This window comes from Lissotriton helveticus, chromosome 1_1 (genome assembly GCF_964261635.1).
Source record: "Lissotriton helveticus chromosome 1_1, aLisHel1.1, whole genome shotgun sequence".
In the NCBI taxonomy this organism is placed as follows: domain Eukaryota; kingdom Metazoa; phylum Chordata; class Amphibia; order Caudata; family Salamandridae; genus Lissotriton; species Lissotriton helveticus.
Genome location: NC_136057.1, coordinates 2,033,301,456 through 2,033,373,544, shown reverse-complemented (window position 1 = coordinate 2,033,373,544; position 72,089 = coordinate 2,033,301,456).

Sequence of the window (72,089 nt, the reverse complement as noted above, 5' to 3'; positions counted from 1 at the left end):
GTGTGCATGACTGGGCAGCCTTCAATGAGCATGTCCTGTGAACATATGTGTATGTAATGTGTGTGGCATCGGGGTACATGGACTCACCAATAAAATATCCATCTACACAAGTGTGGTCGTGTGCAATTATACAGGGCTGAGATGGTGCATATTTTTATTTCAGTGTGAATGAACAGGAGTAAAGGCACAATAAGTGCAGTGATGTGATCTCGTCTTGGTGTGTGGGCACTGGGCATAGCCTCTGGGTTCACAATCAGTCTGACAACAGGGGCACACAGAGACAATCAGCCGAGCAATTACTGTCCTGGCACCTGGATTTCCAACATACTGTGGCTCTGTATGGCTGACAATGTAACACACTCCACAAAGACATACAACTGCAGGCAGTGAAAACCGTGGCATTAGGATACACACACTCCTTCGCCCTGGAGACAGCATGTTTGTCAGTGTATGACACAACCCCACATCCTCAGGCATATACTGCAGCAGTACAACTACATGTCTGCCCCCCCTGCCCTACACCTCCCTTTACAATGACTTACCACAACTTTGGGGGCACCATACAGCCTTGGGTACTGTGCGAGCACCTCGTCCACCAGGACCTCCGGCTCCTCACTTGTGAATGGACTGGCATGGATCTTCTCTGTCCTTGCCATCCCTGTGGACATGGAACACCTGTGGTTGAAGTGGGTGGTGAGGAGTCCCAGGCAGCAGGCTCTGTAGGCAGCAGCAGGAGAGGGTCCCAGGCAGCAGGCTCTGAAGGCAGCAGGAGGAGAGGGTGCCAGGCAACAGGCTCTGCAGGAGAGGGTCCCAGGCAGCAGGCTCTGTAGGCCGCAACAGGAGAGGGTCCCAGGCAGCAGGCTCTATAGGCAGCAGAAGGAGAGGGTCCCAGGCAGCAGGCTCTGTGAGCAGTGGAAATGTGAGGCTCACTCCCACAGATTTATCGCCCCCTGCGGTAATTTCTTAGGTGCCTAGCTGCAAAAATTGGTTGTCCAGGTCTGCCTTTTTCAAAAGCATCCAATGAATGCCTCAGCGGTGGCGGAGCACGCCTTCTGTGATTTTCAAAAATGCGCCATGCCACCGCAATCATCGCTCCCATTGGCAAAAGGCAATGCTCCATGGGGGTGATGCACCGCAGGGGCCCGGGTGCGCTGCCGCGAGTAGGGTGGTGGAGCATGCCCACCAACATCATTCCATGTCTCCATGCCAATGACTACTGCACTTATATAAGGGGTGGTGCTGGTGACCCACCTCCGGGGCAAGGCAGTAGCTACCGTGAGTAGGATGGCGGAGCATGTCCACCGCCATCTTCCCATGTCTCCATGCCAATGACCACAGCTCTTGTGTAAGGGGTGGTGCTGGTGATACACCGCCGTGGCCAGGCGGTAGCTGGCGCGAGTAGGGTGGCGGAGCATGCCCACTGCCATTTGGGCATGTCTACATGCCAATGACTACCGCACTTGTGTAAGGGGTGGTGCTGGTGACACACCACCGGGGCCAGGCAGTAGCTACCGCGAGTAGGTTGGCGGAGCATGCCCACCGCCATTTGGGCATGTCTCCATGCCAATGACTACCGCACTTGTGTAAGGGGTGGTGCTGGTGACACACTGCCGGGGCCAGGCAGTAGCTACCGCGAGTAGGGTGGCGGAGCATGCCCACTGCCATCTTCCCATGTCTCCATGCCAATGACTACAGCTCTTGTGTAAGGGGTGATGCTGGTGACACACTGCCGTGGCCAGGCGGTAGCTACCATGAGTAGGGTGGCATGCAATGGCAATGTCCATCAGGAACAGTTGAACACATACACAGTGGAAACATGGAGAAGGGCACATCATCGTGCACACAATGCCATTATTACATTGGATCCACAGGTGCCCGCACGTGCCATGGTTGGGTATGTGTGAAGTACATTGGTCTGTAGTCCCTGACATGTCAATAATGCATTTGATGGTTGATGATGCTTGACAGTGTTGAAGTGGACTCAACAATGTGTGCACTAATCAATGTGTTGTGGGTCAGTGATGACCGTGGCAAGGCTTGTCTCACTGTATGATGTTGTTACTTACTTGTGCTTTTATATCTGCTCATACACACAATTGACAGTTTGAGGTCTACTGTGGTAATTGTGTTGTGGATGTGTGCCAAGTTTACATGATGCATTGAGGTGTGACAGGTACAGCAGATGAGTATGGGACAGTCATGTTCATTTTATACACATTGGATGGATGGTACACTGCAAGGCGTGCATATGTGAAATGTAGGGTTTAGTATGTGTGCATTCACATTGACCTATGAGGCACTTGTGGATGGTAAATAGAGAGGTGTGCCCACTGTGTGGCTCAAACGTCCACCCATATTACCTGGTGTGTCACGCATTTCTCATGGCAGTGTTAGTTTTTCCGTGACATCCTTAACGGGATGTGCTGTGGCCATCTCATGATAGTTGTCATTGACATGTGTTCATTTTTATCTCAACTAGGAGGAGGCCTAATCTCCTACGTCACTTGACACTGCTGGAGGACATGGAGGATGTTGCGATAATTCGCAAACTCCGCCTCGACAGACCCACCCTGAAGACCCTTTGTGATCTGCTGGAGCCCCACCTGCAGCCTCGTCGCCACTACCCAACAGCTTTCACACCAACGTACAAAGTGATGGCAGCCCTCCATTTTTTTGTAACTGGTTCCTTCCAGGAGACCGTGGCCAGTGCTGAAGGGATGTCTCAACCCATGTTCAGCCTGGTGCTGAGGGATGTTCTTGCAGCCATGATGATCCATAAGGACAGATACATAGATTTCTCCAGGGGAGCAGAATTGGCCGTTGTGAAGGGAGACTTCTATCCGCTTGGGAACATCCCCCATGTTGTTGGTGCCGGCCCATGACTCGCACATCCTGAGGAATAGCATTGTGCCCCGGATGATGGCAAATCTGCTTTCCGAGCGTGCTTGGATTGTGGGTGAGTATCCCTAGTAATATGCCGTGCTGTCTGTGTGACCTGCTGCCCTCTGCCTGTGCAACATTGCAATGTGTGTTTGTTATTCCTAGGTGACTCTGCATATCCCAGCCGTCCATGGCTGCTGAGCCTACTATGTAATCCCAGGACCCGGCTGATATCAGGTACAATGAGGCCCATGGCAGGACCCGCCGTGTCATTGAGCGGACTTTTTGCCTCTTCAAGTCAAGATTCCGCTTCCTTGACAGGACTGGAGGTGCACTGTCATACTCGCCTGGGAAGGTCTGTAAGATCGTTGTGGCATGCTGTATGCTCCTCAACATGGCCATTCACCAAGGGATTCCCCTGCTCCTGGATGATGATGAGGACCCAAGGCCCCCACCTGCCCAAGGATCTCAGTCCAGTGATGAGGACAGTGGAGAGAAGGAAGGAGTTGACATGAGTCAACAGCTCATCACCCGCTACTTCACTTGAAGGTGGGTGAAGAGGTACAACTTGTACTATGTATGGTGGGATTGCTGTGGTCGTGAAGGGCTATGTGCATATGGTACAGACAGGTACATGCAAAGTCACCTGTGTGTGGAAATGTGGCAGTGACATTTCATCTGTGAACATATATGGGACTCAGTTTGTTGACACTTGTTGCTCATTGTGTTGTCCGCCTGTTGACTTATGTAGATGGTTGGTGTAGTGTACTGTCTGTGATGCCACACTCACACCAGTGACTGTTGTTCTGTTGTGTCTCCCTAGGTGCCTTGAAATTGTCCTGGCCTACATACTGTATACCGTTTGGATACATAATGGAATTTTTTAACACTGTAAATATTGCACTAAAGACAAAGCTGAACCAATTGAAGTGTGTAAGGTATTTTATTTACAAATTTGATATGTGAGGGCTGCGGGCAGATTTACATGAAGGTTGTGATGGAGCAGTGAGTTGACAGTCATGGTAAATGAGATGTAAGAGTAGACACCACATGGATGTGGTGACCTAGTCCAACAGACAGGTGCCATTCACAAGGCAGTGTGGGGAAGGACAGTCCAAACAGTCAATGCAGTGGGGAAGAGGGTTGCCATCAGGGCTGGCTCCGTGACTGGCATTCGGCTGGTGCTTTGCCTTCAGAGACTCCCAGGCTCTTCTTTAGATGCCCCCTTGGTCGCTTGGCCTGGGGGGATCCTACTGCCTGGCCGGCGGTGTCTGAGGACTCACCCCTCTCTGTGGCTGCAGGGGAGGATGGTGCACTGTCATCCTGCAGCACAACAGAGGGGGACGGAGGTATTGTTTGGGACGCAGGCCTGTCTCTCAGTAACGCCACTTGCTGGCCCATGAGGTCCACCATTTGTCCCATGCGGGTATTGATGGACCTCATCAGCAGGATGAGCTTGTGTTAGTTCTTCAGACCGGCCACATTGTCCCTGGACTTGCTCATAGGCCCCGATGACTCTGGTGAAGTGGTCCTGCCCTGCTGCCATGGACCTGTTGCCTCGCCACTGTGGGTCCACGCACACTCTCCCTCCGTCCACAGTTGTTGGTGTGGGCTGGCCATCCCCCGGGACAGGGAGGGTGCTGCAGGTGGCACTAGTGGTAGTGGTGGTGGCGGTGAAGGCACAGGCCGTAACTGCAGGGGTCTGCTGTGCAGATGTTGTTGCAGCAGACATGGTGGTGGGGGGATGGGGGCCTGGGACCTGTTGCTCCCTGGCACACCAGATGGGCCAGCCTGGAGCTCATCATCCAAAGAATCCTGGGAGTCTACATCCACGAGTCCATGTACCGGGGGTGGAGACTGGCTCTGCTGGTCGTTGTTGTCATCCTCAGCAGTGAGTTCTTGGTCACCTGTGGATTAGATGGGGAATGGTCAGTGTTGTGCACTGTGCAAAAATTCTGTTAGTTGTGTGTCATCCACTCACTGTCTGTACAATACACCATTGACTGATCTTCACTATTTTTTGCAGGTACAATACTGTGCCTCATTACACGATGCAGAGGTATATAAATTACTCATACATGTCAGGTATCGATGCATAGCATGCAATTGGTGCTGTGTGTAGTGATGCCGGTCTCCCACCCACAAATAGCCAGCCCAGGGAAGATGGCTACCTACCTGTAAGGTAAGGGTGAAGAATGCAATGGCTTTCATGTGCTCCTGCTTGGTGTGGGGGGGAGGGTTCCATCTTGCTGGGGTGTGGGACAGGAGGAATGGTGGGAGTAGTAGTGCAGGCCTCCCTCCCACATACAGGCCTCCCAAGCAAGATGGCTACCTACCTGTTAGTTTGGTTGGTGTACTGCAATGGCTTCAAGGTGCTTGTGGGAGAGAGGGAGTGCTCCATGCTGCTTGAGCGTGGGACAGGGGGCATGGTGGGAGTAGTAGTGCAGGCTGACTGTGCTCATGCTCCCATGGTTATATTGCTTGCTACATTTAGGGTACATGAGAGTGGGTGTCTGTTGGATCTGTGAGATAGGTTTTTGTGGGTGTGTGGTGCAGATGGATGTGATTTGTCTAGTGTGGTGTGTGTTTTTGGATGTGCAAAACAGTAAATATCAGTGTGTGGGTTGACATTTGTTTGTACTTACCAGCCTCCACTCCCCCGGATACTCCTGTGAGACTTTCAGGATGCAGTATAGCAAGCACCTTCTACTCCCATGGTGTGAATGTTTTCTTTGGGATGGGAGGGCCACCGCCAGTCCTCTCTGCCAGCTCCCGGTTCTTGCTCCTCCTCTCTTTGACAACGCTCTTGAGATCATGCCACCGCTTCATGATCTCCTTCTTGTAATGTGTAATGTGTATACTTGTAAAGCGCACTGTTGCCAGCCGGCGTCCTGGCGCTGTATACCGATCTGGAACCCGTCCTGGCTTTCCCTGTGGGATGGTCCCTGCTGGGAATCCCCAAGGTGGAGCCAGGCATCCCCCGCGTTGAGGGGGCCAGTGTGGAGATTAGGCAAGCTAATGCCCAGAGCTGCCGAGTGGGACCCCTGGTTAGAGTGGGCACCGAGGCGAGAATTATCGAGTCCGCTGACCCTGGTCCACGACCCTGCCGCGTCGGGAATCGAACCCTGGTCCTGGGCCAACTTCTGCTTCCGGGTCTGCCGCCTCTAACCAGTGAGCCACACCACTCCACATCGCGGGGTGGACCCTACTGCATTGACCCTTTGTCCTATCCTTTCCCACATTTGAGTCCTTGTGGCTAATGGTGTCTGTTGGACCAGGCTACCAAACAGTTGTGGTTCCACTCTGACTATCTCATTTACCATGACTGTCAACTCACTCTCTGTGAATTTAGGCATTTTCTGTGATGCCATGGTGTGTGGTGTTTGAAGTGTTTGTGGGTGCAGGGGTGTGGGTGGTGGGTGTGGCGTTTTTGTGTGAGGTGTGTTATGGGCTGGGGGATTTCTGGTGCTGGTGTGATGGTGGTGGTGGTGGATGTGCTGTGTTCTCTTGCCTCTCCTGTCAGATCTGGTGGATGCCCTTCTCTTCTGTAGTGTTGCAAAGGATTGTAGTCAGTGAAGGGGCTAGTTTTATACACAGCTGTGTGGGTGTGTCCACATGGGATTTTGCTGTCAGGTGTGTTGTGAGGGTTGTCCTTGGAATTGTATGTTTCTGTTTGGCATATTTCCTTTTCATTTGCTTGTGTTTTGTGTATTTGGTGGGCATGGCTACTTTGGTTTGTGCAATGTTTGGCATTGTTGCGTCCGCCATGTTTTTCATGTATCGTCCGCTGTGGTGGCTATGCTGCAGCTCTTCCGCGGTTTCTCACATTCACTCCTGTGTGCGACCGCAGTGGTTGGAAACAGCGGATCGTACCACGGGACCATCGGGGATATACTAATTTCCCATGTGGAGTCTCCACTCTGCTTGCGGTGGGTTGTAGTTTTTCCGCTGCGTTTCCAACCGCCGCGGTCGGTTTTTGGACGTCACCACCCGTGTCGGGCGGTTTTTGTTAGCCCGCTACCGCCGCAGTCATTTTTTGGGGCGGTTGTTCCTAATTTGTCCACCGGTTTCTCCACGGTCCCGGCGGGCGGTTGTTTCCCGTCTCCATGGCGGTCGGGTGGGTTTCCGCCCGTCATTCTAATGGGGCCCTTGGTCTTTGAAACCCCAGTACCATGAAGGCTATGTTAATTTTTCAAAGGAGGCTGTCGCTGCAGGGAAAGGTAGGCCATCTGGACATTACAATATGGGTGAGGACACAGTATTGAGTGTGCTGAGAGAGGTTGAGGTGGATTCTCCAGACCTCCTGTGTGTATGTTTAACAGTCCCCAAGGGTGAAACCTATAATTTCTATAATGTGTACTGCAGACCCGCTAGGAGAAATGGTGAATCAGTTGCTTAAGACCAATTAAGCACTCACCTAGCCATATAACCACCCAATGCTAGGAAAATTGTGGTGGGTGATTTTAAGTGTCAATTCGAGTCATTTAATTCTGAAATTACAACTCTTTCAGCAGATGAGGATGACGTTTGATCAGTTCCAGCCCTTGAGATTCCACCCATTAAGAAGTGGTACCAAACTGCAGTTACAATTAATGCACTTCTCCTAAACCAGGAAACCAGGGGCTTACAGCCTATAATGGCAGAACAAACTCTAATGTGACCGGGTCCTATACATGTAATTTCCCCAATTCCTCCAGCATAATTGATTATATACTCCTGGATCTTAGGTTATGGTCATACCTGGAGAATGTGTTAGTGATGCCATGCCAGGATAGTGATCTTAATGCCCTGGCTCTCCAGCGTAATCTAAATGGTAAAGATAAATCTTTCAACCCCAGTGAGTGTTTAGATGGAAGACTGAGAAACACTAGTAATAATCTTAGGGTTAAAGTGTGTAGTCAGGAGAACTCGCAGGAGGCCCTTACCCAGATTTTAAGTCTGGTGGCAGATGGTTTGAAGAAGATGGCATCCCAGCTTGTGAAAGAGGACCGAAAAGAATCACTTTTTCTGAGATCCACTTATGATTGTTGGGAAAATTGAGGAATATCTTTTTTGTTCAGACCAGGCAGGCCCTTGAGAGGAAGCGTCAATTGTCCTGGTACAAGAAATCTTGTAGGGGTGTCAATACCAAATTGGTTGAAGCAATACAAAACACAAGATAGGGCCTTGATCCAGGTAGCTTGGGGCATCCACAAAAGGCCCCCTTGGATGCCAAAAAATAATGGGAGTGGGGAAGGTAAGAGAACCTCCTAGATGCAGTTAGATGTAAAGACCACCAGACATTCTGGAACCTAGCATCCTCAGGCAGTAGGGAAGGGTAAGCCAACATCCCAGCTAGCGATTGCATATATCACAGAAAGGAGAATTGTATTCTGAGGCTGCTAATTGTACGAGTCCAGGGATGTGGGGGCAAATAACCCAGGACCCAGTTCAGGTGGAGATAGTGTTGAAGTGACTGCCTTAGTTGGTGTTTTGAATGGACAGGAAATTCTAGCCGGGAAAATCTGTTTAGCTATCCAGGGCATTGTACTCAATAAAGTTCCGGGACATGATAAAATCCCTGAGGACGCATTCCGGGGGGAGGCAGACATTTGCGGTTCCTATTCTTTACCACTATTTGCAGCCTTCCTGAAAGAGGCACCCTGTCCCTCAACATGGGCAATTGCAGAAATGATCCTTATATAATAGAAGGTCCCGCGTGAATCGCCAGCAAACTATAGACCCATAAGTCTCATTGACGCCTCCCAAAAGTTGTTTTGTGGGGTCATACTTGGTAGACTTCAGGAGTGAATGGTAGGAAACGACATTATGTTTCTACTGCAGACAGGCTTTAGAGAAGCAACGGGTACGATCGATCAAGTGTTCTCGTTCCTGGTGGTGTATTGGACGGTGGTCACCTTGGGGGCCTGATGCCTGTACGTTGTATTCATGGACTTGCTCTCCGGCTTTGATCTAGTTCACCCGGCCAACTCTGTAACAGGTACTTCAGCAGTTGGGGGTGCCTAGTTACTTACTTGATGTTATAGTGAGGCTGCACAAAAACAACTCTGCACAAGTTAGGTGCGACCAGGCTGGTGAGCTGTCTGAGTCATTTCGAAAAGTAGGAGTGTGTCCTCACCTAAGCCTCTTCAGCCTTTTTGTAAACAGGCTTATTGACTTCTTGGGACATAATGATAATGATGCACCTAGGTTGGCCAACATGAGGATCCCAGGCCTCATGTTTGCTGATGATACGCATTTATTGTACAAATCATCAATGGGCCTGTAAAAACATTTGTATTCCTTTGAACACTTTTTCAAGGTGCGGGCCTTGAAATGTATGTGGGTGCGCCTAAATACATGATTTTAAATCTAGGGTCCGCATCTGAAGTGGCAGCCACACATTAGCAGCATAGGCTACGGCTGGAGCAAGTCACAGGAGGCATATTGAAAATGGTACATAGCTTGCAGTTTCGACCTGCCCGGCTGCCCCTACAGGCATATCAAGTGCCAGCCCTGGGGACAACATCCTATGGTGCAGAGGTGTGGGGACATTTGGAGCCATCTACACTAGAATTTGTGGAAAATCGGTTCATTTGTCAGTTAGTAGGTGTCCTCATTAATCCTCCCCTTCTCCTCCTTAGACTTGATTTGGGGTTGAGAGTATTACCAGACAGAATTGGCCTACGCCCTATTCTTTATTGGAGAAGGGCCTGGGTTACCCCAGAGCTCTACCAGTATCAGGCGAGTCTAGAAGAAATACTTAGTCTTGTGGGTTCTTGCAAAATACACTGGGTCAAGTATGTCAAAGCCACTATAGGGGAGATTTGGTTCTCAACTTTGTGGTGGGCCCCTGCTGAGGCAGGGGAGATGTCCAAGACCTACATTAAACGTACCTACTGGCAGCACAAAGATTCCACATTACATTCTCAGGCAAGCCAGGGTTCTCTGACAGATGCATTTCTCACACTCACAGATTTTTATGGTAGAAAAGATTTTATTAATGAGATTGAACCTCTGCTAGGCGTCTGTGTTTACAGTCTTGATATTGGACTGTACCTATTCGTTTCTTTACAGCTAGGTGGGCTTAAGTTCCTAGGGCTGAAGACTAGCACGGCCTAGCTTGTGGTGTCCTCAGGAAACCATAGAGCATGTTTTGTTCTTTTGTCCGGCTTGCAAGACCAGCTGGTTTCACAGGATACTACCACTTTGCTGGAATTTGGGCACCAGAGAGCATAAAACGTTCCTTAGGATACTAAGAACCAATCTCAGCGAGCCCTTAATCTTTACACTTACTTGTGACATGATGGCCATGTGGAGAGCTAGGGCTAAAATCTGTACCACTTCCGATATACATTCTACGTTCATGTAATGTTGTGAAACACTTTGTAATCTTGTACTCAGGTTTTGTCCATTGCTAACCGCTGTACATAAGATTATTTTGTTACTAGTTAGTAATAATATGGCATGGTACTTTTATATGCAGATTTAATTTTTAATTTTTTCATGTGTATTATATGCTTTTATGACTATGAACTGAAAACAAATTTAACTGAACAGGCAGGCCATCGTGGCTTTCCTGAAAGTTAAAGGGAAACACTCAATCCATTAACTAAAGTCCAAATTTAGAATGACCATAGTCCAATCCTAGTATTGCAGACCGTAAAAACACTTGCACACACTATCAAAGGAAAACGTCCATGTCAAATTGGCATATCAGCTGACCTGCTCCTTACCAAACCACAATGGTATAGATGTAATTTGAATTCAATGATCCAGAAGAGATTCAATATGCTTGAACTCATAACTATTTCACCATCATTTTATTAGATATTGTGATCAAACTCTTTTCTAATTTACAAATGAGTCAATGAAAATAACCTTCTCAAACTTTGATACGGATGCTCTGCAGATAATCACGTATCCCTTGAACACTACACCACAACAACAATCCCAGATCGAAATAAGAAGTGTTACGACTTCATAACCACGGCCAGTCGACCTGCATGATTTGGAAGACTTTTTACTGCACCGCACCTGGACTCACAGGTCTGTGAACAACTCAACACAAGTGCAGATAAGTTGGTCGTCAGCTGTCTATAATCATGGGATTCAGACAGTGGGTAACACCAGCCCGATGCTATTCAGCCTATAAATGACGGTTTTCCTCTCTCCTCTATCAATAAAGATAATTCCTTCACCCAAGGTTTGCAATCTGAAGGTCAATACACTAACATTCCAGTAACATTAATACATTAACATTAAGAATAACATAACGTAACAATAACATTAACATTGTGCTTGAAAACATATCCCATAGAGTGCAATAGCATCAGCTGCTGAACCTGCAAACCTACCCCAAGGTTACTGACACGGTAGAAATCTGTGCCAAAGCAAGAATCACGGCACAAATATGTACAAACACAAAAGGCATTGAAAAAATTCATAAAGCTGGAAGGGATTTCCAAGTACAAATACAGAGTCTCAAGTTTAACTTGGAACGTTTTCGAAAATCCCACATAGCCTAAAGCAAACACACATGATTATACGATCCCAATTCAACAAACTAAGCCAACAGAAGTCAAGACAAGTCTACCGCCAGAGAGACCTTAAAACCACAGAGTACTCTGCCAAAACCTGTGGCTCCGTACGTTTCAGCCCCGGGATGCAAGGAGAGCAGGATCCCTGAGGCTAACCTTGGGCGTAGCACCTTGTAGCCTCACAGCTTCATGCAGACTAGAGGGATGAAATATAGCCCTTCTATTCTCACTCGGCATCCCAATAACCTGGCATGTTTCAAAGAATACGGGAAAACAATGTAAAGCATGGGGAGATCTTGAAATACCAACAGTGAAAGAAATCGCCCAATCCCACCAGGTCACACTACAGACATTTGTCTTCCATAAAATCGAACACCAACTTGAGATCATACAGACACACAGGCACATATACGCACCAGCTGGTGATATGAAAGGGATCCTTGACAGGCGAGTTCAAGATAGTAATACAAATATAACAAGCACTGGCAATGAATCAGGTTCGCGTATGTGATGATAAAGAGCTGTTTGTATCAATCATCGTCTAGGAAAAGGAAAGAGCTACCTGACAGATAACACAGGTGTGGAGAGGATGTGGCATATCAGCCAGAGCTGCTGACTCGAGAGCTGGGGATCGAGTCTCAGCGACATGCGCAACATTCTGTGATTCAATGCAAATCACAAAGGGCCATATGTATCATTGAAATTCGCATTTGCAAAATGAATGAATGAATGAATGAATTTAGAATTTATAGTGCGCGACTAAACCCATAGGCATCAAGGCGCTGAAAGATGGTACAACTGTTTGATCAGAGGAGGGCAGGGAGCAGATTACAGGTAGGCTTCTTGAAAGAGCCAGGTCTTGAGTGCTTTACGAAAAAGGGCATGGGAAGCAAGACCATTGAGGTCATCAGGGAGCGTGCTCCAAAGTCTGGGTGCGAGGAAGCGGAAGGCCCTTCCGTCCCATCTGGCCTTGGATACTCGGGGGACAACCAGCAGATTTTGGTTGGCGGAGCGAAGAGCCCTACCGGGAACATAGTGGGACACACGTAAACGAATGTCTTCGGGCCCAATCCCGTTCAGGGCACGGTGCGTAAGGCAGAGGGCCTTAAAGTTTATCCTAGCCTGCATGGGGAGCCAATGCAGGTTCTTCCTGATGGCAGAGCTTGATGAGTACTTCGGGGCATCCACGACAAACCGGGCCGCTGCATTTTGCACAATCTGAAGGCGTTGGACCAAGCCGTTGTTAATGCCTAGATATAGTGCATTGCAGTAGTCCAGCCTGGAGGCTATAAGAGCCACCGCGACCTGTTTGCGTGCTTCTAGGGAGAGATTATGGGTGATTTTTCTTGAAATCCTTAGGGCACCACAGCAGGTGTCAACTGTCCTGCTAAACCTGTTTGTCAAGGAAAAGAGTGGTGTCCAGGATAACACCCAGGTTGCGGGCAGAGGAGGATGGCGTAGGGCAAGCGCCAAGGGCAGAGGGCCACCAGTCCATCGACCAGGTCTTGTGTTTGCCTCCAAAAATGAGGACCTTAGTTTTCTCCCCATTCAACTTAAGGAAGTTCTTGACCATCCAGCCGGCGACCGCCTCCATACAGTTTTTAAAGTTTAGAGCTGTTATATTCACAGAATGTGATATGGAGACCATGATCTGTTTTTTGCAAAATTTCGGCCTTTGCGAATGCGAATTCGCAAAATGGTATGTATGTAGGAAAATATTGTGCAAAATAAGGAATCGCATAAAATGCGATTCCTTAATTTGCGATAATGAAAAATCTGCGAATTTCCTGCGAATACCTACTTTTGCGATTTCTTAGTTTGCGCAAAATCGCAAACGGAAAATCGCAAAACAAGAAATCGCAATGTATGTATGAAAAATTCGCAAATTGCTCTATTTTTGGAAATTCGCAATTTAAAGAATCGCAATTACCACCAAGTAGGAGAAGGTGGTAACCAGGTGCAGCCTATTTAAGCAGCAACAGAATGCAACAGACTTCTTTCCACAATGGCGGGGCTTTACCTGATAGCCAGAAGGATGCGACTGAGAGCTGCTGCACAGAGCAGGAGACGCCAGGAGAGGATATTCCGTTTGCGCGTCACCATCTACCAGCGCACTGATGAGGATATCTTTACCCATTACAGACTGTATGAAGACAGTATTCATGATTTAATTGAAGAACTCAGACCCTTCCTAGAACACCCCACACGCAGGACACAAGCCATTCCCACTCACATCCAGGTACTGTGTTCACTACACCTGTTGGCCTCAGGTAGTTTTCAGGGGGTGAATCGAACACATTTGATGTGAAGGGCACAGCTCCAGGACGCATGACTGCCGGTGTAGCTGGTGCAGCTGATGGGCATCAGAGGTGGGATGAGATTACGCGCAACTATTTTTAGGTAAGAGAAAATGACACAATGCTAATTTACAATTGTCAGACTGTGTTTTTATTCCTTAACATCAGGATTGTAAAAGACAGACAGGCTGAGTGAGAAACAATGTCCTTCATAATGTCAAGCACATGTTAATGCACAGTGCATGTATCCCTTCATGGGCAAGTGTCCCTGCACAGTGGTTAACTGCACCCATCCTGTGGTCCCATTTATGTGTCCTTACTAGAGGCGGGGGCGGGAGGAAGCTACTGTTTGGGGATGCACATTGCCTCCTTCACTTGTTTCAGTCGCCCTACTGTTGCGTCCACTACGGCGCCTATCCATGGTTGGTGGGGGGGGTGGCGCTGCTCCTTCCTGATAGGGCATCATCAACATTTGGAATCAGGACTCCTGGCCCTGTGGTGCGGATTGCGCGCAGTTCATCTACAGCCGTAGAGATTTGGAGCAGGGCCCTTCCCACGTCCTGGTTATTGTGCGCAAACTCGCGCTGCATGCTGATGCAGCGTCTAGCTAGTATGTTGTTGGAGGACGCCAGGCGGTTTACAGCAAGTGTATACAGGTCCAGACGCTGCATCTCCCTACGCCTGGCTGCACGGTCAGCCCTGAGTTCGCCACAGAGTGCCTCCATGGCACATGTAATGCTCCTGAAGCCTGCCCTGACTTCCCTTTGGTGTGACTTGATGTTTTTTGCTTGCAGGCGCTGTACCTGCAACATATTCAGCTCAAGCCCGGCAAACACCGACCCATCCCCAGGATCGGCAGCACTTGTTGCAGCACGGGACCTGCACCTGTTTGGGACTTCCTGCATTGGCTCTGCACGGCGGTGCTGTTGTGTTTCAGGCAGTGTGTCATTGGTTTGCCCATCCCCATCAGTGTCCTGGCCCTCGTCCTCCAAAGGGGGCAGTGGTCTCACAACAATCCTCCTTCGACGCTTGGGGGGGTTCACTGGACTAGCCCCGTCCTCACTTTCTTCCTCCTGCGCAGCTGCTGTTCTGGTAGGGGAATTGCCCTGTCTCCCACTGCCTGTTCCTGATTTGAAGTAGATGATGTGGACGTAAAGGCACACATTTATTTTCTGTTCTGACTAGCACTTGTAAATAATTAAATTTCACTTTTTCTAATTACACATTTCTTGTGTTTCACTTTCCTGATGCACATATGCATTTGGGGAATGGCTGGGTGTAAATCTACCAATGTAATGTGCATGTGACTACATCTCCCATAATGCATTGCAGTGTGTGTTTGTGTACCTGCACTGGATTACTACTTTCATTCTGCCCCAGGGTCGCTACTGGGTGTGTGGGTGTAGTTGGGGAGGGGTCAGGGGTGTGAGAGCATGCCTCTTACCTTGTCCTGGGGGGTCTGAGCTGTCTAGGTCAGCCACTCCTATGACGCTCTCTGGAAGTAGTGTTGCCTCCACAAGTTCCTCCAATGGTGTTGAATCTGTGGCAGTGGAGGTCCCTGCACCAGTCTTCCTTGCTTGCTCTAACCTGGTAGCCACCTTTTCTTTGGAGCGCTGGCGCATATCATACCATCGCTTGCGGAAGTCCTCCACACTCCTATGTGTCACCCCAACTGCATTCACCTCTTCCTGGATGTCTGCCCATATGCGCCTCTTTCGTGTTTCAGGCACCCTCAGTGATTTCTTCCCAAACAGCAGTTCATGGCTTGTTACCATTTCCTGGATGAGGACTTCGAGCTCTGCTTCAGAAAATGTTAGTTTTCTTCTCCTCTGGTGTCCCTGCTGCTGCTGCTGGGGGGTGTTCTGGCTGGCATGTCTCCTGTGCCCTGCATGTTCACAATGCACTGCAGTGTTCTCTCTCCAACACTCCTTCACTCTGGTAATCAGAAACACAGGTGCAGCATGGGTAGACACACATCCTGATTGTGATGTCATCAAGCTACACCTGAGTTTCTGATTAGCAGATTCCTGAAATTCGCAATTTTGCGATTTTTTTCCGTTAAGGAATCGCAACATTGCGTTTTTTTGCTGTAAAAAAATCACAATTGAGGAAATCTCACTACAAATAGCGATTTTTAAGAAATCGCAATTTTATTGCGATTTGCTTCATACATACCAATTAGCGGTTCTGAAATAGCGATTTCTTAAAAATCGCTATTAAAGAATCGCTAAGTGGTACCTTGATACATATGGCCCTTAATGTCTACGGGTGATAAATTGTTATATAAATATGCTGCAAGAGCAAAAGGCAAAACTTTATGAAAATATAGTTCCACCAAAATGGATATTAACAGTATTTCAGCTGCGGTAAACTGATAAAAGAAGCAGATGAGGAATAAGCATAGGTAAATGCAGGAAAATATGATACAGCCAATAGAAATGGAGGAAAGGTAAGTGGCAAGCACAGGAACCAATGAGAAGCCAGGAAAGAGAGGAGGCAGATGTTGGTCCCTTTTAAGTTTATATTAAAAACAATAGAATTCTCAAGCACAGGGCAAGAGCTGTGTGAGCGAAACTTAAAAATAAACTTAGAATGAGTAAGCAATGTCAGTCAGTCAGTCACAATACACTTTATTCGATTTTTGTTAAAATCATAAAAGACAGGAAAAATACATACATTAAAAACATTGCAAAGGTACCCACAATTCATTTTATATTTCCAGAGTGTCCGTGAAAGAGTCACTTAACTAATCTCCATGAGATAAAAATAAAATTACAGTTAATACATTAATATTTGGTTTAGAGCAATACAGTTCTAGGGATTCTTTTATTTCTTCCTCTGTAAGCGGCTGTTAAAAAACTTGCTACACAAAAAGTGACGTGTGCATCCGGTAATCTTTGGAGATAAAGCAAGGCTGGTCTCACTTGTATGAAGCCAAGAATTTTCAAGAGGGGAATTAGATATTTTCTCCTCTCCGTGTCATAAAATGCACAAAAAAACAGAAAATGAAGTGTGTCCTGATTAGAGAACTGGTCACACTCACACGGTGGTGAATGCTCCGGTTTGCCCCACGTAGGGAAGGAGCCTAGTGAATAGTGGATCAAGTTCATTCTAAATCTGGTTAGCAAAAATCTGTGCAAGGGTTTAGAAACATATTGCAGGTATGGTTCCATCGAGGGGGAAGAGGACAAAACCAAGTGTGCTCTTACTAATGGTTTGTTAACTTCAGACTCCTCTCTCAATAAGCGTGTCCTCCCCTGGAATTCCTTCTTGATCCATGCAATGTCTGCTTTCCTGATTATTGACGGTGTTGAATATAAATCAGGTCTCCCGAGGGCAGTGAATGATGACTTTATGTATCTCAACCAAGGTATGTTCATTGCCCCCTCCCTTGCCATCACATCTTTAAGAATTGTATGATTTAAAGACAACTCTGTATTTAACCAGGTATTGGCCCAAAAAAGTAAGGGGGCCAATTTCAATCCATCTATAATATAGGGTAGGCCAACTTCCTCATGTATGGAGTAAGTAGGTGTGGAGTTTGGAACCGACAGGATTCTTCTAATAATCTTATTCTCTACCCTTTGCATACTATCCAAATTGGTATAACCCCACAAAGCTGCACCATATGAGGCTATCGAAATGCATTTACTTTTATACACTTTTATCACAGCTTCCATTGGTTTGGCCCCTAGTCTTTTAGTGAAATCCATCAGGGCTGCTGTGGACCGGGCTAAAGAAATATGCTTGGCCTTAATTTGCGGGACCCAGGAGCCCTTCTCGTCAAACAAGACCCCCAAATATGGAAAAACAGGGACCCTGGAGAGAACCTCGCCTTTACAGAAAAAGGTTTTTGTGTGTGATTTATTATTCTGCGGGCCCACAATCATTGTGTGCGATTTGGTCACGTTAATTTTTAAATCTAGTTTAGCCATAAAGGAACCAAAAAGCTCCAAGAGGGTCTGTAGACCAATGCCCGTGCGGGCGATGAGAACAGCGTCATCCGCATATAACAAAGCCGGAATCTGCTTCCCGCCTACCCGCGGGACATCAGCGTTACCTGCTAACAAGGACTTTCCTAGGTCATTAATATAAATGGTGAATAAAAGTGGGGCCAAAATACAGCCTTGTCGTACACCCTTATTTGACCTAAAGCTGTCAGAACATCGCCCTTCCCTAGTTACCCGGACCTTCGCAGTAAGTCCTTGGTGCAAGCTTGCTATAAGGGCCACCAAGGAATCCTCGATACCAAGCTCACGGAGTATAACCCAGAGCTTGGCCCTATTAACCAAGTCGAAGGCCGAGGAGAGGTCCATAAAAGCTAGATATAGTGAACCCTCCCCGGCCACCGTGTACTTAGATATCAGGAGATGTAAATTTGAACATTGCTCTAAGGTTCCCCGTTTTTCCCTAAAGCCGTATTGAATCTCTGCGAGGCCCCCACAGAGCTCCAGGTTTGATCTCAATTTAGTCAATAGTACTCTGCCCAGAATCTTAAAGGCAGAGTCTATTAAAGAAATTGGACGGTAGCATCCCGGATTCTCCCTATCTCCTTTTTTAAAAATGGGTACTATGACAGATGTATTCCAAGTTTCTGGAAAACATCCATCATTTGTTGCCCTAAAAACATTTGTGAGGACTTTAGACCAGGTTGTTGGGGCATATATAAAAAAGTCTACCGGGACTCCATCTGGTCCCGGAGCCTTATTCTTCGAGGAGTCCATTATAGCTTTATATACCTCCTCCTCACAAAATTCTACTGCCGCTAGCCCACTGGGCAGTCCTATATCGTTTCCATTCACAGAGTCATTACCGCCGTATATATTGTTAAAATGATCAACCCATTTCTCATCACTGATAATGCAGTCCGAGATTGTGTTAGTCTCCCCAGAAAAAAATTGATTATTTATAATGTCCCAGAATCTCTTACTATTGCGTAGTATATCCACATCAAGCAAGTCATTCCAGGCATTTTTTTTAATTGTGTTTTTCCTATTTTTAATAGCCAATTTATACTCCCGTCTTAATTTAGAAATTAAGGTTTTATCCCTCGGTTTTGCTTTGAGTGCATTTTTCAGGTCTTTATGGGCTTTAGAACAATTTTTATCAAACCACTTATGAGGCTTGGGCGGCAAATTAGATTTGGGAACTGTGAGTTCCTTAACTATTTGTGAACAAATAGAATTAAAAGCTAAAACAATCTCTTTACTAGTGACATTTTGGTCCAGACAAATACACATGGCATCCTCTATCTTTGGGCTCAGGGAAGCCATGAATGTTTCCTGAACCACCTTACCCCACTTAAGCCGTCTGCCCTGGTCGCTGGGCACCGTCGATGTGCAAGCCCTAGGTGAACCCAGGTGTTTGCTCCATAAGTCACTCCAGTGAACCTGAGCAGAGACTGGATTATGGTCACTGTGTGGGGAGGCAATTACCTCATATATCCCCATCTTAGGGGTTAAACCCTGAGAAACGAAAATGAAGTCTATCACAGACCCACTTTCAGACCCTTTATAAGTGGGCAAAGATTCGTCCCTACCAATACTAAGAGGTTCAAACATATTAAGGCTAGCAAGAAAAAATTCAAGCGCCTCCCCCGCTTTCGTGTGAACAAAGTGCAAATTACCACTTATAGTCTGACCCTCCAGGTTGCCTAAATTACATCTTAAAACACATTTTTGAATATTAAAATCGCCTAAAATTATGAAATCGAAATTAGTGCAAGATTTTTGACTGTATCCGTTAAGAACATTTTCCAAGTGATCCACGTGGGCTGTATCTGTCTGTCTAACCCAAGAATTATAAAAATTTGAGACCACTAGGACCCGCCCTGGTGAGATTGTCCACTCTACCATTAAAATGTTTGGGGAGCCCGACTCTAGTTGTTTAAACGTCCCTGCCAGTTTAAGTGAAAAGAGAAGCACTAGCCCACCCTTGGCTCTTCCTGCACTACTTGGGGTTGCAGGTATGGTGAAACTTGTGAACCCGTCCAACCAGAAAGTAAGTGAGGTGTCCCATGTTTCCTGGAGGGCGATTACGTGGTTGTTGGCTATGAAGTCTATCCATGTAGGATCTGTTCTTTTGGCTCTAGTGCCCGCCACATTCCAACTGAGGAACCGACATGGAATGAGTTCCACCTCCCCTAAGGAAGCTAAAGGCGGTGTCTGGGTATGTATTGGTTGTATATGAGCTACAGGCATAAGATCCTCCGCCCTATCTAATTGGAATTGCAGAGCCGAGTGTCTTAGCCCCTCTGGTGTTTCAGCTTGGGCAATGTTTACAATATGATAAACACATACATCTGGGTTGTACCTCCTGGACAAATTTTAACCATAATTCAAGATTAGTTTGGTCTAGTTACTATGACCACATCTGAACGCATGTACAAGCATAGTAATTACCTCAATGGAATTGGCCATAACAATGAAAAGAAGAAAGAACATTTCTTAAATTCTTGTCTGGAAAAGAGAAGGTGGCCACACAATAAAACCCCTGCTTGTCCATTTGCATAATGGAAAACACTGAAAGAGGTAGGTATTGCAAGCACTTGCTGCTTGACACTAACCAGACTAAACCACAGATGACAGTGTGAGTGAGACATCAAACCCTACTATCAAAACCAGAAGCTAACCATCCACAGCCCTGCAAAGTGCCACTCATCAATAGTTAAACTAATGCAAATGGGGTAATTTTACTTCATTAGTACATTGAAGTATTTTGTCATGCAGTTCAGAGCTGTACCAGCTGGTACACAATCATTTGCATGCACTTTTATTTTCGAGTGATGAGAATGGAGATAAAGTTGGCAGTGCAGCAAGGGCATTCATTTGCTGCTGACTGAACTATCATTGCCAGGGTTAAAAAGAGGTTAGGTGGTTGTAAGGGGTGATGTTTACTTCTTCTGTGGCTGATGGGCAGAGCTGCAACCTACATTGGCCAACGTGATCGGGTCACACAGCCTTGCTTTCTGACTCTGCAATTGTTGCGCCCATTGGATTTCCGGGATCCATATGTAAATAACGCATCCCATTCAGTATTTCTGCATGCACTCGTAAGACAATTTACAACTACCAGAACAGAAGGAAAAAAACAGGAGGAGAGATACTTGCAAGAGACATAGTATAAAATGCGATTTTTGTGAAAAAGCACACATGACATTTGCATCAACAAACTCTGGGGCATATTTATAAGAGCTTTACATCATGCTTGCACCACTCAAAGTGGTACATGTGTGTGACACAAACCTCTAAGTCATATTTTTGAATCAAAGCAAAGCCACTTTGCTCAGCTTTGAATAGCTTAAAAAATATGGAGTAATGGAACCTAGCGCAAATCGCTGCATTGCATTAATCTGCGCAAGGGAGCCGTTCCATGAGCGTTGCGGTGGGTGTTCCCATGCAACTTCCATGGTTTTTGATGCATTCCCAGAATTACCAAACCTGGTAAACCTGGAAATGTGCCAAAAAGATACGTTTCTTCCTATTTCTAGGGAAAAGCCTCTCAGGATTGTTTTTATGCAAGAAGGTGTCCCTCCCTGCACAAAAACAATCCCGCTTACAACACAGGTACTCTTGTACCATGGTACAAGAGTTCCTGCGTTGGTGCTAGGCTGCCATAACAGCACCACTGCTAGGGGAAAGGACAGGAGTTCACAGTATTGGATAAATACAGCACATTCCTGCCCTTTCCCTGTGACGCAGGGCTGTGCAGCAAGATGACTTGTTACGCTGCCCTGCGCCACACAGGTCATAAATATGGCCCTCAGTTCCTAAACCACAGATGAAAGGATACAAGAAGGATGCGGTGTCTCCTGCATGTGGTTCAATGAATAGAATCACGTGCATATTAGTTTGTGTTAGAAACCCTGCAGCATAAGGTCCTACAACCAAAGGATGTGAGTGGAAAATGTGATGGGAGATGTCTGAGTGATAGAAACAACAGTAGCTATAGAATAATAACGAGTTCCTGGAGAAAAGTGCCACCCTGTTATCTGAAGGACATTTTCACTATGTAATGTGAACTTGGGGGCATATTATGAAGAAACGGCGTTTAAATTATCGCCACTTTAGCAGCAGAAAAAGTGGCGATAATGGGGTTGATAATATGCCCTGTTGAATTCCCATAGAAGCCCAAGTTTTGGTGTGAACATGGGCTTCTATTGGAATTCTCAATGGCATATTATCAAGCCCATTATCTCCGCTTTAGTGGCAGTTTCCTGCCGCTAAAGCGGCGATAATTTTAACGCCGTTCTTGATAATATTCCCCATAGTTATTAAAAGTGTTGTTGATTGATATGGGACCACACCTGTGGCCCTAGTAATATCAAGGTTCTGTTTATCTATTTATATTTTTAAGAAAGAGAGATGTGTGGTGTCTCCTGCATGTGGTTCTATGAATAGAAGCGCATGCAGATTAGTAAAATTAGGAAGCTTGTAGCATAAGGTTGCATAACTGTAATGCTTGGAACATTCAAAGTCAGCTACCTGCTAGCTGATCATGAATGAGGTGCATAGTAATAAACCTACTGGTTTCAACCTACATGTGTGTGGAAGGTCGTCTGTTCAAATGTCACAAAGTCCCAGCCTGGAGATGTGCTTGTCAGTTATTTAAAATTATTTGAGGCCTTGCTGATTAAAGTATAAGTTATACTGTCCTAGAAACGCTAAATTTCTATCCAATCCAGGTACTTCTAGTTTTGTTTCTCCCACCATAGGCTCAGGTACTGCAATGCAAGGGACAACAGGAGATTTCATTTTGAACTGCATGAATTGTCTTTTACAACTGCTCTCAAAAAGGTGTCACTCAAAGTGTCACACATGAGGGTTGGAAATGGCATTTCTAGGCACCCCGGGAAAATACAAATGCCACACATAGGTGTCCTGAAAACCTAGCAGGTATGCATCCAGCACAGCTTCCCAAAGGATCAAAAGTCCCCTGAGACATTTATCACGTATTGCATCACCCTCACGGAAGCACCCTGTAATTCAGAACTCATACCAAATGGCTATCTTCTGTATTGTCTTAGGAAGCCAGAGAGATCAGAATTGCAGTATGGACAACTTGTGTATCGCAATCATTAACTACCTTTAAATCTCTAACTTGGCACTAAAGTTAGTTCATTATGTTGCTGAGCTTGGAAATGCTAGACCCTTTTATAATCACAACTTAAAATAGTGTAATACTGAATAAATCTTTATAACTCCCTGTGCCTTAAACTGCAAATATGCATACAATGGAAAACCTATTATACATTGTGCTGGCTAGTAGAGGTGCTGTTTCAGTTATGTCCCACCACAGTCCTTCGTCACAAGTTGCTGCAATGTGGGTTCCACCGACCAGGCTCTCCCCAAGGATCTACACCTAGACTTGCACAGAAGGTCACAAGACCAGACCCACTTTGGGAACCTCTGGTTTGGGAATATAATCGGTAGGACATGGTTCAGTTACCATTGAGTGCATTGACACTTGGCACTTTAGTAATGTGGATTTTAAAGGATTTTGGGCACTTGGCACTTTTAGTGCCGCAGTTTTTAAATTGCTACACTTTAGCGCTGGCACTTTAGACTTAAAGCGACTTAAATATGAAGTTTTCAAATGATGTAAATGCCATTTAGCACCTTAACGATTTAGCTTGAAGAGGGCAGCACCCTATTATCTTATCATTAAGTGTATGTGATTGAAAATGTACTTTTTAATGTTGTGTGCCTTATTTTAAGGGAATGGATTCTTTACTTTGATGTATGTAGATCTCTGTGTGTAATGTTAGTGTAATGTTCATGGTTTTTATTAATTGTCATAAAATGTACTTACTTACTACAGACTGCAACTGTGTAAAGAAATCATATATACTGACCTCACCCACAAATGTTTGTCTGAAGGGCATGAGAAAAATCCCTCACTTCCTGTTGATTTGCAATTGGGAAAATCTTCTTTCAGCAGAAATAACTGTCCAAATTATATGTTTATACTACACTGCCTCGGTTTACACATCCCAGTCCCAAATGGACTCCACACAACATAACTATCTATGTTAAAAAAATTGAAGATGCTTCTGCTGAAAGAAACATGTTCCCTGTAAAAGCTTTACTTGTTATTGGATCTAAATCTGGGCTATACAAAATATATTAAAAAGTATACAGTCTTGGTATAATTCAATTCATTTGTGTCTCGCACTAAAATCAGACAGTTGTGACAAAAAGGCAGAATCCTCTCCTACCCAGTTCCCAAGAAATGGTATTAATAATAATAATAATAAGAAGAAGAAGAAGAATTTGTGGCTTTTATTGTTCATTCAAACAAACAAAAACAAACATCAAACAATCACAATTATACATAAGACATTCACAAAGATGAATTCACAAATAATATTAATATAGTAACAATCATTTATTACTTTTATTGTTCACTTGGGTTTATGACCCATCAAACAAATGCAAATATAAATTAAGCATACACAAATATAAACACAATATTAATAATGTAAACATATAAACGGAAGTATGGATTGGATATTGGCCAAATCAAGAACCTAAACCCCCCACATTGCTAATAGGCTCCTAGCCTTATCTGCCCTGCAGCATGCACACACTGCCACAATCTTTTTAAGGCATGGCAAGTTGAATTGTTTTTGAAATCCTGGTTTTGAACGTCTTGCCAGTTGCATGAATACATGCACCATGCCAATGATGAGGAAGGCCGAGGAACTGTTTCCCCATGATGTGCCAATCGATTTAGCTCCATAGATCAGAGTACTTGGACCCAGCAAGAGGGCGTGAAGGACTCCTGAGTTCAGAGGAACAGGATATCAGCATTTGCTTCCTTGTGTGAATTTATATCACTGCAGCAATCAGACCTAGAACTTTCAGAAAAGCATTTATGTTAACCTGACTCATTTTCTACAAGCAAAGTACATTTGGGTGACTAATGGGCTATCAAGAAAAATATTCTATTTATTATTATTTGCGCTGCTGAAACATTGCTTCCATATTACCTTTTTGACCTGTTGCCTCAGTTCTTTTAAAGCTTTTAAAACAACTTTCTAGAATGTGCATGCACTTAGGCTCCCTTGTGGTGTAAGCATCAAATGGCACAGATTTAGACAATTTGATGGTAATTCAAAGCCAGGGATCCCACTGAGTAAGAAGATGATTTAGTAAACAATAGAGTTTGAAGTATGAAACTTTGAAGGGAAAAAATGAAAACACGCTAGCCATACCTCAAACATTAAAATTCAAAAGAGAATATATACGAAAGTTTATACACCGAAACATAGCAGTATTAAGCACACATTTATCAAATTCTTATAACAATAGAAGGCTGTTACCAGGCACCAAAACAAAACTCTGAATTGAGCAAATGACACAGCAGAAAATACAAACAATTGGAAAGCAAATCCAATCTCAATGTCACAGCAAAATAATAAGACTGTGATAATGTTTTTCTTACCAGTTGGAGTATAGGACAGCACAGATGATTGGCTGCTGAAAGTGGTTCAACTTCCAGTGTTGCGGCGTGATCTCTCATCCCAAGAATGGGCGCAGAACAAGAACAGTGGGAGACGCCTCTCTAGGCTATTAACATATGCTCTGGCTTTGTGTTAAAGAGCAATAATGATTTGGAGACACTGAAGCAAAAGTGTTTTTGTAGCCATCTTGCTTCAAAATTTAATTGTATGAGGAACTCAAGTCTTCACTCTTTAAACCCCACTGCAAGAGGTCAGACTTGTTCCCTCTAACACTTGGTTGTAATATAGGCTGGTGTTGCAAAGGTACTATGGCGTGGCTTGTTGTTTCTAGTTTGATACTGCTTGTCCCCAACAAATGTGGCCAAAGAACAACACCACACATTCACAAATTAAGCTTTATACGATGTCTTCACAGGAAACCATAAATTCATGTACAAACTGTCTATATTTCATAAGTAAAAAGTGCTAACATTTTTATAGCACCATAAAATATTCATGCTAAAAAATATTTCTACATCTAATCACACTCTTTAAAAACCTCTCCATACCGAAACGTATGTGTTCATTAGGTAGAGACTGTAAAAATAAGAATGCAGATCAACATCTTCTAAAAACATAAGACCTCAGTATCGGTAATATCCAACTCTTTCTCGTTCGTTATAGAACTTACAGAATAAAACAGTATGGGGATCATCAAACCATAATAGTCTTACTATGGCTGAGCATAGGGTTATCAGGAATATCCTTTCACTTCAAATGAGTACGCCTCTTGTCCCCCTGTATCTAGATCTTGCCCAGAGGAAGATATTGCACAAAACTGAATGCTAAATGTTATTGTTTTAGTATTGTTTATGGACCACAGCTGATCTTGAACCATATCCTGAAGGTGTCAGAGATTTGTTGATATCTGTAGTCAAAATCACCTAGTTTCAGGTTATCAAACTCTCTTATAGAGGTTGAGTCTACATGATTACTGGCTTTTCTTGGAGCAATTGTACCAGTTATCTATAGAAAAGATCACTAAAATATCAGGGTGATAACTCTCTTTGACATTGCCGAGGTAGCAGGAGACCCTATGGGCCTAGTTTTATTAGATGCTGAAAAGGCATTCGATAGGGTCTCCTGGCAATATCTATGGTTGGTCATGGCAAAGAGTGGGATCGGGGATCATTTTATTCAAGCAGTACAGAAAATGTATATTGCTCCCGAAGCGGTCGTTATGATCAATGGGGTAACATCGGACATCATCAAAGTGACGAGAGGTACAAGACAAGGGTGTCCTTGTTCCCCTCTACTCTTTGCCATTTACATTGATCCTTTTATCGCAAAGCTAGAAATGAATCCGTCCATACTACCTATTAAGACATCGAATGATGAAACTAAAACTCTAGCCTTTGCAGATGATATTGCGATTGTTACATCTGATCCAATCACAACAGTAAGGATAATGGAGGAAGAAGCTAAAAAATTTGGGGAGATTTCGGGATACAAATTAAATCAAACTAAAACCCAGATTGTAATAAATAATAACATCAGTTTGGAGGATGCAAGAGTCACTGATAATGCATTATATCTTGGCATTAATATCACATCCGATCTGAATAAACTAGTGGCCCTTAACCTAGACCCTTTAGTGAAACAGACCAATAAAACATTATTGAGACTTCACAACCTACATTTAACAATAATCGGAAGATGCAATCTTATTAAAATGGTTTTTTTGCCTAACTTTTTGTACTTCTTCCGGGCAATTTGTCTTAACTTTGACCTAACACTCTTCAATCAAATAGATAATATGCTATCTCGTTTTATTTGGGGCTATGGAAAAACACGAAGAGCTTATAAACATATCACACACTCAAGGGATAGAGGTGGCCTAGCCCTCCCTAACATTAAATTTTATTGGTGGGCTACAACCATCAAATACAGTCGTTTACTGCTAACCCCCAAACAAGAGTTAATGCCCATCAGCTCGACTCCAACTCCACAGGAACTAATTTTGGGTAATAACGCCCATAACCACCTTTGGAAATTATCCTATGAATGTCATCTAAAAAAATAACGATTTAAAACACTTAAGGGTATCTATACAGTCTGGAATATGGTTCGGAAACATCTGGGGATTGGCAGATTTTCATTTTATACTCCAATAGAAAACAACACCAATCTGCCCGAAATTTTTATGGATTCCTGTATGCGGCGATGGGTTAGATTAGGAATATCGCAATTCGGATCATTTTACGATTCAACAGGTTTTTGTTCATTTGAATCGCTAAAAAATAAATATGGGCTGAATTCGCATGATTTTTTTAAGTTTTTGCAATCGAGAGATTTTATTCTCAAAAAGGGGGGATCTAATGGTTGCTTTAAAAAAATTCCCACAATTAACACTGTGGTCAGCTCCGCCAGTGTAAAAATTGGAGATATTTATAAAGACCTAGTTGCTGTACTACCAGACGATATCGATAAACATGCAAATATCTGGCAAAATAAGATCAATATCACAGAGGATTTAGCCCACAATGCACTCGAACTATCCAGCACAATTTTAATGTCGACCAAGCTACAAGCTCAGTTCTATAAAACTTTTTTCGACCTTTATTATACTCCCGAAAAAATTTCAAAATGGGGGAAGGGAAGGGGACTCTCTGTCCCAGATGCAATCGACCTAAAGTCGATCTAATACATATGCTGGCCACATGTCATACTCTAGATAATATTAAACGAGAAGTTTCTAACTTCCTATCTGAAATATTTGATATTGATATAGAGATTAGCACAGCAGAAATCATGTTAGGAGTAGACCAAGTTAGTAGACCCATTGCCATGCAGGGACTCATATATATTGCTATGGCAGTCTTAAGAATCTGTTTGACTTCCGCATGGCTGGATCAATATCCACCAACATTTCAACAGTGGCGGATGCGCTTTCTAGCTACATATAATCTTGAAATTGCCATCTATAGCCGGAAAGGTATCAGGAAAAAAATAACGGGATTAAAAATTTGGGACCCAGTTAGATTATGGTTATTGAGCCCAGCATAGATCAATACAGTTGAGACGTATCAAGTGTTTTGGAATGTAACGATGTATTTCTTTTCGCTTTTTTATTTTATTTTTTTGAAAAAAAAATCTGTATAATTTTTTTATTCCTTTACTGCTTTATCTGTACCGGGCGGCAGGGGGGGGGGAGGGAGGGGTAATGGCGATGTAAACATAAAAAGTTGAAAAACTCAATAAAAATTTGTTAAAAAAGAAAAGATCAACATTCTGTATTGGGAAGCAGCAGCTATGGACGTAGTGAATAATAGCACAGGTAGTCTCACCTTTTCCTTTATTGATTTACATTTTTTATGACATTTGAGACATCAATTGATGAAATCAAACCCTCTTTGGTGCGCAAACTATATGCAGTTTAGATAGTGTAGCCTTCCGCTCAAATCTTTTATTTTTAACTTGTCTGTAGGGAATGAGGGTGGTGTTGTCCAATGTCCGGCATGTGGGGGGGGGGCAGAAACATTGGAACACGTCTGGTTCTTTTGTCCCCAGTACAGTAGGTCACGAGCCAAGTGGATTGTTCCACTGTGTAAGAATCTTAGTACTAAGAAACATCAGGTTGCTTTTAGAATTTTTAGTACCAGTACAGCTAGGCCCCATGTCTTCGGGATGGCCAAACGTCTTATGGCAACCTGGATAAGGTGCTACAAGTGCCTATTAGATGTGTAAGTCACCTCCTAAGCAGCTATTACTGAGGAAGATATTGCACAAAATTGAATGTTATTGTTTTGGCATCGTTTATGGACCACAGCCACTCTTGAATCCTATCGCGAAGGTGACAGAGATTTGCAGACCCACCCGGATGTAGTCAAAATACCCCGGTTTTATGTTATCAAAATTCTCTCACAGTGCTTGAGTCTACATTATTATTGGCTTTTCTTGGAGCAATTGTGCCAGTTTTCTATAGAAAAGATTAAAAATCTGTATTTGGAAGCAGCAGCTATGGACATAGTGACTAATAGCACAGGTAGTCTCACTTTATCCTTTTACTGATTGTAAACCATTTATGAGTTTTGAGGTATCAATTGATGAAATCGAACCCTCTTTTGACACGCAAACTATATCTGCAGTTTAGATATCATATCTTTCCGATCCAATCTTTTATTTTTAACTGGTTCATAGGGAATGAGGATGGTAATGACCAATGTCTGGCATGTGGAGGGAAGAATCAACATTGGAACACTTATTGTTCTTTTGTTACCAGTACAGTCGGACACAAACAAAGTGGGTAGTTCCACTGTATAAGAATCTTGGTACTAGAAAACATCAGGTTGCCCTTAGAAATGTAAGTACCAGTACAGCTAGGCCCCATGTCTTCAGGATGGTCACATTTCTTATGGCAACCTGGATAAGGTGATCCAAGTGCCTATTGGATGTGTAAGTCACCTCCAGAGCAGCTATTACTAAGATGAATACAATGGAATGTTTTGTGAACTGTATATGCCTATTAATTGTTTTATCTTGTTTTAATAATTTTATCCATTTTATGATAACAGCTGGACTGTCTTTTTTATCTACTTAGTACTCGGTAAACTGTGTCTATTTTCTACTTTGTTGATCTGTATGATCGAAATAAAATATTTTGACTGACTGAGAATAAAACAGTATGCATTGTTGGCTGTGGTTACATGTCATCTCAGGTACATTTACAAAGACTTTCTCTGGAAAACTGATCAAATGGTGGAATATGCCCAATCTGAAACATGTTAGAACAAATCTATCCTGTATCATCTCAATAGATTTTAAATATGGTTGCATATCATAAGTGGCCAGCATAATTTGGTTGTTATAGACACTCGGCTTCATCAATTACGAAGACAATCTTAATCCCTCCAGTAATGAAAAACACTCAATTTTAAAACTCTTTATATCGATGTGTTCTAAGGATTCTGCCGGATCAAAAAATGTGGGGTAGCCAAGGTCAGTCATAACATTTTTTATATAGTTCAGCCATTGTATTTGGAGAACGAGGAAAGATTTAAAACAATCCCTAATAATCTCATGATTGAGGGTAGTGTTCTCAGTGGACCAGATCTTGTGCCATGAAATAATTGGCTGGATCTTAATTAGATAAGTTAAAAAGTTTAGCCCCAGCTCTGCATGACATACATAAGAGGAACAGCTAGTTGGTACCACTAGGAGAATTCTCAAAAAAGGCATTCTTCACCACTTGCAAGTCTTGACAGTCAGTATATCCCCATACTCCTGCCCCATATACAGATGTTGATTGACACTTTGACTTATAAATGATTAATCGTTTTTTGGGGAATTTTCTGTCTGATTTCCTCAAACATTGGACAATGCTGTCATAGGTATCATAAACAGTAACTTCTTTGTGGTAATAGCCACATCCTGATAAAAAAAATAACAAAACAAGATACTAAGGTAGGAGCACGTCTTTGTAAAACCTATCTTCTCATCTTCAATAAAAAAATCCTGATATTTTAAGTTCCTTTATCCACACTTCATTATAAAGTTGCGGCCATGGTCTGTCATGGTAGGTGCGCGCCCTAGCTTGGGAGGCCACCAGGATTTGTCCACTAGGGCGTGCTGTTCCTGACAATCAGAACTTTCATTTTGTCTGTGGTGTGTTTCATGCAGTTAATTTTCATCCAGATGGTGACGCTCGCTATGCACCTGGGGAAGTTGGACCCTGAGATGGAGGGGTTTTCTGATAGTGAAAGGATAAGCTGGGTGTTGTCGGCGTGGGATATGAGGCTTAGTCTGTGGGTTCTAATGATGTTGGCTTGAGAGGTCATGTAGGTGTTGACCATGGTAGGGCTGAGCGTTGAGGAATGCCGTATATGAGGCTATTCTGTTTGTGGGGAAAGATTCTCTGGGTTCTTCTGGTGAGGAAGAAAGGGATCCATTTCAAGGCGTTTCTTAGAATTCCAATGTTGTGAAGCCTCTTGATAAGGGTGTGATTGTTTTGTCACTATTTTTCTGTCTTTTTTCCTCATCTTTCTTTCCCCTTTTTATGTTTTTCTCTACCTTGACCTGGAAAAAAGGCTGTTGAAAAAAGATAAGTACAAACAACTGCACGGTGTTTTAGGAAACCCCTCACCCACCTACCTGGTAGGTGGCATGCTTCATCATCGGGGCCCAGCTGGATTACCTAGCGCAATCCAACTGTGCTTCAACGCCTGAGTTACAGCGGAGCAGGTTGTTTGTGTGAATACAGTGAAGTGCTATGTGAAGTGCAAGTTACCTGATAAAAATGTCTATAGGGAATCCCTTTTAAAAGTGTTAATAGAAGGGCCCTAGGACATGAGTAAAAAATAATTGGGGATCAACTTGAGGTTTTAGCTACCTCCGTATCTCTTTACGAATTATTAGGTCTATTCAGACTTTTAGGTAGTTAAGAGGGCTTTCGTCAGGACCAGAACCAAAAAAGTGTGTGACCCAAAAGTAGTTGGTCACTGGTGCATAGGTATCAGCACACACGCTAAAGTGTGCTGTGAGTGTAGTGAAATCAGGATCAACGCGTATCAGGACAGCATGTCCCTTGCTCACGTGAGCAAGGGACATGCTGTCCTGAAACGCGTTGATCCTGATTTGCCCTTTTGCTGCATTGTGAAATGTAAATAAAAATAAAAATTGCTAAAAGCGACCACGGGAGTGCGACCCGTTTGTCCTTCTGGTGGAGGGATTGTGGAGAAAATTAACAGCAGCGTGGTTCAGCTGCAGGGGACTGCACCCAGACCGAGCGCTGCCGTAGCGGTGTTTGGAACCGTTTTGGATGTATATATATATATATATATATATATATATATATATATATATATATATGGAACAACCCCTCCTCCAAAAGAAAAGAGATGTGACCCAGAAGGGAGATTCAAGGAAGCACTTTACTGCACACAGGTCTCGGGCGAATGCATTTCGGCACTTTCTGCCTTTCTCAGTGCCCCTCTCCAGCTGCTCCTTGTGCTGCAAATGATCAGCCTGCCACGCTGTTGTTAACAATTGCCATGCTCCGCCCCCACGATGTGATGCAGTCAAACTGTGTAGTCCCGTGTGGTGGAACCACACTTCCCACAAAGCCCCAATGCTGTGCCTCGAGGAAATTGAAGAATGCTGTGGGGTGATGAAGATTGAGTCGGCTTCCGTGACAGGCGCAGCCATTAAAAGTCTATTGGGGAGGTGAGGCAAATGTACACTTCGGTGCCCCCTCGGGTCCCCCTTGTTTGACCGACGCAACCTCTCTGCCTGGTGTCCTTTGCGGGGGTTGGCACGGGAGTCCCGGTCACCCAAACAGGGGATATGAATATCCGCTTACCGCGTTGTCTGCCAAGCGTCCTGGTGGGTAATGGACTTATTTGCTATCGCAATACTATATATATATATATATATATATATATATAATATATATATATATATATATATATATATATATACGTATATATACCCGTGAGCAAGGAGGCTTCGCCGAAACGCGCAGGGCGCTCTCTTTTTTGTTGGCTTAATGCATTAAAGAATCGTCTTTGCAGCAGATCGTTGGACTGTGGCGTAATATACTGAGGAGTGCACGTGTGCTTTGCTGCACAGTGAGGAGTATTGGTAACCGGGCTCCCTCTCACCCGGAGGTGCACCGCGGCATTAAGTGTCCCGGCTTGCTAAAAAAAAGGTGAGGAACGCTCATTTTATATAAAAATATATAAATATATATATATATATTCATACATATCGATATGTATATATATATATATATATATATATATATATATATATATATTTATATATATTTATATATATATATATTGAATATAGGATTATCCAAAACTTTTCAAAATAATCATCCGGCACTCCGGGTAGAGTTTCAAAAACACTCGGGCTTTGTTTATGACGAGATAACATCTACGCATTTCAGCAGGCTCATGCTACCTTGTTCACGATATATATATACATATGTATATATATATATATATATATATATATATATATATATATGTATATATATATATATATACATATATATATAGAGAGAGAGAGAGAGAGAGAGGGGAGGGAGAGAGGGAGAGAGAGAGACATGTGTGGGTATGAGTGAATCTATCTATCTATCTATCTATCTATCTATCTATCTATCTATCTATCTATCTTTCTAGGTGCCTATCTACTTATCTGTCTGCCTAAAACGAAAAATATGAGTATATACAGCACATGTACAGGGCAAACCAGAGCCTCACTCTGACCTCTGACTGCAGACAACCGAATGTAAACGCATCTCCAATTTGTATCCAGAAATAACTTAATGAAAAAATCTGGAAAGTACATAGCATGGTAGGCCCTATAACCCTTTCACTCCAATGAATTACATTTCATTGTCTATTATAACAGAAAGTAGTTCATACTCTCTATTGATTTATACATCAGAAATTAAGACACTGCACACCAGTGATTATTGAGCAAATAACAGTGTTCAGCAATCTAACACTTGCAAAACATTCAAAAATACATTTACTAATGGAACACTCCGAACATTTGTTACTTTGATAATAGTAGCAGCGCTTTCCTCCATGCCTAAACATGTGTTATTTGTTTATTGATTTGCTTAAAATAGCCATAAATAATGATTCCCGTCCGCTCCTTGTCACTAAGCCTTAATGTGCAAGCCCAGATGGTTGCTACAGAAACCGCGCTTTTATAGTCAAAGAGCGCTCCGAGGCTACTGGTTGCTTTTTTGGCTCAGGATCTGTAATTATTAACCCACACTCCCATTTCAACGTGCTTGGACCACGGGAGTGCTCTGTCTGTTGAATTACCTGTGTGTTTGACCCCAGGTCGACAGCTTGTGAATGCTGTGACTGGTCAATGGCAATAGGCACTCCCTTTCAGCTATGGCTTCAGGCGCTGCTACTGGATAGGCAGTGGATCAGATCCAATATATATGCATTTCTCCCCTCTTCAATAAAGGGCGACAGCTCACTGCTTAAGGCTTAGATTCAGTCTTCCTTTTCTACCCACGGGTTTTAAATCCTGCTCTGGTGCATTGTTCATTCGAGTTTTACTTCTGGTGTGGTGGATCTCCTCCAGTTAGCATGAAACTCTATGCTCAACTCATTTTTACTGATTTACACCCGTATTTGTGTATTAGATGTGTCTCACTTCACAGCTAGTTTTTCTCTCAAATCAGTTTCCAGTGACAAGAAGAGTCACCTTTATGACAAAGTTACGCAGTGCAGTGCAACAAGTCTTTTTGTTGCACTGTACTGCACTGCATGACAGGGAAAGGGCAAGAAAAAGCCGTATTTAAAACAGTACGCCACATTCCAGCCATTGTGCCCTGCGTTGGTGCCCTTTTGGATGCCTACCGCTAATGCAGAAATCCTTGCACCATGATGCAAGGGTGCCTGTGTTGTAAGATGAATTGCTTTTTACATGAAGGGGCACCTTCCTGCACAAAAACAATCCCCTGAGGCATTTATCTCTTTCAATGTGTGCTGTAGAATGCAGCACAAATATAAAGAGAAAGTAACAAGAAGAATTAAAGCTATTTCTCCTCATTATGCCTCACCTCGGATGGCATAGCATTATGGCGCATTCTCAGGTCTACCACTTTTGGTAAATCTGAGAATGCGTCAAAATCCATGGATGTTTCATGGGACCACCCAAAGAAAATATCACAGAATAACACAACAAAGCGAACTGAGCTGCGTTGGGTTACTCTGGATTTATTGCAGCCACTCAGGGCCACGCAAAGTGAGCTTGCATAGCTTTTTTTTCGCATTTTTAGCTTGCATCGTTCATTCACCAAGTTCCATGGTGCAAGCACAACACAACCTCACTCATAAATATGCCCCTTATTGTAGAAAGCCCACTGCTCATTCCAAAGGTCCGGCCTAATATTTCTTCAAAACAATCTCTGCTCCAAAAATCTAGACTTCTGGCAGAAGACATGCCCCACTGCTAGCTGTACCACCATACGGAAAATCCTGAAAATCTAGAACCCCATTTTCTTTTCAGACAGCCCAACTCTGGAATTTGATGTCTGCCAGAATCACTTTCCGTATCAGAAAGCATTAATTGTTCAATTTTACAAATTCTGCCCAACCATTTCAAACCACACTAACTGGTAAATTGAATTGATATGGCTGTGTCTTTATTTCACACTCTCAGGCTTATACACTGAAATATACATTGCACCATGTTTGGAGCATGTATTCAAGTCCTGCACACTTCAAAAAACATCCCTTTAAGTAATTCCTCATCTAAAAGATTTCCAAACAGACATCTAAGAAAAGGATGCTTAGGAACCAATGACATTTAAAACATTTTTTATACTTATTTCAATACATTTTCTTCAGTGATATGACTTGCTTTAAAGGTTTTGTAATTAAATACTTCACATTCTTTATTTGTTTATGTTTCTTAATTTTCCATAGGGAATTATTTCCACCTCCAAAAGAATTACAAAGAAATTGATGAACATAATGCATACTATGGACAGAGAAGTCATAGAGTGTGTGACGCTGAAGAATCAAAGAACAGTCAACTTCAGTAAAGTGTTGAATGGTACATAATTATGGACATGTGATCAACTTTAAAAATTATTTCTGGATGAGACAGACATTGTAGTTTTCTTCTCATAAGCTTGGCTCCCAAAGGCACTCAAAAGAAACACCATAATAAAGAACAAACTATGAGATTTAAAATTCAATGCTCATGTATCTCTAACATCTGGTGCAAATAGCTGTCTAAAAATAGCGCCTGAAAAGTGTGCACCAGTTATTATTATTTTCCTCATAGATATTGAGGCATGTAGACATAATGTCTTTGTGACAGAACTTCAATTCCCCTGCATGGCTTGCGTCCAGTTACATAAGAGGAGTCATTTCCCAGGTGTAATTTGGCCATTACCTCCCATCCCAAGGCTCAAAGGAAATCTGAGGATGATATTTCATAAGGGTCCTCGACAGAAGGAAGACCATATTTTGAAAGGCATATGCAAATATATATCTACTTTTGAGTTGTCCTTATTAGGTCATTCCCCTCCAATGTCTGGTTTGCTAAAGACATCTTGGGGACATCAGAAAGCTGGCCTAAGGATGCATTCAGCCTGCAGCTTTCCATTGGCTCTGTGGTTTGTAACTCACTTTTCTCGCTATCTGTTTGCTGGCTTTATTTGCTTTAGACTCTCCAGCTTGAGTTCATCCCTCCTGTTCCTCAAAACGTGTTTACTGTATTCTTCTACAAACTTGCTTTCTTTAAAAATACCTTTTAATCTTGTTCTTATCTTGTCACATTTGCTGTGCATTCGAAAACAGAGGTCAATAGTCATTGTCAAGCTCTCTCTCTCTTTCCACACAATGCCACTCTACTCCACTCTATGCCCTTCCACTCAAAGTGATGCCACTTCATTCTGCGACACTCCACTCAACTCCACTCTACGACACGCTACTCCACTCTAAGACACTCTACAACACGCCACTCAGCTTCACGTCATTCCAATTAATGTCAATCGCCCCATGACACAACATGCAACAACACTCTACAACCCTGTACTTCACTTTTCCCCACCCCATTCTACCCCACTACCCTCCAATCTATCCCACTCCACTCCAATGTACCCCACCCCACTCCACTTCACTGCAATCTACCCCAATCTACTCCACTCCAATATACCCCCCTCCACACGACCCAATCTATATACAGTATTTAAGGCGCCATGAAATGATTATGAACATGCTAGAGTCGTGTCTTAAAAGCAATAGTTACATTTTTCATAACAAAGTGTACAGACAAATCCATAGTACAGCCATTGATACTAAATTATCTCCAAGTTATGCTAATCTAAATCCAGGATGGTGGAAAGAGAATATATTTGGGGCAAAGAATATCAAAGCGTGAAGACTCATGTGGAAACTGGCCATTGTTACATTGATAACTTGTTTATAATCTTGTCTGGGGCCGAGGAAAAAGCAAAGATATTTATCACTAAATGCAATAATGAATCATGAAATTTGAGCTTTACTGGAAGTGTACATAAAACTGCAATCACCTTCCATGGTCTTGAAATCAAAGTGAAAATTGGAACACTACAAGTCCAGGTACACAGGAAAGAGCCTGCAGGGAATAGTGTATTGAAAGCTAGCAGTTCCCATCTAAAAAGAGTATTGGTTAATATTCCATATGGAGAACTCTTAAAACTCTCAAGCATAAAAAGGAATTGTAGTTTGGAATGTAAGTTTTAATGCAAACTGAAAATGAGGTACCAAAGGTTTCTTGAACACAGGCTATACAAAGCAAACTTTAGAAAATCAAAAAGGAAAAAGTGCTATCAAAACAAAGAGATGAATTGATATATAGAGGAAGCAGTGGGGAATGAACCTTTGAAACTTATAAAGGAGTATAATAGAGATTCTTAGTTAATAAATAAATCTGTCAAAACATACTGGAATGTTCTCCAAACTGAAAATATTACCAAACAGATAACAATCTCACAACCTAAAATTTCATATTTGAGAGCTAACTCATTAAAAGATGACTTTTTCCATCGTTTTTTAACAGATGGCCGAGACCCCAAGATATCAACCTTAAAAAGCATTCTTTCCTTTTAGAAAATATAGTGTCTACAACAACAATAAACAAGCATTGGCCTTTGGGACCTTATATGTGTTTAATTATGCAGCACAATATCCTTGGTGCAACATCAACTGTTGCATGGCTAAACACTTATAATGTCCCAAGGCGAGACCTATTGGCTATGCCAATGTTTGTTTTCATGCCACTTTAACACTTCTAGTACCACCAATGCCTTTGTGGATTCACTTGTGCTATACAAATGATCAGATTGTTGACTCTAGTGGTGAAGTAACTCGCTTTGTGTGTATACACTACAGTCTCACTAGTGTATATTTTACCGTCGTTTGTGAAAAAAACAATTCTCAAAAAACCATTACTATGGTAAAACTCAGGAGTTGTGTGATCAAAATTCCCTGAACATTGTGCTACTGTTGTGAATAGCTCATGAATAAATAACAGACATGAACCCTCAACAAAAACACACTGGTTCACGTGGTCCAAGACAGTCTGCACACCCTCAACACATAATACACAAATCGGCAGGGCCGTGGGACAAACAGCCAAAATTTCCATGTCTGCAGTCCATTAAAGTGGCAAGTACGACTCTGGGTGATGCCTAGAGACACCCATTCAAATATCACAAATGCTCTGATAAAAGGTTAAAACGTGAAGACAAAGCTGTACTCAATGAAAACGAAGGGGGAATGAGCACTATCACATGTAAATAAAGAAGCTGCCTGCTGTAGTAAAACAATATACGATACAAGCAGTCTTTCGAAATGAAGCACAAAACACTTTGATAATGTGCTTTGTACAGTAAACGTTGGTATGCTGTAAAACAATTAACCTTCACATGCATTACTTATTCAATGTAAGAATAGTAAAACCTCAATACATCATTTGTGCGCCAGTCCCCCAGTTCACTGCCTTCTTCATCCAACCAGCCTTTATCTAACCCACCTTCATCAGCAGAGGACTCAGTGTGTTCAGAGAGGGAAAAAAAATTATCTGTCTCTGTTTGAGGAACAGTGTTTGGTGGGGCCGAGACTACAACTCCCACAATCCCACTGGAGTGTGAACTAGAGACCGAATGGAATCCACAGATGTGGCTTGCCCCCCAGCCCCTCCAAGCATCGCCTCTTCTTCTATTTGTGCCAGAGGGCTTCCAGCACCACCCCCAACAATGTTTTCAGGGGTGACCCCAGCAGGGGATGTAATTAGAAAGGTCTTTGTCTTACCGATCACTGGTACACTGGAGTCTAGCAGTGGAGCCGCGGGGGTGTCTGCCAAGTTCGGTGGGGCCGGGCTCTGTTGTCCTTTAGCTACAGAGCCTCCACGAGTTTTAAAGATTGCCGGGACCGAAGGGGGGAGTAGCTTCGTGGTCTTTGCTGCCCTGCCGGTAACTTCCCCCTCAGGCTTCTTTAAAGCGTCAGCTTGCGGTAATGATGAAGCCGCTGCTGATTTGCTCTGTATCCTCGGAGCATTTTTCGGCGGATTCTGGTTCTTAGGCGGCATCACACCTCCACCGCGCCAGCCGTGAGGATTTTGCTGAAAATAAAGCTGCCGGCGAGAGGCTGACCCGCTGAGACCGTAGATACACCGCAACGATGCTGGCCAAAGCGGTAGCGTATTCTGCAAAATGAATAGCCGCCAGAGCATCTTCTTTTTGTTGGAAATAAAACGGTAGTGGATCACAACACACAACACGGAATAGCAGCGCAGCCCCGCACAGGCTATCTCAGGGTGGACGGCTCATTCAGGGGGAGCGTTTGCACAGACCAGCTCACTCAGCCAGCGTTCTGGCCGCCATCTTCTGTCCTCAGTATTGGTCTACCTACAGTTCGGAAGATGGCGCAGGAGGCTGGTAACTCTTCAAATTCCGGACACCTTGCCTGGGACTATTCATTCTCTGGTCTGGCAGGTGGGCTCATGTCGCAGAAATCAAAACTCTTTGCGCAGAGTGATAAAGACATGCATGGACATTGCAACTAGGATTACAGAGGCAGAGACTTGGATCTCTACTCTCGAAGACGAAGTAGTGACTCAAAAATTAGTAATTGACGAAATTCAGTCCCAGAGGCTTGATATGCAGATAAAATTGGTGGACATGGAAAATCGCGCACGACGTAATAATCTAAGGATTTTGGGGGTGCCCGAGGGCACGGATGGGTCAGACGTCCGGCAATTCGTTGTGGATCTTTTTACAGAGGCATTCCCGGAAGTGAAGGACTGGGCCTGGCAGCTGGAGATTCAACGTGCCCATCGGTTCCCCTTCAAAATCAAAGCAAGATCAGGGCAAACTACTAACAGGCCCCGCGCTATTTTAATTTGTCTTCAAAATGTTCTAGCTAGAGAAAGAATTTATGACCTGGCTAGGCCGGATAAACAAAGATCAGGGAAGGGCTGCCAATTTTTTGTAAGGCTAGATTTTTGCCCAACTACGGTTGAACGGAGGTGGCAGCTCAGTCAACTTATTGCTCCTTTTCAGTCAAAGCAGGGCGCAGGTTTTTTTGCTCTTCCCATCTAAATTGAAGGTCATTCACCAATGGCAGACCAGGTTTTTTGAGTCTGAAATTCAGGCTAAAATATTTTTGGACTCACTGTGAACTGATGAAACACTGTTGAAAGTATTAATACTATCATATAGTGTGAATTCTTTCTTTCATCTTCTCTTTCTCTTTGAGGTTATTGGGTCTGAGCTCCTGCAGGGGAATATCATTCTAAAGAGCCTGTTGAATGCAATGGTATGTTTTCCTCCAAGGGGCAGATTATATTTCTTGATGAGGACAAAAATGTTTTCTCTTTTTCCTTTTCTTTTCTCAGGGCGGCGACGACTCTGAGGAGTGTTTTTGCTCACACCAGTTTCTCCATCACTTGGACTTAGGTTCTGTTGCCCAGTTTGGGGGGTGGGGGATGGGGGGCAGGGAGATGGGGGGATGTGTCAGGGGTAGGGGGGGTTTGGGAGGGGTTGGGGGCGAAAAATCAGCTTGAAAAACTTTTTTTCCCACTTTTTTTGTGTTGGTAATCATGTATTAAAATAGTATATAATTTTCTCAATAGTGATGTTACTGCATTTGCACTTTAATGGCGTCAGGTAAAATAAATATATCTTCATGGAATGTCTGTGGCCTGAATAATGGCAAAAAGCGGGCCATGTTTTTTCTAATCATTCAGGCTCTCCTTCTGGAGGTCGTGTGTTTACAAGAAACACATGTGCCATGGAATAATCGTAGTTGTTTAAAAATTCCCGGATTTGATTTGGCAGCATGTTCTCAACAGTCTTCCACGATAAGAGGTGTAGCTATATTGTTAAAACGTGGAGTGGGTATTTGTGCAAGATCCAAACAGGATACCACGGGGAGATGGACAATACCAGAGCTTGTGATCAATGGCACAGCCTTTACGGTATGTACCGTATATAGTTCAAACTCTGATGACCCTTCTGTTTTGGATTATTTAAATATAGAATTAGCCCTATGGCCGCATTCTGCTTATCTCTGCGGGGACTTTAATATTCACCTACCAGCCAGTTTTAATTTGGTGGACGGTCAGAAATATGTCGGCCTGAAACCCAGGGTCTTTCGGGCCCTGCAAGCCATGGTACAAGAACACTCAATGTTGGATCTTTGGTTTCATCATTGCAAAAACTTGGATGCCTCAACTATCTTTTCAGCTCCCCATAAAAAAATGGTTCGCCTAGATTATTTTTTTGTATCTGATCAAATTGCAGATTCTACTTCAATTATAATTAGGCCTAGAATCATCTCAGACCATAATTTGTTAATTATTAGGTGTAAGTTAAAACCCCAAACAGGCACCCCAAAATCATGGACATTCGAACGAAAATTGCTATTGGATAAATTATACACTGATCATATGAGGTCCTGGATAACGGTGTTTTTTGATATTAACAGAGGTTCAGCTTCTAGCCAGGTCTTGTGGGATTCATTTAAAGCCCACATTCGCGGCGAGACAAAAAGTGTTTTGTTTCATCGCCAGAAGTTAGTCCAAACGCAGACTAATCATTGAATTAATGAACTACGCCAGGCTGAGATTCAGCTTACCAACACGATTAGGAAAGGGCACAATATAGACTCTATTCAACTGCGGGTGGCTTGTATTAAGTCTTCTCTTCTTGAATTTCTTGGCCAGGATCTTGCTGCCAAATACATACAGTTCTGCTCGACAATGTTTGGGAAAAGATCAGGTAAGATCCTTGCTAAGCGCCTTCAGTAGCAGGGACTTGCCAACCGTATTGTTAAGATACAAGACACTAGGGGGCAGGTTCAGGACACTCCACAAGGGGTAATAGCTGTTTTTTCGGAATTTTATCAGTCCTTGTATGCTGAGGAAGTCAGCGATCTTACTATAGATCAGGAGTTTGACACCTTTGTGGCCGACCTTAATACAAGCAAAATCTCTGATTTTCAGAACTCCCTCCTTGCTGCTCCCATAGAGTGGGATGAGGTGGAAGCAGCTCTGAACTCTCTGGCTAAGGGCAAAGCAGCTGGGCCGGACTTTATTCCTTTGGAATTATATTCCAAATTTCGGGCAGAGATTCGTGAAGACCTCTTAACAACCTTGAGACACGCTCAGCTTGGGTTTACCCCGGATTCGTGGCACATGACAACTATTATATTGATCAAGAAAAAAGATAAGCCAGAGCTGGATCCAGCCTCATATCGTCTGATTTCGCTAATCAATATGGACAGCAAACTATTCTCGAAAATCCTGGCTGCCAGGCTAGCATTAGTTATATCTCCTTTGGTGTCAATCCGACAACACAGCTTTATTCCAGGCAGGGATACGGCGGACCATATTCGCAGTTATAGCCTTACTGGACTGGGCCCAAGTCACAAATTCTCCCTTAGGGCTAATCCTATTGGACGCTGAAAAAGTGTTCGATAGGGTTGCCTGGGGGTTTCTGAGGAGGGTTCTTCAATGGAAGGGCTTCTCTTCAAGTTTTTATACATGCATTACAATCATTGTATATTACTCCACGTGCAATGTTATCCATATCAGGTCGTCTTTCAAGCCCTTTTTGCATTGGCAAAGGTACCAGACAGGGGTGCCCCTGCTCTCCCCTGTTATTTGCTTTATACATTGATCCGTTTATAAATAAAATAGAGGCTTGACCAAGATTAGCTCCTGTTAAGATTAATGTACACGAATGTAAGGCATTGGCGTATGCCGATGACATTGCAGTTTTAACCACCAATGTGTCTTCTGCATTTACAGCTCTACAGGGACTGGCAGATTCCTTTGGCCAATTGTCGGGATATAAGCTAAACATTCTAAAAACCCAGGTTATGCAAACTATTAATATGGGTCCCTCAGACGCTCCAGTGGTACGAAGTGCTAAATACTTGGGGGTGGTAATTACAGCAGCTGTGGAACTTCTACGGGAAATAAATATCTCGCCAATCATTTATACAGTTAATACTACTTTGACTAGATTGGATAAGCTACATCTTTCTTTATTTGGTAGGAGGAACGTTTTAAAAATGCTTATTTTACCTACGTTTTTGTATATCTTTAGTACAATCCCTCTTGAGTTTGCTCAGGCCAGTCTAACTCGGGCACAAAGCTGCTGTAATAGATTTCTCTGGAGTTACCACTCCACTCAGAGGGCGGGCAAGTGGATGTACATACCAGTAAATAGGGGGGGGGGAGTTCCTGATCTGCTGTTGTATAACTGGGCAGCCTTATTACAACATCTAGCCTTACCTCTCTTTGGGTCAAGAGCTATAACCTCAATAGCTTGTTCCCCTTCTATTTATGAGATGGGGCTGGGCAAGGATGCCAAGGGGATTCTTCTCTCGGTTTTAGAGCCCAGCTACTACAAAAAAACAAAGTTTAAGGTAATCCAAACAATGTACTCAGTTTAGAGGAAAATACGGCGGAAAAGGGCAATTTCTAATTACAACTTTTATACACCATTGGTGGCTGCCAGGTTGCTACCTGCTATTTTTCAGGACTGTGTTACTATTAGGTGGAGGGCACAAGGTATTTATATATTGGAGGACTTACTTGTTGATGGTACTATGGCTTCTTTTTCATCTTTAATAGAAAAGTATGGTTTAGGCACGCATGAATTCTTTACGGCGGAAAAGGGCAATTTCTAATTACAACTTTTATACACCATTGGCGGCTGCCAGGTTGCTACCTGCTATTTTTCAGGAGTGTGTTACTATTAGGTGGAGGGCACAAGGTATTTATATATTGGAGGACTTACTTGTTGATGGTACTATGGCTTCTTTTTCATCTTTAATAGAAAAGTATGGTTTAGGCACGCATGAATTCTTTACGGCGGAAAAGGGCAATTTCTAATTACAACTTTTATACACCATTGGCGGCTGCCAGGTTGCTACCTGCTATTTTTCAGGGCTGTGTTACTATTAGGTGGAGGGCACAAGGTATTTATATATTGGAGGACTTACTTGTTGATGGTACTATGGCTTCTTTTTCATCTTTAATAGAAAAGTATGGTTTAGGCACGCATGAATTCTTTAAATATCTGCAGATACGCAGTTATATGGATAAACTTCTGCAACGTACCCCCATGGCATTTGGTAAAAATTCACTTATGGAACTTATTTTCAGGAGAACTCGTATAGGGGATTTGTATCAGAATTTATTAAAAGGGATGCCAGATGATTTATCTTATCAAAATGGGAGATTGGATCTCAAGTTTGGTAAGAATGGGATCGACATTCCATCAATACTGGAGTTAGCCAACTCAGTTTTAATTTCAGGTAGCTTACGCTCTCAAATCTATATGGCTCTCTTTGATCTTTACGTCACCCCGGCTAAGATCTCTAAATGGGCGGGGGGGCGGTAGGGGCAACGGGTGTCCAAGATGCGGCCAGATAGCTGCTAATGACGTGCATATGTTTTTTTTGTGTTCGAAATTGGCTACATTTTTTCAAGATGTTCAATTTTTCATTACGAGTGCTCTTAAGATTCCTGTGCTCATTACAGCCGAGTAAGTTATAACCGGGTGTGAAAATGACTGTTTATTTATTAGACCAACACACAAAACTGCTTTCTTGTGTATTGCTATGTCTGTCATCCGGTTAACTTCTGAATGGATTAACCCTATTCCCCCAACATTTGTTAATTGGAGAGCAAGGTTTCTTGCTCTTCACAATTTAGAATCTGCAGTATTCCAGAGAGGAGGGAAGAGGAGGAGAGAGAGGAGGCTGAAAATATGGGGTCCATTTGTACACTGGCTGAACAATTGATTACTTTGATTTGGTTGATCTGACTCAGTTTTCTCTGTTTATTATAATGCGTGCATACCGCAATATGCCAAATATGATAATTTTGTTTCATTGTTTAACGATTGCCGAAAGTTTGAAATGATATGTATTAATTAAGTTGCCAAGCTGAATAATAAAAAAATATAAAAAAAGAAAAAAAAGAATAGTAAAACCTCTTACTTACCTCTTACAAGGTAAAGTGGGTACGGTGCGTGATAATTAAAAAAACATATGGCCTCTGCGTGCCTGTAGATGCTGAGGGGGAGGGGTGGGGGAGTGCGGCAGAGAGCACACAAAGCGTTTCCCTTGCGGGCACGAGCAGGGGCACCATCTGTTTGAAAGTTAATTACAAACAGATGTCGTGAAAGCTCGCTCCCGCAAGGGAATCGCCAAATGTGCACGTGTTACCATTGAAAGCAATGCAAAGCATGCACGTTTTTGAGCGAAAAAGCGAATCGATTTCAAGGCGAGACCTAAAAATATAAGGACATTACGGTACCTTATAGTAAAAATAAATATCAGATTGCGAAATGTATCACATGCCAAAAAGAGTATGTAGTATATTTGCCGGAATTTCCTTTCAGGATACAATATGTTGGCAACACAAAACTTAAAGTCATGGAACAAATAGGTCAATTACTTCTTGTGATTTTACATATTCAGTATCAAAACACTCTGCGAATGAAAATAATAGTGATGCAAGCCAACTGACTTTTGTGGGGATTGATCTTGTAGCAATAAAACCCATAAAGGTGATGGACTTAAAAGTCTAAGAAAACTTTCAGTCTGAATACATTATCTCACTTGATACAAACATGCAGTTGGTTTCATTCAGGGCAAAGATCTTGGGGTACACTTGGAACAATAGTCCACTCCCTTAAGTGGCTAGTGGTAGTAAGATGTGATCAATAGACGACAGGATCAAGGAGACATATTGACTGGTTGCCCTTCTGTCTTTACTTTCCTTTATCTTTTTATGTTCTCTTTTACTTTTACTATTGGATCATAGACATTCAAGGCTTGGGCAAAAATGACCTTCTGAAAAGAAAAAGTACCTTGATACGAAATGTCTTACTTAAAAATTAATTTGATACAAACGTAGCAAAGATATGCCACATAGAGATAATTTATGATATGTCTGAAGTATCAAAATGGCTGCAAGTATTCAGAAAATGGAGACTACGCAATCGGGAATGAAAACTCTACACATAAGAAGAATTTTTTTTATGTGCTGAGTTCTCTGACCCAACTGCAGAGTCTCCAATTAAATTGCAGTTTTGTGTATACTGATAAAGAGTAAACATACACAGACGTGTAAGTTCACCTTTATGAATCAAGACCAAACTGTTAAGGCTAACCTGCAACATATTTACTCCTACTGCAATATAATGACTTCTGATGTATATCTTTCGAAGTAACAGTGACATACAGTGTTGCATGAATAAAAGTGTCAGAAGAGCAAATGAGGGTGTTGTTTATGAAGACGGCAAAATATAATGTATTTGAAAATGTGTTGGAAACTAGGTGAGGTGTGAGTACTGTTAGATGAAAACTAGGCTGAGTCCTTGATGGTAGCTAATTATTGCCCACTAAGAGATTTCGATGCATGGGGTGAAATTTGTGTATTGACCTGACCTCCACGTTGAGAGTGTGCATGGTTTTTGAATATCTATGTATGTCCTGAGTCCACATTGATGCTCTCAACCATCCATACGCAGCAAGGACCACTCACACAGGATGAGGACTAAAGAATGTTGTTTTATACAAACAGTGAGGGTAGGGTCAGTGGTGATCAGTGGTGAATATCTGAGAAAGAAAATCTGTCATCTCTATTTCTGCATTGACTATTTCAGAATCTTCAATGTGTCATTGAACTTAAATACCTTAAGCATGTTTCTCCCGTCTTCGACTTTGTAATTATGCACATGTAAATATGTGTTCTGATATTTCCAAACGTAGGGACATACATGTAAATATCCCAATATTCCAAAAGATACTAATGCATATTACTGTTATAAGTTTTGCATGTTTTTTTTGTGAATCAATCATTTCAAGGAACTTATGTGTTACTGTAAGCATTAATGTATGTCATGCAGAAGTTCTAATTCAAAATGTACATTTGAGAAATGGGCCCAAAGCTTGTACTCGAATCTTTTCACTTAACACATTTTATTGAAAAAAATAATAAAAGCATACTTTTAAAAAACACAACTTGACTAAAAGAAACAAAACTCGCACAAAGACCTCCTTTGTTTAAGTTGCAGTTTATTCGAGCAGTGCGTTTCTGTTTTATGTCCCTTCCTTTCTGAACTGGTATGTGCCTGAAACCTGAAAGGCGGGCTGGTTTCTGCAGAGGCCGATGTGTGAGCACAAAGAGGAGAATCAAAGGCAGAGAAGGTGAAATATCACATCCCGGGAAAGGATGGAAAAACTCAAATGAACCGTGGACTGCGGCCTGATCATTATGTTTCATGAGTGGAGTTCTGAAATAGCATTGTCCTGCCCAATCCATTTTGCTGGGCTGGGCCGCATTGTTTAATGGGTGGAAACCTTGTAAAGTGAAAGGAGTGGTGGGAGACGCCGCAGCGAAGCAGTGAAGTAGAAAAGAGGGAGGAAGGCACTCTTATCTCGTCTTTGTCATCGGGGTGCCAGCCACTGTGGAAGTGTCTGAAAGTGTTGTGGCCATTAAGGCACAGAAGGTGTTATCAAAGGCATCGGGGTTTGTCTGGAATGTGACTACGGGGTTGCAGTGTAGATAGACGGTTATGACTGGGAAAAAGCCTGATTAAAGGGTGCATTGCAGCCGAGGCAAGTGAATGTTGCCATAGCAATTGAGATAAAATGTGCAAGAAGTGATGTAATTAAATCAGAGCTCTTTAGTAGGTTTGGCTGTCTGTGGACTGCAAAAAGAAATGGTACCAAAGATACACATTCAGAATACTTTGCAGGTACGTAGTTCTGTCTCCAAATGCTCAATTATTTCAATATGATTTGGATATTCCCTTTCATATTAAGATTTGTGAAGAACCGTGGTCATTAACGCTATGTAACATTCTCCATAGATTTTTATTTTATTATATGGAATTTTATTTTCGGTGTGGTGATTTGATGTCTGAATACAGAGCAAAATGAAAGAAGTCACCTGTGGCTGTCAGACTCAGTAATCTAACTGAAGGAATGGCTTCATCTGAATCTAGGGGTTTACTTTAAAAATATGGCCAATGCCCGTGAGGAAACGTAAATTAAGGTATGCCACCAACAAATAGAAAAGGAGCTCATGCATAAAGCATAAAGGTTGCATCAGACCCTTCTATAATAGTGCTCCTTACCTTGGTCCAGCAGGTTTGGAGCCATAACAGATTTCCAGAATGTCCCGCGGCTGATAAACGTACATAAAATTAGTCTAAATAGTTAACAATGTATACAGTCAGTGCCATACTGAACATCTAACACAGCCTTTCTGATTGTGGACTTACATGCAACACTATTTACCTGAAGGGTACCTTATCTCATTTATATCTTCAATCATTCTGTGTCGTTTCTTGTACAGGTTTGGATACGATTGTGCCTTTCATTCAAGGTTCAATAGAGAGTCCAGGGATACAGCGATACTACCTCATTATTGGTTGCCCCGGGCATCCATGATGCTCAGGGCCGATCCTTGGAGGTGGTGGGAACACTGGATGGGAAACCCTACAACATTCTTAGTGTGCATATCCCTTCCCACCTAAATAACTAAACTTTCCAATCCCTCACTGAGATTATAACTGCATTGCCATATGGGGCACTGCTCATCGGGTGGGCATTCAGTGCCACACTGAACCCTGACATCGACATTAGTGGTCCCCCGCGTGTGGCTGTATGGATTTGTCCAAGGCCCTCGTGTCATGGATGGACTCACTGGGGCTGCGCGATACGTGGCAGACCTAGCACCCTCGAGAATATGTATCGACTCATTCCTCTGTCTCCACGAAGTGGCTCTCACACATCGACCTTTTACTCCCCCCAGCCACCTCTACAGTTAGTGTATTGCCCCACAGTATCTGTGAACACTGATCTGTGAACACTGCTTCATCATGGGACACTGTCTAGAAGCAAGAGACTTTTTGGCATCTAAATGCCTGATTCTCTGTGGATCATAAACTTCTAGACCATTTGCCAGAGAAGCTTCGATACTACTTCTACACTAATGGAGGGACAGTCTCTAAAGAGAGTATACCATGTGGGCAGCTAGAGAAGCTACAAATTGGGGCATGGCCAAGACTTACCTCACCCATGCAGACAGGTCGTAGACACTTAACAGAAATAGAGGCTCGCATTCTGCTGTTGGAGACAGTAATGGCATCCAAAGCATCTAAGTCCATGACCTGGCAACTGGAAATAGACTGTACCACCCTTCGCCAACTTGCCTTTCACAAGCCTGCAAGTGCTGGAGAGCATTCTTTCACCACGTAAATGAACACAGTGATAAAAGTAGTACATTCCCATATTGATTGGCCACCAGAAGTGCCTGCCCTCATTTTATTTCCTCTATGACTGATGCTACCAGGTTGCTGGTCACTGATCCAGAGGCCATTGGGAATGCCTTTGCTGACTATTATCAAACACTCCATGCCCAACACCTGAGAACCTCATGTGAGCTCGCCAGGCCCCTCCTGTCTGATGTTCCCTTCCTGTCTCTCACTCATGCCCAGTAGGTAGCTATGGACTCCCCCATCACAGAGGGAAAGATTTTGGAGGTGACCCATGACTTAAAACTTGGTAAAACCCCAGGCCCTGATAGCCTTCCTCTTGTGTATTATACCAAATTCCGAGAGGTCAACGCTCCACTCCTGTTCCACCTCTGCAAAGAGGCTGGGAGCTCTGGCTCCGTCCCCCCAAACCTAGACCATTGGGGTTATTCCCAAATTGGACCCTAAAGCACCCAACTGCTCCACTTATCACCGTATTTCATTGATTAATACCGACATCAAGATCTGTGCCAGGCTCCTCGCAAATAGACTACAGCCAGTACTTAACACCTGGTCCACCCAGATCAGTGTAGCTTCATGCTCAACTGGAGCACAAGACACTGCATCCGCCTGGTCCATACTGCCCTGAGCACACATCGAGGGAGCACACATTGTTAATTGTGGACTTGGAAAAGGCTTTCAACACAGTGGACGGGAACTGTTTGTTGCGATGCATGGGCTTTGGTGTTTTATACTCATGGCCTACAGCGTAAGTACTTATTAATTGGGTTCTGTCAAATGAATTCCTGACTTGCCGAGAAACCATCAGGGAGGCCCACTTTCCCCCCTACTTTTTGCTCTTGAACCCCTGGCATGTATCATGTGCTGTGATGCTCAACTGGCTGGAGACAGAGCACATCACTCAAGGACAGGATCACCATTTACATGGGCAATCACCTTCTTTTCTTGGCTGACTCTTTAAAATCAGGTACACTTGTACTGGAAATCCTGTGACTCTATGGAGAGGCTTTGAGCTACGAATTAACTGGAGTAAATTGCTGCTGGTCACTATACACAGATACAGCGCTGTTTATGATCGGCAAAATCGATGATACAACTGCAGCACCTCATTTTTAAAAAAATGGCTAGCCAACATTGCCCCTTAATTTTCTGGGGAGGATTGCCCTTGTAAAGATGATTTTGCTTCCTCGTTTTCTAAACATGCTGCAAAACCTTCCAATACAGGTCTCTAACAGGCAGTTTATTAATGTTGTGGCTAGTTTGTTGGTCCTCCTTTGGGGTGGTCATCCCCCCAGCATTGCATTCAACAAATGTCTTCAATCTGTGTATGAAGGCAGCCTGGGTGCAGTGGACATCCGCTTCAATTACTGGGCAGCTCAACTCCTGGCTATAACTGAGTGGCTGTCCAGTGGGTGGAGTGACCTGACTTATGAACTCGAAATGTTAAGGCTGGGATGAGGTGATGCTATACCTATACAGCCTACCTATCCCCCTCCACGCCCCAGATATTACTAGAATTGTTTTCTTGGTGTGGCAAACACCGAACAGAGTCTTAGGATGGGACATGAAACTAACCCACCAGACGCCCCTTTGGAGAGGATGCTGGTTGGCTTGCACTGCGTGTCTGGCCGGATTCCAGCACTGGGACCGAAATGGGATTACAACCTTGGCCGAAGTGTAGTGGGGTTCTTGTATGCACTCCTTCACAGAACTCAGGTGCAGTTTGCATTGTCCCAGTCGCAGTTATATAAGTATTTGCAAGTGAGGCTCACACTTGGGCGCTAACAGTTTTTGGGGAAGGGGGCGAGGGGAGATAGAACCCTGGTGGCACTGGCTATGCAACTGCCTAAAAGAGACATTGTGAAATGTTGGAAGCTGCCATGCACCCCTAGCCTGGCTAAGTGGAGATCCGGCATCGACTGCTGTTTTAAACGGGAGGAATCGATGTGTCTCATTAGAGGGTCCCTTCAGAAACTTAAACAATTTGGGAATGATGGTAAGAAAATGATGGGTTGTCTTCTACATCGCTGATGTGCCAACCGGCGCTACAGATCTCCCTTAATTGATTATGATTGGGGTGAATGTGGAGGCGAGGTCCAAAAGGGAAGTAATTCTTGTATCTTTTTGGTTGCTGTTCATCAATATAAACTGATAAAATGCGTTTATTAAAAATCTTCAATCTTTTGCCTTTCAGGCATGGATATCAAGGTATTTTGCCTCTACCTTCATAAAAGATTTTAACATGTGCAAATCTTCAGTAGCTGTTGAAATATTTTAAGGTTGGTTGGTTGATAGCTTTATTTCGATATGCAGATATCATAAAAGCATTACAAAAGATATAAAAACAGCACATCGTAAAAGACTGTACATTTAGGAAACAATAAAATCAACAATGAATTATTTACAGGTATATTACATAGATAAAAGCAGTCTTTTTGAACGGATCAACCAAGCCCATTTTAAAAATTTGGATACAGCACAAACAACCCGAGGGGATGTATCAGATAGTAAAATCCGTAGAGCCACCAGATGCAGGCGAGTACCCAATTGTCTACACAGTGGTTTCAGCCAATGGGATCTTGGACGGGCGTAATCTGGGCATTCAAAAAGGAAATGGATCACAGTTTCGGGCCTATTGGTACATAGGGCGCAGTAGCGTGATGCCTGCGCTGGCCTGTTCCATCTAGAGAGAAGGTCAGCTAGAGGTAGTGTACCTAGTCTAAATTTGATGAAGAGAGCCCGGGCCATGGGTACCGTAATTGTGTCCAGATAAGGCTCAAGGGCAACAGCGTCTTTTAATTGCAAAAAAACTGCGGTGGAATTGCAGTGACGCTGATTGCTGATGAGCTTAGCAGAGACCCATTCCCAGTATAGTTTTTTTAGGGTCGCCTTCGGGGGGGCACAATGGGTGGACCAGCACGACCCCAAGCCTAGGTCCCCTAAAAGATTTTTGATGTCCCTAAGCCATTTGATCTTATTCCGGCCGTCCAAGCCCATCACCTCTGATAACCCACCCGTATACGATTTTAGTTCCGGGACCCTCCACAGACGTGCCCAAAGGAGGAGAGGAGAGGCCGTAAGCGGGCCTGATCCTTGATTGCTTTACAACCCGTATCCAAAAGCACAGGGACAGTCGGGGTGCTCATCGGGATAGCCAGGAGGTCCTTTAGGAACTTATTCTCTGCCTTGATCAAGGCTTCCACATTACCAAAGCCCCAAAGCTCGGCCCCATAAAGTGAAGCGGTTACAGCTCGGGCTTTGTAGATGTCTATTATTGGAGCTACACATTGTTTAGATGAATTATTGTACTCCTTCAGCAGTGCACCCCCCACCCTTTTGTGACTGATGGTCATTTTGTTTATATGGGGAGTCCAGCTCATGACATCACTCATTCGAATTCCCAAGTAATCAAATTCTGACACTCTTTCTAGAGGGATGAGTTCAGAATAGGAGGGCGGCCAAGCTTACAGGGTGGGTGCATAATTAAGTATTTGGTCTTATCCACGTTGATGACAAGTCCTCTCATTGTACAAAAGTCCTGGAAGCGGTTCAAAAGCTTTTGAAGGCCCTGGGGGTTTTTGGAAATGAGGAGGGTGTCGTCGGCAAACAACAGGGTTGGAATCCTAACTCCCGCCAAAGAGGGAGCATCTGCTGGTGCGTCGAGCAGGTGCTCTACCACCCCGTTCACATACAGGGAAAATAAGGTGGGAGCTAGTACACAACCCTGCCGGACGCCCCTAACGACCGGGATCCTATCGGTCTTTTCCCCATTAAGTCCCCATCGCACCTGGGCGTAATTGTCATTATGCAGTTTGATGAGGAGCATTAAGATGTAAGGGGGCATCCCAAGATCATGCAACACCCTCCATAGTTCCTCTCTAGGAACCAGGTCAAAGGCAGTCTTCAGGTCTATAAAGGCCAAATAAAGACTGCCTTTGCCCAGCTCCACCACCTTCCAATAAAGTAACAGGAGTCTAAAGACTTGCTCGATAGTTCCTGTACCTGGACGAAAACCAGCTTGCATGTCGGACAATATATGGTTGTCATCCACCCACTGGAGAATCCTCCCTAGTATAGCTTTACCCGCCAACTTCTGGGTTGAATCGATGAGGCTTATTGGCCTATAGTTCCCCGGTGATTCTCGACAACCCTTTTCAAAAATTAGGACTACCTCTGCCCCTTTCCAGGACTCAGGCACGGAACCTCCCTCGAGGAAAGCATTAAGGAGGCCAGAAATCAACACCCCCCATTCGCCCGGGTAGGCTCGGAGAAGGTCCCCTGGCAGCCCATCTGGACCAGCTGCTTTTAATGGTGTAATAGATTTGATCAAATTCGTGACCTCTCGTACAGAGAAGAGGTCAGTGCCTCTGTCCACGAGTGGGGGGGGGAGGAAAAATGGGTCGTTGAGTGTGCCTTCTACGGCAGAATAAAGAGCCTTAAAGTGGTTAAACCACGCCTGGGCAGTGATAGTACAGGTCCTCAAGGTGTCATCCGGACGGTTTCTACTACCAACCAGGTCCCAAAACCCTTTGGCGTCTCTCCCTCGACTGGCGACCAGGAGATCCTGCCAGAAGCTATCCTCCCATTCTTTTTTGGCATTTTTTAAACAGTGTGAATAAAGCCTTCTGGCCTCCCTAGTCCTAGCTTGGGATTCGGATTTAACCGCTTCAACAAGCACTGTCTTTGCTTCCCTACACTTATGATTAAACCAGCCCTGTCTGGCCCGGGCCGTAGTTTCTTCCCATTGGTGCTGGCTGGGACAATAAACAGATTGCTTAGCGCCTGGGTTAAATTACAAAACCTGTCGGACACCCCCACCACCCCACCCTCAAGAGAATCAGATTTGTCTAGGGCTGCAGCTAAAAGCTGCGTTATGGAGGATGTTGTCTCGACTGAGAGCGACAGCCTTGCCCACTTTAGCCGTCGCCCACAGTTAGAGACAGATGACAGGTCCGGGACGGTAGCACATTGGGTTCCATTTCCAATACCTTCTAACCACCAAGGAGTCATGGCGAGAGAGAGCAAATTGTGATCGCTCTCGACAGAGGGTATGATCTCCATGTCTTTAACCGAGCTCCATAGGTTAACGTCAAGCAGAATATAGTCGATTCTTGACGTATGACTGGGCCTATTATATGTATGTACTCCCTTTTTGTCCGAAATGGTCCTACCATTAAGAGCCCTAAGATCAAACTCCATTGATAGAGAATTTACCTGGAGCACCACTTCCGTCCATCTTCTAATAGGGCTGATCTCTAAAGCCGGTATCACCCTCCTGTGATCAGCGTCCTCTTGGTCTTGAATGATATCTGATCCAAGAGGCTCAAATGTGCAATTAAAATCACCCGCTACCAGGGTACAGGACTTGAAGGGAGAGGATCGAAGCAGGCCCTCAAGGCGGGATATAGTGGGGGATTCTCTACCCCCCTTGGTGCCTCGTGCATAGATGTTATAGATGTTTAGAATAACACGGCCCTTGGGGGATCTTAGGGTGATATTAAGGAGGTCCAGAAATATTTTAAAACATTTTAAGAAATAAATACAATTAAAATGTTGTTTTGTTTTGTCCGTTCCCCACCAAATGTTGCCATGACGTCAACAGCCAAGTCTACTACCAAATTCAATGTAACTTTGAAGTGTGAAAGAGAGGCGTCAGGAGTGTGCTAACTGGCTAAATTACCACCTCACATGCGTAGTATTTCATGTATGTGTAGTGAGGAAGCGATGATCGGTTCAACAAATTACATGTAGTAGCTGCCACTTAAGTGCTCACCAGTGACGTGTCAGTTAATTATCTTTTCCACAGTATCTTAGACAGTTTGGTAAACAAGGTGGTTAGGTGGCATTGTGAAATCAAACTGCAATTGCCCTAAAATTGGTTTAATCTTATTCACATAATTTCTAACATATTGAATTATGGATGTGGTGCATAATGTCCAAGATTATATCAATATCACATTGCGTAAATGACATTTTATCAGGTAAAAATTCTATCACAGAAGCATGGGAATTATGCAAATGAACCGAACATGAGCAGCTCTTGCTTTAACACTGGGTATCGATAAATCAACTTTTTAATTAATTTTGATAACATTTTTTACCTGAATAAACCATTCGGGTAACTTCTTTTTAGCACAAAATGCATAATTATCTATTTATTTATAGGGAAAGTGCCACAAACAGTGAGTCTCCTATACTTAGAGTATCAGCTCCAATTACTAGCCTGAAGCCTCATCACTGTACTTTGTTGAGCCTTCAGTCGTACTCAATTTGGATAATCGAGAGAAAGCATCAGTCATTTTTTTATCTGTAATCTCAACTCCACTATTTACCCTTGGGCTTTTGATTTTTTTTTTTTTAGAGAATCAAGTCGGGTCTGTGAAGTAGTTTACAAAATGTTTGATGTTTGAAGGTGGGCAGGCACCACTATATTTTCCTTGTTTTGATTTTTGAAATTGTGTTTGTTGGTAGATGACCTGGAGTTTGGATTAGCAGCTGCAGGGCGGGTACATTTGGAGATAAAATAATAAAAAGTGCAATAAACATTTTGGGATGATGGAGGCTTGGGTTTATATATATTTTCTCCTTTTCCTTGTGTTTTGTCCCGATTTGTGATTATTCTGTGGTGCTTTACTGTATGGGGCCAAATCTGCTGTTGGTCATTCATATACCTGTTTTACTATATTTTTGACTTTTCAATGCAGCTGAGCTAGAGATATGTTTTATTATTTTAGGAGCTTGTATATGTCCTAGAGTTCATGAATTTTACGATTTTTGTGTCTAATGTGCCTGTTGATGGCTTGGGTGAGGCTGGCTGCTGCAGTTCATACCGGCGCAACAATACATATTGATTTGTTCTCACCCTCCTTCTTCCTCATGAGCTGCTAATAATATATACAATGCATTTCTGCAACTTTTAAAAGTCTTTGGTTTGGGTAATTGTTACCTAGAGCTGTTTGTGTTTGGGCAAACTTAAAGCTTATTTTAAACAGTTTTTTCAGGTTTCATGTTACTGTGCTGTTTTACTTCATATCTTGATTGATGTTATTACATTCCCGTTGGTACTTTACTGATGGTGATGCATAGGCCCTTGGATGGGCTCAGGCTCATGTTGGTTACATATTTGTGAAATCCTATCCCTGTATGAGTTTGTTAGAAGAGGGCAAGGAAGGAGCTCTAGGGCAAGCAGACATGTTCTCTTTGAACTCCATGCCTCCTTCTTCCTTGCCATGTGCTTGTCCATTTTTAGGTCTCGGCCTAGGTAGGCTGCGCTTGCGCAGTCTCGCTCCAAGACTTTATGTCTTAGAGAGTAGGGCTTGAACCCGCCCCTCTTCTCCATTGGCTGGCTTCCTAAACGGAGGCCAGCCAATTGAGGAGAGGGGCGTCTGTCCATTTAAGCCCCGTGTTTTTGGGATTGACGGGCGTGTTTCTTTAGGTTCTTTCTCTCCTATTGCCATTGGCTGGAATTTTACATTTCAGCCAATGGGAAGAGGAGAGAAAGAAAAACACGCCCCCGAATCCGAAAATGATGGGTGTTTTGGAGATCCATTTCTGGCCTGCGAGCGGAGAGGGCGGTGCACATCCCCGGACCCGCCATGGAGCGCTTGCATTTTTTATAATTGACTTTCCTCGCCTCTGCCGCCAGGCCCGCGAGGCCCGGGACCCGTCCTTGGCCTCTGCAGTGTCGCATGTGTAATGTAGCGCATCCCAGGGCTTTCAGCGCTCCCTCGGCGCCTCTAGATGCGCATGCTTCGCCCATTCCTCGGTGCCCGCCCAAGAGCCCTGCCCGCCCCCTGTGCTCAGCACATACTGGCTTCAGAGCGGGGGTCGCCCACCCATTGTGCCGCTCCAAGCCGTATTAAGGTCAGCGCTCCCCCGCCGAGCGCTCCGAGCTGGGGCCATCAGGGACCAGTGCACACCAGGGCCAGGAAGTGGAGTCCCCCGTCTGAGGGCCGGCCGACTCCGCTGTGTGCGAGGGAAGGCGCTGCTCACCCCAGCCCGCCTCTGAGCCGCCCTCCCCTCCGCTGGGGCCTGGAGGCAAGAGGCTGCGGGGCTAGAGCGTGCGGGGTGCACCGCAACAACGGGGTCTGTCACAGGCAGGGCCCTGCTGCACTCCCATGAACACCTGGCTAGAGATTATTTTACACACTTCGCTCTGTGTCCTCGGATCTATAACTTTCTGCTTATTGTGTATTTCCTCCATCATGCTCCGATGACCACCACTTTTCTTCTTATTCTACATGTTGTATTTTGCCGCTTGTAGGCGCTGTAAATCAGTTTTTAAACTCGGGATATGGAGGTGCAAGGAGCTCGAATGCTTTGTTGTATTCTTTTAGTGAGCACCCGCGTGGCAGCGCGTTACTCGCTATTAAATGCAGGTCATGCATTCCTCGGGGCCAGGCTTTCTCTACAAGTGATCCCAGTCAGCCCCCTCCGACCCCACACTGGGTGGTCTGAAATGGATCTGTGTCCAGAGAATCGAAGCCCCTCTCTGTGCGGGCATTCACTCTATTTATAAAGCTCCCCTCCCATGGGGGGACCTATCAGTAGTGCAGAAGGCGCAGTGGCACCGGGGTCCAATGACCTAAGGGTCTCTGGGGTTTAAGTGGCTCTGTGCACCCATATGTGTGACTGCATTTCAGCACCTAAATGGGGACATTAGGGGTGGGGGTTGTTTTCAGCTTTCATAAGTGCGCGTGGCAGTCTCCCTACCAGTGGCATGGGGCAGGGGGCCTCAGAAGAGGGTCCCTGCTTTGGGCTGCATGTGGAAATGGGGTATCAGCAGAGTCCGAGGGTACGATAGCTCCGTGAGGCCCTGCCCCCCAACAAGCACACACACCGAGCATGGGCGGTCTGGTCTTGATGCCACCCTGCCCTGCTGTTTCTTATAGATGTAAAATATGCCCTTTTATCCCACACTCTCTGAAAGTCACCGGCGTTGAAGCTGTTTTGTAATAACCAGAGCCTGTCTGATTTCTAGTTACACCGTGCGCAGTCTGTTACCTGCCTTACAGCGCTCCGAAGCCCACTCGTGACAGGGCAGCACTACATAAAAGTATACAAATAAATAAAGCCAATGGGTCACACTGGAGAGGGCAGACGAGGTGCCCTCAGGTTTCCTGGGGGTGGGTCGAGTTATAAAGGGTGGGTCGAGCTCTGAGAGGTGGGTCGGTCTTGACACCGCGGTAGTCATTTGGAAATCATTCCTCGCAGTGTTATGGGATCTTAGTCCGGGATGTGTGGGTGGGAGGGGCCCCTGGGGGTGCCTTCCGTCTGGGCAACAAAGAGGCCTTTGTCTTTGACGGGGACATCTCTGGTTGTGGGGTGGGGGTAGGGGCAGAGCAGCTCCCTACAATGGATGGGGGCCTCATCTGTGCAAGAACCCACCAAGACACTGAGCCGCGATGGATGGTCGCACGGCTCGCAGAGCTGGCCAGGCGTCCTGCTGTCTCTTCAGTGGGGCACTATGCTAAAGTGAGGAGCCTTGGAGTGATGAACAGACCCACAAAGTCTCAGTGGAACAGGAGTTCAAACGCTTTGACTCTGCTTTTGTCGAGTCATTACAGGATGAGGATGTGACTGTCGTGGGGGTGAGGGATCTGGTGCAGGCCATCCGCTTGGAGCAACGCGCAGACCCGAGCCCTGGGCCGTGGAAGTTTTTGGATATCTCTCAGACGAGGGAGACACGTAAGTATATGGTGCCTTTTTAATATGGTGTTGTGTAACGCTTGCCTGTCCTCTCACTCACAGCGCAAGCTTCAACTTGGCACCCTCTGCTGCTACGATGGTTTCTGAGAAACAGTGGTGCGGGTGACACTATAGATAGTGGTGTTACTGATCTTCTGTGACTTAATACGGCTGCTAATGGGCCGCATCTGTGCTATGGGCTGTATCTTCTTGTAGCACTTTGCATATTGTTAGTTTAGAAACGTGCAAAGTGCACCCCCCCTTGCAGACCCCCACGATACTCCCGGTGAGGGTAGAAGAGGAGAGCCGCCCCTCTTAACACCGGGAAGGTGAAACTGAAACTGAAGTAGAGCAGTGGAGGCCACCATTTTAAGGAAAAATAAATTAAAACTGAGGAAGGGAGACCGGCTGCGCAACAGACAGAGATTCCCCCCCTGAGTCGGTAAGTTTTCTTGCCTCTGTTCCCTGGCTGTGCTCGTGTTTTCTTCTTGCCTCTGTTCCCTGGCTGTGCTCTGTGTGTGTGGCTCTGTGTGTGTGTGTTTGTGTGTGTATGTGTGTGTGTGTGGCTCTATGTGTGTGTGTGTGTGTGTGGCTCTGTGTGTGTGTGTGTGGCTCTGTGTGTGTGTGTGTGTGGCTCTCTGTGTGTGTGTGGCTCTGTGTGTGTGTGTGTGGCTCTGTGTGTGTGTGTGTGGGTGTGGCTCTCTGTGTGTGTGTGGCTTTGTGTGTGTGTGTGTGGCACTCTGTGTGTGTATGTGTGTGGCGGTGTGTGTGTGGCTCTGTGTGTGTGTGTGTGTGTTGCTCTGTGTGTGTGTGTGTGTGTGGCTCTGTGTGTGTGTGTGTTTGTGTGGCTCTGTGTGTGTGTGTGTGTGTGTGTGTGTGGCTCTGTGTGTGTGTGTGTGTGTGGCTCTGTGTGTGTGTGTGTGTGGCTCTCTGTGTGTGTGTGTATGTCTTTCTGTGTGTGTGGCTCTGTGTCCGCTAATACTCTCTACTACTCTCTAATGTTCACCTATTGCCATTGTAAATGATAATACCATTTATTTTTGTTTTTAAAAATAATGAGAAATGAAAAAAATGCCATTTGCAATTCCAATAGCTTTAACTTTAACAAAGTCAAGGCCATTGCATTGTAAATGCTTGTTTGAAAATAGTGTGTGTCTGTTGCGTGGGTGCAGAGACAGACGGAAGACTTCTTCTGGTGAGTAAAGGTTTTATTTTTAATAGTGATTTTCTATTGCGAGAAGTCATTCTTTCACGGGCAAAATCCACGGGATTCGTGATTGCGGCTGTGAGTTGTTACTTCTGTAGGATAACCCCTCGTCTTCCTCCTCGCTGGCTTCGGTGGTGTCCCTCCGGAGTCCGCGTCGTTATGCCAAAAGAAAACCAACAGAGGGAGAACCGTCAGTCTCACAATCTGCGTAGTAATTACCCTGGGGACGCCCGAGGTGAAGGGATCACCGCTGTAGTGCTATATACAAAACAACGGTGCAGAGGGTTTAAAGTGGGGGGAAAAGGTGAAAGGAAGGGGGGGTTTATGAAGGGTGTGGAGAAACAGGGAGGGTCTATACAAATATTTACAACGGGGGAACGTCTTTCTGTCTCCCGACCCAGCCTGACAGACGCTGCCGTACCTGTCTTAGCCACACTCCTCCCTCGGGAGTGTGGCACGGCGCTCCGCGGGGTCGTTGGCCTCCTGGCTATCCTTCTCCGTTCCTCTCTCGCTCCCTCCTCCGCTCGCACGCTCGTCCTCTGCTCTCCTCTCCCCTTCCTGCTCATCCTCCTCACCTTCTTCCTCCTCCGGGGTGTCGATGCACCCCGAGTATCGGGCTTCCTGTTTTTTCTCCAATCCCGATCCTCTGACATCAAACGGGGGCGTGGCCTTGTCCTCTTCAAACGCCCAGTTAAAGGCACATTCCTCCTCCTCGGGGTCGGCAGGTATCGGACAGGAAGACCAATCCTTTTGGAGGGAAGGAGGGGAGGCACGATCAGCGACCCACCACTCAATTAAAGGGGAAGGATCCCTTGCATTCCGTTCCTCCCCATTACACTCCTCCCCCCTGGATTCTCCCGATCGGGGAGAAGGGGTGTCCTGGACAAATAGTCCGCATTGCCAATGTCTATCCCTTTCCTATGTCTCACAGTAAAGGAAAAGGGTTGCAGGAACAGAAACCACCGCAGGACTCTGGGGTTTTGGGATTTGTTTCTGTGCATCCACTGGAGTTATGCATGGCCTGTGTATAAAAGGAAGGGTCTACCATCTAGATAGTATTTTAATTTCTCGACAGCCCACCTGATGGCCAAACATTTCCTTTCTACCGTAGGGTACTTGCGTTCTCTGGGGTGTAGCTTTCTACTTATGAAGAGAAGGGGATGTTCTAACCCATCCTCCCCTTCCTGTGACTACACAGCGCCTATGCCTGTGTTGGAGGCATTCGTAGCCAATATGAAGGGTTTCCTGAAATCAGGGGGTATCAACAAGGGGCTGGTAGTTATGGCCTCCTTTCGGAGTCGGAATGCCTGTTTTGCGCTGTCCGGTGGGTGGGTGATCTGGGTGTTTTTTATGTTTTTCTTTAAAAGGTCTGTTAGGGGAGTGACCACTTCAGCAAACTTTTCTATAAACCTCCTATAGTACCCGATGAGACCCAGAAAGGCTCTTAACTCCCTTTTAGTAGAGGGGAATGGGGTGTGTAGTATGGCTTTGATCTTCTCTTCTTGTGGGGCTATGACCCCCTCGCCTAGTGTAAACCCCAGGTATTTTACTTTGGGAAAAGCTGTCCAGGACTTTTTCGCGTTGACATGTAACCCATCTGATTGCAAGGCTGCCAAGACTCTACTTATGTGATCTAAGTGATCTTTCCATGAGGCGCTGAAGATAACGATGTCGTCCAGGTATACTGAACTATATCGGGTATGGGGGGCTAATACTTCGTTCATCATTCTCTGGAATGTCGCCGGCGCCCCATGTAGGCCAAAAGGCAGAACGTTAAATTCTAATAGGCTGTCGTCTGTGGCGAAGGCCGTTTTTCGCTTATCCTCCTCCTTTAAAGGGACCTGCCAATACCCTTTTGTCAGGTCTAATGTCGTTATGTATTGTGCTTCTCCTATCCGCTCTATTAGCTCATCGACTCCCGGTATAGGGAAAGCATCGAACGAGGATATGGCGTTCAGGGCCCTGAAGTCCATACAAAACCTGGTTGATCCGTCAGGTTTTGGCACCATCACAATAGGAGACGACCAGTTGCTTTTGGAGGGTCTAACGACCCCGATCCTGAGCATCTCCTGGACTTCCTTTTTTATGTCTTGTCTTCTTGCTGCTGGTATTCTATATGGTCTTTGTTTCACTACTTTTCCTTCTTCCGTCTCTATATGGTGTTCAACCATGTGTGTTCGTCCTGGTGTATCAGAAAAAAGATGAAAAAAAGGGCTTAAGGTGTCTATGAGTTCCCTTTGTTCTGTTTCAGTGAGGTCTGGGTTTATGGGCAACTGTTTTATTGTCGATTCTTCTTTTCCTGAGGGCAACCCAAAGTGGGTGGGCTTGGGAGGAGGCCCTATCCACTTTTTCAACAGGTCAATATGAAAGCACTGTTGGCGTGAGGGAGATATTTGTACCCTGTAGGTCGTTTTACCCAAGGTCTCAACAATAGGATAAGGTCCCATCCATGCACTCTTAAATTTTTGTGTCGAGTAGGGGAGAAGCACTAGGGCCCAATCTCCCTTCTCTAGTCTTCTCCATGTTTTTCCTTTGTCGTAATATTGTTTTTGTCTCTGTTGGGATTTCTCCAAGTTGGAGTAGGCTAAATCCCTCAACCTACCCAGCTTTGATCTTAATTGCTGGGTGTACTCCAACAAGGATTTTTGTTCGGTCGTCACCTCCTGCTCCCAAGCCTCTTTTGTTATTTCTAGTAGTGATCTGGGCTGACGACCGTATAATAACTCAAAGGAGGAGTACCCCAGGCTGCTTTGCACCTGTGCTCTGAGCACGTATAGGGCCAAGGGCAGTAATTTATCCCATTCCTTATTTTCAGCAGACAGCATCTTTGTCAGGGTGGATTTGAGCGAACGGTTGTAACGCTCAACAAGCCCATCCGTCTGAGGGTGATAGGCTGAGGTGCGTATGTGACGGAGGTCTAACAGTTGGCACTCCTCTTTCATCATTCGCGACACAAAGGGCGTACCCAAATCAGTCAATATTTCCCTAGGGAATCCCACCCTCGAAAACAGTTCTATTAGTTTCTCAGCCACATTTTTTGTAGTCGGGGAGCGAAGAGCAAACGCTTCCGGAAAACGGGTGTTGTAATCCACAACCACCAGAGCATAGGTATGTCCCTGGGCTGTTCGGGGAAGCTGACCGATCAGGTCCATACCAACCCTTTCAAAAGGGTTCCCTATAATAGGCAAAGGTTGTAGTGGGGCTGCAGGTGGTTTACACATATTTCTTTTCTGGCAGACTTCACACTGTTTGCAATATACTTCGGCTTCCTTATTTATGCCTGGCCAAAAAAAGTGTCTAGTTATATTCTGTGTGGTTTTTTCAGTCCTTGAATGCCCTGCGGTCAAGTGTGTGCGCATAGAAGAGAATCTGTTCTCTGAATAGGGTCGGCACTACCAATTGTGGGGGTTCACCGGGTTTCCCTTCCCTATATAACAACTCATTCTTGATTAGAAAACGGGGGTAGGAGTGGGTGTGGGAAGTCTGAGATATGTGGGCTGCTTCCCACGCGTTAAGGAGGGACGGATCGTTGGCCCGTGAAAATTTACAGCTTCTATCCAGTGCCCAGGGTACGGTTGTCAGGTAGGATGCCCTGGGTTGGTTTTCTTTTCTTTCCCTAATTTCTAACCGGAACAGGGATATGAAGTCTGGGTTGTCTACCCCTATTATCAAATCTTCCGGAAGGGATTCTACCACTCCCACCTTCACGGAACAGGGGGCTCTGCCTACTGGCTGGAGGGTGATCTGGGCCACTGGGTATGGTTTCACGTCCCCATGCACACACCGTATGTACACTAGGGTTTTGGGGTTTGCCTGGTAGGGTAACACTAGCTTCTTTTGAATGACTGACTGTCTGCAGCCGGAATCCAATAGGGCTCTTATACTCTTGTTATTGACATACACACGTACATAGAAGAATGGACCCATCTCTGCTGTGTACATCACCGCCTTGAGGATGTACTCAACCTCCATGGGTTCCTCTGTGGTCTTCCTTCTGGAGTTTAACCGAGCAAGGTGCCCCCACTCCCCGCATTCGAAGCACTGGGGTCCTCTCATCGGGGTCACATCCATTTGGAAAGGTCAGGGTTTATGGAGCTCTGGTCCTGTCTTTACTCTCTTTTCCTGTTTTATTGCTGTGCTCGGTTTGGTGTTTTTATCAGTGTCCCATGGAAAAGACCGTGGTTGGGCTCTCGAGTAATTAGAAGCCATTTCGATAGCTTGGGCGGCAGTGAGGCCAGAGTGCTGTCTCAATCAGCGTTGCGTTCCATACAGCAACGCTTCCATGAATTGCTCTAAATAGATACTCGTCATAATGTCCTCTTTGCTGCGACTTTCTGGCTTTAGCCACTTGTCTGCTGCCATCTTAAGACGCAGAAACAGCGTCTTCGGGTTTTCTCCGCTGATACCTCTTTCTTTTCTGAAGCATAGTCTGTACGCTTCAGCGTCTAGTCCAAGATGATCCAGAATAATGTCCTTTATCTCCTTATACGGAGTATTTCCTGAATGATTCGCCACCTGGTAGGCCGCTTGGGCCTCTCCTGTTAATAACGGTGCCAAAAAGAAAGGCCATTTCTCTTCTGGCCATCCACAGGCTCGTGCCACTCTCTCAAAGTTAGTGAGAAACGCGTCCGGGTCTTCACCCGGCACATATTTCTGCAGGGATACTCCTGCTGGGTGTGGCGCGGTATTTCTCTGTTCTAAGGGTGACGAGACGCTGGGGTTGTGGACAGCCTTTTGTAGACCCTCTATCTGTGCACTAATGGCGTTTTTAAACAGCTCTCGGTCTGCCTCTGCTGTGTTTATCTGTTGTCCGACAGCCCATTCGAGCTTTTCTTGCCCCTCAATCAACCGTTGTATGAGCTGATCCATCTGGGTTTGCTGGATGGGGGGGCAAATCCCACTTCTGACACCAGTTGTTGCGTGGGCGCAGAGACAGACGGGAGACTTCTTCTGGTGAGTAAAGGTTTTATTTTTAATAGTGATTTTCTATTGCGAGAAGTCAGTCTTTCACGGGCAAAATCTGCGGGATTCGTGATTGCGGCTGTGAGTTGGTACTTCTAAAGGATAACCCCTCGTCTTCCTCCTCTCTGGCTTCGGTGGTGTCCCTCCGGAGTCCGGCGTCGTTATGCCAAATGAAAACCAACAGAGGGAGAACCGTCAGTCTCACAATCTGCGTAGTAATTACCTTGGGGACGCCCGAGGTGAAGGGATCACCGCTGTAGTGCTATATACAAAACGACGGTGCAGAGGGTTTAAAGTGGGGGAAAAAGGTGCAAGGAAGGGGGGGTTTATGTAGGGTGCGGAGAAACAGGGAGGGTCTATACAAATATTTACAATGGGGGAACGTCTTTCTGTCTCCCGACCCAGCCTGTCAGACGCTGCCGTACCAGTCTTAGCCACACTCCTCCCTCGGGAGTGTGGCACGGCGCTCCTCGGGGTCGTTGGCCTCCTGGCTGTCCTTCTCCCGTTCCTCTCTCGCTCCCTCCTCCGCTCGCACACTCGTCCTCTGCTCTCCTCTTGCCTTCCTGCTCGTCCTCCTTGCCTTCTTCCTCCTCCGAGGTGTCGATGCACCCCGAGTATCGGGCTTCCTGCTTTTTCTCCAATCCCGATCCTCTGACGTCAAACGGGGGCGTGGCCTTGTCCTCTTCAAACGCCCAGTTAAAGGCACATTCCTCCTCCTCCGGGTCGGCAGGTATCGGACAGGAAGACCAATCCTTTTGGAGGGAAGGAGGGGAGGCACGATCAGCGACCCACCACTCAATTAAAGGGGAAGGATCCCTTGCATTCCGTTCCTCCCCGTTACAGTGTCTCATGTGTGGACATTTTTTTTTCTCCTTGCCCGTTCCTTTCATGCCATGTGCTTGTCTACAATTTTGTGAAACTAGTATGTGGTTCATATGTGACCCTGCTGTCTTTGCTCTCCTTGCCACAGCGATCCCTGTCTTGTGTCCATCCCCCATTTAGTCAAAATAATGTGCATTTAATAGATGGCTATCTTCTCCATGCCTTCTGATTTACCAAGCCATGTGCTCTACCACGCACACATGTGTGTGGGTGTGAGTGAGTGAGTGTATGTGTCTAATCATTGCTTATTATTTTTTTTACCACTTTTAGAAGTAATGGCATTTAGGACCCATCACATGTTTGTGCTAAATTGTCCTTTTTCATACATATTTCTTGTAATATTTTGTGCTTGTCTGTTGGCTGCAGTAATTTGTAAACCATGGTTCTTATTATGTTAAATGTATTTACTTGATTTTGCCAGCCTCTTCCTGGCTCCCATATAGGTTCTGTGGGCACTTAGCCAACACCAGAAATTCATTTCCAATGTTTTTATTTTTTCAATCTGGTGTGCCACATGGATTGGGCCCTCTAAGACATAGTTAATAATTTTGATTAATGTAATGAATTTTTGCCAGCCTCCCCCTTTCTCCCATAGTAGTCTCATAGGTCTTAGAGGGACTCCAGGTATTTAGCATGTTTCTTTTCTATGACCTTTGTTCAGGCACTGTCCTACCTTCTAAAACAATTAGTTTACACAGTTTATTGTTATTGTAGTGACCTGTATTGACTAGAATGGCCAAGCCTGACTGTCTTCCATCGTAGTTTATTATTCCTTGTCCATGAATGAGAATGGTGCGGAGGTGTGGAAAGGTCTGTGAATTAGGTGACACAAGAGTCCGAAGACCTCACTGCTAAGTGTTACTCCCTGTGCTGCTGACCAAAAAGAATTTAAGGAGATAGTACCTAAGAAAGAGGCTCCTAACAAGAAAGTGACCAGTTAGAAGAAGTCTGTTGCCATCTCTGGCATCAAGACCGTGTTCATTTTTCGACCAAGGTGCACAGCACCGCACACGCGGTGCACTCTCTTCTGGACATGAAAAACATTGGGTTAAGGATCATCTCTGAATCATAAAGCCAAAGCAGGTCACTTTTTGTGCTGCAGTGACAGTATTCCAAGACTGTGACCTGTAGTTTGGAAATGTAATGTCTCAGACAATCAAATCTTCCCTGGAAAATCAACAGCAGTAAGAGTCTGCTACACCAGATTTTCCTAAGGTAGGAGCAGAGCAAGAAGTTGGACTTGCAGTAAAGCAGGATTCTGCAAGTGCTCTTACATTGGGCATATGGTGTTGCAAATGTCCTTTTTTTACATGGTATACCCCATAATTTTGCCTTGACTGTTTTTGCTAGCTATAGAACTCTGTGCCTTTTACCCCTGCTACCCAGTGGTAAGATGACTGGGCTTCCCCTTTAAACATGATGAAATTGGTATGCCCCTTATTGGCATATTTAACTAATGTATAAGACCCCAGTATATAAGTACAAAAGTATACCCAGGGCCTGCAAGTTAAATGCCACAAGTGGACTGCAGCACCCATTGTAACAACTACTACACTGATGGTCTAAACATGATTACAGCCTACCCTCTTCAGCCTGGCTGTTTTAAAACTGCAAATTCAACCTGTCAAAATAACCCCTTTTGACGGGACTAAACCTTCTTTTAAAATACTAACCAATAGTACTCGGCAGTGTACTCCTCTCCATTCACGGATGTTAAGTTAGTGAGCACGAGTGAGAAAAATCCAATGCTAGACCACTGCCCAGCGAGATTTCTGAACACAGGCGGTGGCAGATGGTCGAGACCACGTGCATTGAGAAACCATCCGTTCGCGTTGAGGAAGCTGTTGAAAATCTACTTGAGCGCAAAAAGAAGCAGCCCCCTCTTGTGCTGCACAAGGTGCCATTTGCACTGATTTTCCAGTGCAGGACAAACACTAGGCGCTAAAAATCAGCTTGAATGGCATGACCTAGCACACTCTGCCACTTGTGGAGCTCCACATAACACACCAGAGTCTTTTGGTCACTTTGCGGAGTTCCACGTAGCGTAACTCCTCCCAGGCCTACTAACAAGTTACTCCTAAGTGGGCCTTACTGCCCATAAGGCAGATTGCATGGTATCTAAAGTAGGACATGTAAAAGTTTAATATAAAATATGTCCTTTGAATGAAAAACCCACAAAAGCTATCACACTGTAACAGTATTGTCACATGTAATAATGTTATCTATGGCTACGAAACAGCTTTTAAACTCATTCTTGGAGTTTTTGAAATACTAATTTCAAACCCAATTCACTGATGAATTTGGGTTTGTAATAACTATTTTCGAAAGGGTACTTTTAGAAAGTTATATTTGTACTGCCTAATGGATGTGGAGGCCCATTTGCATGAGATCCCACTGTCACCTAGCAGCTGAATGCCCCCCCCCCCCATGATGAGGTGTGAAAACTGCTCCCAGGGCAGAACAAAGTCCTTGGGTGTAGTGAGTTGTTCTGCTCATCTGTCAGGATGAACTTCTGGGATATACTCAGGAACTTGATTAAACTCAAAGAGAAGAGACCTATCTTGTCACAGGCTAGTGTTAGTTGAAACTTGGGCAGGGCTATTCTTTGTACCCCTCTTACTTGTCAGCTAGGAGTCAATACCAGTGGCAGAGGAGCTGCTTCCAGAACTGGTTTAGAGTGACCGCAGAGGACAGTTGCTTGTTTCCCTTGCCACACATCTGAGATGGCCATAGGAGGTCTGCACAGGGAAAGAAAAGTTTCGTCATCTTGGTTTTAGGTAGAGAGGGGCACTTTGACATTATTTGCAGTAGGGCACGCAGGCAATGCTGCAAAAGTGGGTAGGAATATCTCTGGGATTGTTTATACCATTGGTTAGGGGATGGCGAGCAGTTTCCTCCATCCACAGGATGGTGCCAGGCTTAAATGTAGCATCCGCAGTACCCTCTTGAGAACACTTTCTAGATCTGTAAAAGAATGGAAGAGGACTGGACTGTTTGCCTGTGACCTATGAAGAGCCTAAAAGACTGGACCTGCTCTCCCGCTTGTACATGGGACAAATAACTTTACTCCAAGGGTCATAAGGCTGAGCTCCTGTTAGAGCTGTTGAAGTGGAGGGTATTTTTGTATAACACAATGACTGTTAATTTGAAGGTCATTTCTTTTAATAATAAATGAAATGACAGGGCCAATATGAGTAGGGACAATACATTAGAAATATGAAGAATTGTTGTTGGGGTAGAAAATGAAATCCCATTCCCACTCAGGAAGCCAAAAGAATTTAGTGCCCTTGTTGATCAGGTCGAATTGCTTTTGTTGGCTCCTGTTCAAGCTACCAGGACACAACAAGCTACAAGAGGACTTTTCTGCCACTGCCCAGCTGACCAATTTCAAATGGACCTGCCCTGAACCCTGCTGCTGGTATCTTCCCGGAGTAAATATTGATCCCCAAGAGCTAGCCCAATGTGTACTCCTCCTAATTTTTCCTAAAACTTGGGGCTCTAGAAACCTTTTGGACCTTTTGGACTGGGACCAACCTGCCAAGCTGATCTGACAAAGGTGCATTGCCACTGGCATAAAGATACAGGTTGCTCCCGCCCGGACTATTTCCACAGAAGTAAATCCGATTTAGCGAGACCTTGAAGCCTTATTCAACCTAAGCCTGCAACCTCGCCCTGCTCAGAGAATCCAAGCTCCAAAAAAGTGACTAAGTCAGAAGGACACATCTTCACCAGTTGAAGACACCAAAAGTCTGGCGAGGGACCTTACTTGTGTGCAACATTCAAATGTCTTGTGTGACGCGGCCAACCGCCGTTCAAGATGGTTGCTTTCTGCAGCAGCTCTGGTTGCCTCTGACAAAATCCACTTACATCTGCTATATTATCCATTAACTACGATAAGAGAGCCTGCCATTTAATGTCAGCTTGTTGCGGCAATGCCAAAACTTGGTCTATTGTGGCCTCCTGGATGGATCCACACCAGTTGGTGAGGTGGGACCTGTGAGGTAGAGTGAAGCTGCGACCTTGCGTGAGTACACAGCATCTTAAGACGTGCGACATGTAAGGAGTGATGCAATTGCTGGCAATTGGTGGCACTGAGGAGCTTCAGCACCAAAATGTGTGACCCCCGTACTGGTGCTGACAAAGTGGAAGACAGAGACGACCATGTAATGAATGAAGCTGCAAAGATGGCTCCCCATTGATGGCTGCAGGCTCGAGTGACTCATCATCAGCGCCTGTTCCTGGCTGAGCGCGAACACCATGCCACTAGACAGTGGGCTGGCTTATCTATACAGAGGCCTCCCTGTGTCTTTGTGGGCCTGGAACTGAGACATGTGGCCTGCCTCTCATCACAGCAAGAAGCCACAAACATTGTCACCAGCGACATCCACAGTATTTATTGCCCCAGCCTCCTGTCATGAGTCCTTCATGTACCTTCAAAAGGGGTCCCTTAACTGAGGCCTGCCTGCCTCCCATCCAGACGCTCCATCACTGGTGTTTCACCTTAATAACAATTCCTACAAACCTATGATACAAAACAACCTGAAGGTATCTGGGCCTACAACCTTCCACTAGGAATGAGTACCAACCCAACGTGACTGAGGTGCACTCCATTCGCAATAGCTCTGAGACCCCAAAGGGAAGACTCAGGAGGACCGGTGGAAGGCTGTGGCAAAAGCAACAGGCCACAGGGTGGGCACTTGTTACGCCCTGGCAGGTGGTGGTGACTACCATGACAGTCCCCTCCCTCCCTTGCAGGACTGGTGCTTCTTGGCTGAGGGCCCCAGGACAGGCCTTTCGAAAATGACTGGAGATAGAGGAGCTTATGGCGCCCATCAGAAAAATATGGATAAATATATACTCCCCAAGGACTCCATCACATCTCCAGTGACTGCTGAACCGCAAAATTCGGCCACACAGGTTTCCCAGGGTGAAGAGTCACGCATTCTCAGTGCCATAATGGCAGCAATCAGGGAGTTTGAAGCAGCCTTGAAGTCAAAATAGACTCAATCTCTTCAGAGGATACACTGATAAGATTGGATCTCCACAAACTGGGAGCTCAGGTGACGGAAGTGGAGGATTCGATTGCCATGCTCAAGGCTGAAACTGCAACATTGATGGGTCAAGTCAAAAATCTGCGTGTGACCACTACTGTCCTGCAAGCCAGAATCGAAGACTTCAAGGGGCACTAAAGATGTAACAAAGTTCGTATAATAAAGGTCCCTGAACGATCAGAAGGGCCTGTAGTTGATCTCTTTGTAGAAGACCTTACATTCAAACAGTTACAACCCCATGGTCTCTCAAACAATTTAACTGTTGAGTAAGCCCAACATGTTCCTGATACCCAGCCGAAACCAGGGGTGCCTTCTCTCCTAATAATAGCTTGTATCTTCAACACCGGGAGTATAAAGTTATACTGCAAGCTGCTTTCAGTGCCCCATCAGTCCAAAATGAAGACTTCACCTTCTTACTGGGCTTCACACTACAAGTTTAAAGACTGCACTGTAACTTTCTGGAAGTCTAATAAGCCCTGAGGGAATGAGAGATGAGATATTCCATGATCTTCCCAGCAAAGCTGCAAGTATTAGCAGATTGAAAAACCTGGCATTTTACAACTCCTGGCAAGGCTTGGGACTGGCTGAATGGCTGGAGGATGGTTGGAGGTACAAGGCATCGAACACTACCCGGACGACAGCGGCTTGCACCCAGCACACCAGACAGATCACAGGAGTTGGATGATCAGCAACAATGGCTCACCAAAAACTTGACACTCGGATCAACAACTCCATTGATCTCCAGAGGGGACTGAGTCGAGAAATTTGAGAATTGCCCGCAAACCAGGTATGGGTGCTGCAAGGAACAGACACCTTGACTACACTGG